Source organism: Mobula birostris, chromosome 12 (genome assembly GCF_030028105.1).
Source record: "Mobula birostris isolate sMobBir1 chromosome 12, sMobBir1.hap1, whole genome shotgun sequence".
Taxonomy (NCBI): domain Eukaryota; kingdom Metazoa; phylum Chordata; class Chondrichthyes; order Myliobatiformes; family Myliobatidae; genus Mobula; species Mobula birostris.
The window spans coordinates 27173245-27245333 of record NC_092381.1 but is presented as its reverse complement, the minus strand read 5'-3'; positions in this window follow the sequence as shown (position 1 = coordinate 27245333).

Genomic DNA, 72089 nt, shown 5'->3' with positions numbered 1-72089 from the left:
TCAGAAGTTTACGTACACCTTAGCCAAATACGTTTAAACTCAGTTTTTCACAATTCCTGACATTTAATCTTAGAAAACAATTCCTGTGTTAGGTCCGTTAGGATCACTATTTTAAGAATGTGAAATGTCAGAATAGTAGAGAGAAGGATTTATTTCAGCTTTTATTTCTTTCATCACTTTCCCAGTGGGTCAGAAGTTTACATACACTTTGTTAGTATTTGGTAGCATTCCCTTTAAATTGTTAAACTTGGGTGAAACGTTTTGAGTAAACTTCCACAAGCTTCTCACAGTAAGAATTTTGTTCCATTCTTCCAGACAGAAACTGACATAACTGAGTCAGGTTTGTAGGCCTCCTTGCTCACACACACTTTTTCAGTTCTGCCCACATTTTCTATCAGAAAATGATGTCAAGTCTGGTTCATCCTTGGGAACAATTTCCAAACACCTGAAGGTACCACGTTCATCTGTACAAACAATAGTACGCAAGTATAAACACAATGGGACCACGCAGCCATCATACTGCTCAGGAAGAAGACGCATTCTATCTCCTAGAGATGAATGTACTGTGGTACAAAAAGTGCAAATCAATCCCAGAACAACAGCAAAGGACCTTGTGAAGATGCTGGAGGGAACAGGTAGACACGTATCTATATCCACAGTAAAACGAGTCCTATATTGACATAACCTGAAAGGCTCCCATCAAGGAAGAAGTCACTGCTCCAAAACCACCACAAAAAAGCCAGACTACAGTTTGCAAGTGCACATTGGGACAAAGATCTTACTTTTTGGAGAAACGTCCTCTGGTCTGATGAAACAAAAATTTACCTTCATTATGTTTGAAGGGAAAAGGATGAGGCTTGCAAGCCGACGAACACCATCCCAACCGTGAAGCATGGAGGTGGCAGAATCATGTTGTGGGAGTGCTTTGCTGCAGGAGGGACTGGTGCACTTCACAAAATAGATGGCATCATGAGGAAGGAAAATTATGTGGATATATTGAAGCAGAATCTCAAGACATTAGCCAGGAAGTTAAAGCTCGGTCACAAATGGGTCTTACAAATGGAGAATGACTCTAAGCATACCTCCAAAGTTGTGACAAAATTGCTTAAGGACAACAAAGTCATGGTATTGGAGTGGCCATCACAAAGCCCTGACCTCAATCCGAAAGAATTGTGGGCAGAACTGAAAAAGGGTGTGCGAGCAAGGAGACCTACAAACCTGACTCAGTTACACCAGTTCTGTCTGGAGGAATGGAACAAAATTTCAGCAACTTACTGTGAGAAGCTTATGGAAGGCTACTCAAAACGTTTCACCCAAGTTAAACAATTTAAAGGCAATGCTACCAAATGCTAACAAAGTGTATGTAAACTTCTGACCGACTGGGAAAGTGAGGAAAGAAATAAAAGCTGAAATAAATCATTCTCTCTACTATTCTGACATTTCACATTCTTAAAATAAAGTAGTGATCCTAACTGACCTAAGACGGGGAATGTTTTCTAGGATTAAATGTCAGGAATTGTGGAAAAAAAACTGAGTTTAAATGTATTTGGCTAAGGTGTATGTAAACTTCTGACTTCAACTGTAAATGGTAAGACTCTTGACAGTGTGGAGGATCTGAGAGATCTTGGGGTCTGTGTCGATAGGACACTCAAAGCTGCCTCACAGGTTGACAGTATTGTTAGAAGGCGTATGGTGTGTTGGCATTCATCAACTGTGGGACTGAGTTCAAGAGCCGTGAGGTAATGTTATAGTTATATAAGACCTTGGTCAGACCCCAGTTGGAATACTGTGTTCAGTTCTGGTCACCTCATTACAGGAAGTATGTGGATACTGTAGAGAGAGTACAGAGGAGATTTACAAGGATGTTGCCTGGATTGGCGAGTGTAACTTATGAGAATAGGTTGCGTGTACTTGGCTTTTTCTCCTTGGAGCGATAGAGGATGAGAGGTGACCTAATAGAGGTGTATAAGATGATGAGAGGCATTGATCATGTGAATAACCGAAGGCTTTTTCCCAGGGCTGAAATGGCTAACATGAGGGGGCATAGTTTTAAGGTGCTTTGAAATAGGTACCAAGGGGATGTCAGAGGTAAATTTTTCACACAGAGAGTGATGCACTGCCAGCAGCGGTGGTCATAGCGGGTACAATGGAGTCTTTTAAGAGCCTCTTCGATAGGTACATGGAGCTTCGGAAAACAGAGGGATATGCGCAAGGAAAATACTCGGCAGTCTCTGGAGTAGGTTACATGGTCGGCACAACATTGTGGGCTGAATGGCCTGCAACGTGCTCTAAATTTCTATGTTCTATATTCTTGTTCTAACATAAGCCGGTGGTATTAAACCTGATTCTGATTCTGAAAAATTGGAGCCTGTCTTCTTGGTAATTTCTTTCTACAAGAAGCAGCCATGAAAAGAATACCCTCATCCCAGCATACATGGTGTTTCTGAATGAGCCACATACAGTAGTTGAGAAACTGGCAGGTGCAATGGCCTGGAATGAGCCTTTTGCATGGAAGCTTAACCTTAGTGATCCTAATAGTGACAGCAAGAGTTTCCCTGGTGCTTGATGTAAGTCAGGCTGTCGCATGCGATAAAGAAATAGCAGTGAAGAGGTTTCTAAAGAGAAGACTCTTCTGCCATGCATAGCTGGAAATGGCATTATCGAGGTATGGGTCCTGGCACACTGCTGGGTGCACATATATTCACCGAGATATTTCTACATCAGCAAATAAATCAGCATTGTGAAAGCCTTCCTTATTACATTCAGACAATGGCATGGGAGCTGCCATTGCCTAACCCTTCCTCGTAATACTCCTAAGTGCCACTTGGATTGCTAAAAATATAAAGTTAGTGGAACACTGCCTGCTTTACAAAGCTAAACTTTAAAAAGCAACTAGGAAACGGCAGGCTGCTTTGAAACATCGCATGAATCTCCCAGTTTTTCCACATGTGAGACTATTACTGTGAGTAGGGGCTCACTGAGAATAATCATCACAGGATCTGGTTTCCCACATTTGCTTATGTTAATGATGACATTGATAGTGTAGCTGTAAAAGCTCAAACCAAAGATTGTAAAACGTAAATGTGTTATAAACTGGGCACAATAAGCTGGGTTCCAGATCTTATTATCTGCATTCATTGGCATTATGATGCCAGGAACATTGAAAAACTTTTTAATATTCTGCAATATTTTGACAGATTTTTCAATACTTTATTTGATAGCTTACAAAGCTTCAAGGTATGGAATTCACCAACACTCCTTGCTTGCAGTTCAAGGAGCATGCTAACTGAACGTTGCTTGTTGTTTTAATGACATTTGCATGCAGCCAGAGCTAACTGCATCATTATTTGGTGGCATGCAACTGTAGGGCCCCTAGTATCATGACCCGCAAGCTGTTGTTAAGAAACTACTCACTCAATTAATTTTTTTAATGTATACTTCACATTTTATTATTTTTGTACTACACGATACTGCTGCCACAAAACAACAAATTTCATGATAAATGCCAGTAATACTGAACCTGATTCTGATTCTGAGCTTCTTTCTCTCTGCCATCAGATTTCTGACCAGTCCATGAACACCACTTCAACTTTTTTGCAATACGCGTGAAGTGCTGGAAGAATTCAACAGGTCAGGCAGCATCTATAAAAGTTAATAAACTGTTGATGTTTTGGGCTGAGACCCTTCTGGATGTGCAGAATTTCTTGTGTCAATATTTTTGCTCCCTTTTTACATTACTATATATTATAATGTATATAGTTATTGTAATTTATAGTATATTTATTGTACTGCTGCTGCAAAACAACAAATTTCAGTCAGTGATAATAATAATAAAGCTGATTACAGAGCTGCACAAGAAACATAGAAAACCTACAGCACAATACAAGCCCTTTGGCCTACAAAGCTATGCCGAACATGTCCCTACCTTAGAACTTTCTAGGCTTTATCCATAGCCCTCTATTTTTCTAAGCTCCATGTAGCCATCCAGGAGTCTCTTAAAAGACCCCATCTTTTCCGCCTCCACCACCACTGCCGGCAGCCCATTCCATGCACTCCCCACTCTCTGCATAAAAAAACTTAACCCTGTCATCTCCTCTGTACCTGTTTCCGAGCACTTTAAAACTATGCCCTCTCGTGCTAGCCATTACAGCCCTGGGGAAAAGCCTCTGACTATCCACACGATTAATGCCTCTCATTATCTTGTACACCTCTATCAGGTCACCTCTCATCCTCTGTCGCTCCAAGAAGAAAAAGCAGTGTTCACTCAACCTATTCTCATAAGGCATGCTCCCCAATCCAGGTAACATCCTTGTAAATCTCCTCTGCACCCTTTCTATGATTTCCACGTCCTTTCTGTAGTGAGGCAACCAGCATTGAGCACAGTACTCCAAGTGGGGTCTGACCTGGGTCCTATATTGCTGCAAATTACCTCCTTAGCTCTTAAACTCAATCCCACAGTCGATGAAGAATGCACCATATGCCTTCTTAACCACAGAGTCAACCTGCGTAGTAGCTTTGATTGTCCTATTGACTGGACTCCAAGATCCCTCTGATCCTCCACACTGTCAAGAGTCTTACCATTAGTGCTATATTCTGCCATCATATTTGACCTACCAAAATGAACCACCTCACACTTATCTGGGTTGAACTCCATCTACCACTTCTCAGCTCAGTTTTGCATCCTATTGATATCCTGCTGTAACCTCTGACAGCCCTCCACACTATCCACAACCTCTGTGTCATCAGCAAATTTACTAACCCTTCATTGAAGAACAAAACCTTCAGCCTACGTGTTGTGCTAAACATGATGAAGAATGAAACTAGATCACTCTGCCTATCCATAATCTATACCTCTCTATTCCTTGCATGCTCATGGGTCAATAGACACCATCCATTCTTCTCTTTACAACATATGCTAAAAATCAATGCCATATGCAGTATGCTTAGACATAATTGAGACCCATGGTTTATGGTCTGTCTCCAATTCAAAAGCTTGTCCATAGATGTACTAACATGCATATGTGCTGGCGAGAAGCTCTTTCTCTCTGTGAATCTTCTGCACTTGTGAAATCCTTTGATGCCATGTGTCATCTTACTGCTGTAATAGTACTCTCCAAGGCCATGCCGGGATGCATCAGCCAAGATTCTAGTACTCCCTTCCGGATCATAAAACTTCAGCATGGGCTCTTTAGTTTTGACTCTTTTCAGTGTCTGGAAACACTCTTCTTGCTCATGAGACCATATCCACTCATTTTGCTCCTCAAGGAGTGACCTAAGTGGTGTTGACACAGTTGACAGTCAAGGGAAGAACTTAGCCAGGTAAGTCACCATCCCTAAGAAACACTCACTTCCTCTTTGTTTTGGGGTATCTCCGTGTATTCAATAGCTGATGTCTTTCTTGGATCAGGCTTCACTTCCTCTTCAGATATGACGTCTCTTACAAAGGTCAGTGGGTTAACACCAAACTCGCATTTATCTTTATTTAATTGTTGACTTTCTTTATTTAATTATTGACATTCCATGTCACATCAAGCACTTGTCTAAGTCATGTATCATAATCATCCTTGGTGGACCCCAGACGACGATGTTATCCATCATGTTCTTGACACCAGGTATGCCCTCAAGGATCACGTGAATGGTTTTATGGTAGACTTCTGGTGCGGACAGAATTCCATACAATAGCCGAAGAAAGCAATATCGCCCTGTGGTTTGTTAAAAAGTTCACAGTCTTGAACTTGCCTCATCAAGCATCATCTGACAAAACACATATAACTCAGTGAGCTTGCTAAACCACCTGGCACCTGCAAACCAAGATCTATAGTTGTACCGTGGAGAGCATTCTGACAGGCTGCATCACTGTCCGGTATGGAGGAGCTACTGCACAGGACCGAAAGAAGCTGCAGAAGGTTGTAAATATAGTCAATTTCATCTTGGGTACTAGCCTACAAAGTACCCAGGACATCTTCAGGGAGCGGTGTCTCAGGAAGGCAGCATCCGTTATTAAGGACCTCCAGCACACAGGGAAGCCCTTTTCTCACTGTTACCACCATGTAGGAGGTACAGAAGCCTGAAGGCACACATTCAGCAACAGCTTCGTTCCCTCTGCTATCCGATTCCTAAATGGATATTGAATCTCCGGACACTACCTCACTTTTCTTTAATATACAGTATTTCTGTTTTTGCACATTTAAAAAAAAGTCTATTCAATATACATAATTGATTAACTTGTTTATTTATTATTATTTTTTTTCTCTCTGCTAGATTATGTATTGCATTGAACCGCTGCTGCTAAGTTAACAAATTTCATGTCACATGCCGGTGATAATAAACCTGATTCTGATGATTTCCTCCCATGTTGACAATTTAAAATGGCATATCTTGATGGCTTTATTGAGACCTCTTGGTCTAGATGTATCTGAAATGCTCCATTTTCCTTTTGCACAATGATCATTGAGCTCACCCAATCTGTTGGCTCTTCAATTACCTGTATGAAATTCATCCATTCCATGTGTGCTCGTTCTTGTTTAAGATTGTCTGGAAGTGCAAACAGAACAAAAAGACAACAGGAGTCACTGCCTCATCTATATGAATTTTCTGGACACCAGGTAAGCATCCGAGCCCCTTAAAGATATCTGGGTACTCTCCGATGAGTGTTGCGTGGTTATCTTTGGTCTGTGAAGCCACTATGAAAACTCCTTTCACCAGGTTGAGCTTTTTACATGCACCCAGACCTAATATTGGCTGCACTCTCTTTTCTACAATCAGTATCTGTGACTTTAGGTGCTGCCAGATGTGCTTGAAGGTCACTAAGCAGCCCCCTTTTTACTGGAACATTCTCTCCAGTGTAGCCTGTTAGTTTTAACTTCACTGGGTAAATCTTGAAAATGCTTAAAGATATTAATATCGACAGAAGAGATCTAAGAATAATCAGGAATCTCTACTGGCAACAAAGTGCAGCTATACAGATAGACAATGAGATTGGTGAATATCAGCCAATAAAGCGAGGAGTCAGACAGGGTTGTGTTCTATCACCAGACCTGTTCTCCCTCTACAGTGAAAACATCATGAGAAACATACAAGACCTACCTGGAATAAGTACAGGAGAATACAATATCAACAACTTCTGCTATGCGGATGATACAGTACTGATAGCAAACAGTGAAGTAAATTTACAGAAACTAGTAGCTACCATCAACACAGAGAGCGAAAGACTTGGCCTAACCTTAAACAAAAAGAAAACTGAAGTAATGGTAATATCAAAGAAACCTGATACCCCAAACTGTAGGATCGTATTGGGAAATGAAATCCTGAAATAAGTTCACAACTTCAAGTACCTTGGATCATGGGTGACATCTGATGGCAAATGCGAAACAGACATAAAAGCAAGAATAGCAATGGCAAGAATAGCATTTACAGAAATGAGAAACATCTTAAAGAACAAGAAAATAGCAATTGACATCCGCCTTAGAACCCTCAGCTGCTACATTCTTTCTCTATTGATGTATGGGTGTGAGTCACGGACCATCACAAATGCAATGGAAAAAAGAATCAATGCAGCAGAGATGTGGTTCTCAGACGAATGCTATGCATATCATATATGGACAGGATAACCAACGAAGAAGGTCTACAGAAAACAAAAGAAAACGTACATTACCTAAAACAAAAATCAGAAAACAGCAATCAAAATTCTTTGGACACATCATGCGAAGAGAGACCTTAGAACATTTAGTTACAACTGGAAAGCTGGAAGGAAAAAGAAGCAGAGGCAAACAGAGAATGAAAATGATAGATGGAATAACATCACGCTTAGAAACAGGAGATGCAACAACTACAATTCAGAGGGTCAGGGACTGATGGATGGAGAGACATGATCGCCCATGCTGAACGGCAAGGCACCTAAATGAATGAATGAGTAAATCTTGCTCTTTACTGTGAGAGACCTGTAATCATCCATAGACAATAGATTCACCTGGGCTCCTGTGTCAACCTTGAATGGAATTACTGTCTTATTCATGTTACCGCAACGACCCATTCTGTTTTACCGATACCAGCAGTCTGTTGAGAACCCACAAAAGTTCCTCCATTTTCTCCTCAACCATGTGCATCTTCCACTTCATGGCCCCAGCTTTGCAGCACTTTGCAAAATGATTCTTCTTCCCACAACTATTGCAGACTTTCTGTAAGCAAGACACATCTTTGGAATGTTATTACCTCTACATCTGTTTTTTTTTTGCTCCTTAAGTCTTCCTCCTTGCTTTGCTGTTGCTTTGGGAACTGCTTTGTGCACTGCTACTCTTTTTTCACGCATGCAGTGTTGTGTTTGCTCTGTGCAGCTCCTCAGCTTATGATCATGTGGTCACTGCTGCCCTACACATTCACAGCCTTCTCCAGTGTCAAATCTTTTTCACACAGCAGTCTTTCTCTGAGTATATTATCTGGAATTCCATAAATTATGTTGTCTCTAACTAGTGAGTTTCTCAAATCTCCAAATTCACAGGACTTACTCAGTGTGTGAGGGTCAGCTAAGTATTGGTCGAAGCTAACACCATATTTCTAATCACAAGAAAAGAACTTGTATCTCTCAAGAGTGATATTTTTGCTTGGGACAAAATGCTCCACAAATTTTGTCATCAGCGCGTCCAACATAAAAGCTGTCTCATGAATTTGAAACCTATTATAGATGTTCAAAGCATCTTTGCCAATTACATGCAGAAAAATACATGCTTTAAAATTTTCATTGGCCCCTCGTGCTCTGATAGCAGACAAGTATATATTGGATCGATGTTTGAAGCTGCACAAATGCGGGAGAACTTAGCTTATTCATGACAGAAACTCTTGGCCTCTCACCTAGATCTCTTTTGGTGAATCTGCTGACTGTTGAACTTTGGGAACAATGTGGACTCTCACCTTGCTGGCAGCTTCTCTCTGTCTGAGCTCACCTGATGCTAGCACCTTTCATACTCATGCAGTCTCTTTCTCAGTCATGCACAGTATTCATTTACTTTCCATGCTTAGTCTCACACCACCTTCCGAAACCATGTTGTTAATAAAGACAAACCTGGCGTAGGTTTATGTTAGAACATATTATTATTGAACTGCTGCTCTACCCAATATGCTCACAAGCAGGTCATCACCACAGCTTCCAGTTCCGGATGAAATCCTCGCATTGCCCACTGGAAACTAAATTTCTTTATTATGTACACAAAATAACATAAACCCCTGTGTTAAAGTGTTGCAGCCTTTCTCCTCCATACACTTCGAGCAGCTTGTCTTGAATTGTGTCCTGTTGGCCATTTTTCAAGAAAACACAAAATATATATGAAAACATAGGAACAGGAGTAAATCACTTCATGCCTCAAATCAATACAACCATTCAATATAACCATGATTAATCTGCCCCAGCTTTTAGTTCCACTTTCTTGTCAGAGCCCCAAAGGCATCATTTCTCCAATCTTTCAAAAATTCACCTTGCTCTATTTTTAATGTTTTTAATGATCTATCCGTCACAATATTTGGGGGCAGCATATTCACTATCCCCTCTGAGAAGAAATTCCTGTATCCCATGGTTTTAAATAACCAGTCTCAAACTAGTGAAAACATCTCTATCATGCTCTCTTTGGATCGTATAACAAAACTAATCCTCATTCTTCTGAACTCCAAAGAATACAGACTCAACTGTTTAGTTGCAATTGAGAAGACAGAAGAACATTAATTAATACAACTATAACCCACTGAAATTGCTTTGTTCCACAGTTGTGAAATCAGCAAAAGGTCCGTTTCTTCCTTGCAGACTCACTTAACTTGAAAGAATTAAAGTAAATGTGATATACGAGGGGTGATTGATAAGTTCGTGGCCTAAGGTGGAAGGAGTCAATTTTAGAAAAACTAGCACATTTATTTTTCCTACATTTACACACTTAGTCCAGTGGTCATGGAGTATACAGATCCATTCTTTGTAGAAGTTGGTGTCTTAGACCTCCAGAAAGGGGTCCACAGCAGGGGTGATCGGTAAGCATACGGATCTTGGACCTCCAGAAAGCGTCCACAGATAAGGGATTGATAAGTCCATGACCTAAGGTAGAATGAGATGAGTTATACAGCTCTTGTTACATGCACGTGCAGTTCAACTCTTTGAGTGATTATGCAGAAAGTTTGAATTTAATAACTCATCTCCTTCTACCTTAGGCCACAAACTTATCAATCACCCCTCTTATTTGTAGAGTTGAACAAATAATGGAAAGAAACTAGCAACTAATCTTCCCAATGATCCCTTGAAAATATACAGGCTGCAATATTCCTGCTGTTTAACACATGTTTCCATTGTGTTAGGTGGAAAGAGAAGGGCAGGCTGGAATGTTGAGCTCCCATTTTTCAGCACTAACATCAAATTAGTGTGACACCATGATCTGCCCGATCTGCATATTTTTGTCAGGAATAAGCTGTGGGCATCATCTTCAACAACAGGGTGTTTAGCATGATTTAAGGCAGAGGTGTGTGCCAGCATATCTGATGATATTTTCTCTCACAAACTACACCTGGGTATGAGAAAGCGCCATCACCACTTTTGAATCAGAATCAGGTTTAATATCACCGGCATACGAAGGGTGATTGATATGTTCATGGCCTAAGGCAGAAGGAGTGAATTTTAGAAACGTAGCTCATTTATTTTTCAACATATTCCCCTCCTACATCTACACACTTAGTCCAGCAGTCATGGAGCATACGGATCTTGGACCTCCAGAAAGTGTCCACAGATGGGTGATTGATAAGTCTAAGGTAGAATGAGATGAATTATACAGCTCTCGTTATATGCACATGCAGTTCAACGCTTTGAGTGATTGTGCAGAAAGTTTGATGTTAATAACTCATGGCCTTCTACCTTAGGCTACGAACTTATCAATCACCCCCGATGAATTATTAACTTCAAACTTTCTGCATAATCACTCAAAGAGTTGACCGGCATGTGCATGTAAAGAGGGCTGCGTAACTCATCCCCTTCTACCTTAGGCCACGAACTTATCAATCACCTCATCTGTGGACACTTTCTGGAGGTCCAAGATCCGTATGCTCCATGACTACTGGACTAAGTGTGTAAATGTAGGAGGGGAATATGTTGAAAAATAATTGTGCTAGGTTTTCTAAAATTGACTCCTGCTACGTTAGGCCACAAACTTATCAATCACCCCTGGTATGTAGTGAAATTTGTTAACTTTGCAGCTGCAGTACAATGCAATACATGATAAATATAGGGAAAAAACTGAATTACAGAACTAATTCCTTTGATTTGATTTCCATCATCTGATATTTGCATATCCACGTAATACTTAGAAATGCTTAGAGTGGAAAACCTTAGTAATTATAATTATTCACAGATCTCTGTGGGTTTATTTAAATTCTATAAATAGTCAAATCTGAAATGCAGAGACTGTATTAGAAGTACACTAGTTTAAACTGAGCAGCATCTTATTTACATTAATAGGCAGAGAAGTCCATAGGCTAGTTAAAAGAACGCACACTTATATTCTTTTTATGTAATATTTGCTTTGTGATTGACATAAGAGCACAAGTTTTTACCCTCCCAATTTCCCATTGCATTTTTCCTCATGCTTAATTGCAGGTAGCAAACACTTTGAAAAGACTCTAAAAACATGATTCAAAAAAGCTTCATATAGGATTTTCTAGCAACACACATCAAGGTTGCTGGTGAACGCAGCAGGCCAGGCAGCATCTGTAGGAAGAGGTGCAGTTGACGTTTCAGGCCGAGACCCTTCGACTGTACCTCTTCCTACAGATGCTGCCTGGCCTGCTGCGTTCACCAGCAACTTTGATGTGTTGCTTGAATTTCCAGCATCTACAGAATTCCTGTTGTTATAGGATTTTCTCTTGGAATTATAAATTGACTTAAATTGTTTGTATTCAGGCACTGTGTGCTCATATGATGGTTTGTATCCAATATCTAAGACTAGAATATAATTATACTGTGTTTTCTTCACAGTGTTTATTCCAGCATTACTGAGGTAAATATGTAGTACCAAGATATATGCATTCAGTGTACACTGAGTGCATTTCTATACGTTCATGGTCTTCTGCAGCTGCGTTCCATCCACTTCAAGGTTGTACATTCAGAGATGCTCTTCTGCTCACCACTGTTGTGTGTTTAGTTGAGTTACAGTCACCTTGCAGAAGGCTTCAACCTGTCTGGCCATTCTCCCCTGACTTTTCTCATTATTGAGGCAATTTCGCTACAGAACTACTGCCCACTGGAATTTATTTATTTATTTATTTATTTATTTTGCTTTTCGTACCATTCTCCATGAACTTTAGAGACTGCTGTGCATGAAATTTCCAGGAGATCAGCAGTTTCGGAGATACTTAAACCACCCTGTCTGGACCCAGCAATCATTCCACAGTCAAAGTCACTTTGATCACGTTTCTTTCTGATTCTGATGTTTGGTCTGAACAACAACTGAACCTCTTGACCATGTTGGCATGCTTTTATGATAGGCTGATGAGGTATTTGCCTTAACAAGCAGGTGTACAGGTGTACCGGTGTACCTAATAAAGTGACCATTGTTGTATGTACAATTATCATTGTTGAATGTTGTTACTGTTGTTGCATGTCACGCCAACACACCACAACAAACTCCTAATACATGGAAATGTATATAGCAAATAAACTTAATTCTTCATCCTTGATTGTTCATAGTTCTTAACAGTTCTATATTTTGCTCTAAAATCCAAGAAATAAATGAGAATAATTGTAAAAGAAATAAAATGAATAGTTCAATGGTTTTTTTCAAGTAGACTTGTAGTCCCTCTTGAGAAAGGGTGATTTATTTCCTTTTAGTGATGTCAGTTTAGACTGTAGAGGCTAAATACTGCAAGATTGTTTCTGAGTAGGAAAGCCAAGCTTTAAGCCCCACTCAAAAATTATCAACACAAAATTTTGGCAGCTTCCTTTATGCACTACTGCACTGCGACACAAATGAGATATTAAATAGATGACATTTACTTTTGTGGGCGGATATAATAGATATCATGGTGCAATTTGAAGTAGCTTAAGGAAGAAACCTCAAAATCCTAGCCAACATCAATTCCCCAGGCACAGAACACTGCATCATCTGGCATTACTACGTTATAGATCTAAGGACACGGGTTTGATCCAAACTCATGTTTCGTGTGTGTGCAGATTGCATTGTCACTGCATTTATACTGGCTTCCCATTAGCTGATTGATGTCAATTGTATTTAGTGCATGAAAGTGGATAATGAATCTATGGCTGATGGGCTGGGGGGTATTTGGGGAAGGGGAAATGGGGCTAAAGAAATTTCTCAGCAGGATGATGACTAATAGCTAATGGGTTGAATGAGCTTGCTGTGTGTTGTAGTAATGAGCTCTTCATTAGGTATTCTCACACAAGCATTGATGACACACAGCTCTTCCCCATGTGGCGATTGTCCACTTTAACACTGCAGTAGTGTTACCACATTCAATCCATGGTGAACTGCACCATTCCTCCACCAAGCTTCTTGTTTGAATGTAATTAATTGATGGGATGAACAGATAACCACTCACTTTTGTTGCTTCCCCTCCAGAACCAAAGTCTCCTCAACCTCAGGCATTGAGATGTAGTTTGCCAATGATGTTCACATATGCAGACATTTGGATGCTCAGCTCCAAATCAAAACTCACTTCACCACTGAGGAATACAGGAGAATGGGACTATCATTTTTAAAATAAATATTTATGTCCCCTAGAAACCTGCCCCCTACTATACAAAACTGCTACCTTAACTTTGAAGGTTCATATCAAAACCATGGAAGATGTGAACTGCCTTCCATTATCTGAAGATCCACCTCTAAGCAAAGACAGACAGCAATAATGAAACTCATCACTGTCTCTAGAGCATGACCACAGACTTCAGCTAGCCAAGAAAAACCTCTACAACCTGGATTAACACATTGATGTCGTGTGGAGGCTTGCATGCTTCAAGGATTCCATCAGGCAATGCTAACTCAGGGCCACACATGATGGAATGGCTGTGGACAAGATGCCGGATGAAGATTGATTCAACCCTGGCTCCCAAACAGACAGGCTTGTGCCTGCCCCTCCTGGGCCATGCCATATGAAACAACAACCAAGGAAAATAATATTGAAGGCCAGTACCTCAAGCTCAGCATCACTTGTGGCCTACTTAGCTGCAATGATCTCTGTACCTCTGTATTCTTAAAAGCCAGATATAACTGGGAGCAGACATTTTAAATTCATGAAGTTCTTCTAAGATCTTTCAAACTGGCAGCATATGGGAAACAATGACTGTCTTCTCCCAGGTCGACATTGCCAGTGTCCAGTCTCTGACCAAGCTCCGAGCACCAGTGGATGGGCCATATGCACAAACATTATTTCACTCACAGAGGAGTAAAAGGCAAGTACCAATTTCCTCCACCTAAAGCTATTGTTTCCTGACTCAAATACTTTTTACTATTCATTGTTTCCTATTCCGTCTGGGCTATTATCAGATTGTTTGTCGTCTGGTCATCCAATTTACTATGGTGCTGTAACTACAGCTACATGTCCTCTTCATGACAATACCTACCATTTCAATAACATTGGCTGCTTTTGCACTCCATACCCTACATTAAAAGCCATTGAACTGTGACAATCTGAAACTTTTGAAACAGTTCAAAAATACCTACATTATTGAAATCGATTAAAAAATGTAAATATGTTCAAAACATGTCATGCAATATAAATTAATTCAAAATAATCAAGTAAAATAAAGCAAAAAGTCGCCAAACATTGAACTGCAATTAACTGCTCAATCCAGGTCAATGACTGTTCAACATCTGGTAGCCACAGCTGCTGGAAGCTGAGAGGTCAATTGCGAAATGTATCCTGTTTACCAGCTCTGCACACCTGAGCTCTCCCTGGGACTCAAACGCTGTGTCTAGCTGTGGAAAGAAAGGTTGTGTGTGGGAGCACGGGATCTCCAGCATGTCTCTCACTTTCATGGTATGGTGTGTGAACATGGAAACCAGGTACAAGTTATCCCACGTAAAGCACTTCCCTGATAGTTCTTGATTGAAACTCTGGCAAGTGCTGAGTATCTTTCAGGCTATTGTATCCACTTACTCTGATATAACAGTAACATATTAAATAAGTACATCAAAAGTCTGATAGAAAAAAAATCCTCTCCCTTTTCCTTCTCCCTGGGCCTCCTGTCCCATGATCCTCTCATATCCTTTTTGCCAATCACCTGTCCGGCTCTTGGCTCTATCCCTCCCCCTCCTGTCTTCTCCTATCATTTTGGATCTCCCCCTCCCCCTCCCACTTTCAAATCTCTTACTAGCTCTTCCTTCAGTTAGTCCTGACGAAGGGTCTCGGCCCGAAACGGCGACTGTACCTCTTCCTAGAGATGCTGCCTGGCCTGCTGCATTCACCAGCAACTTTGATGTGTGTTTCCTGGTAAATATGACTCTGTTCTTTCTGTTAAATTCTGGCATGACCATCAACTTTTAAAGACGTAATTAGTAGGTAATTGGTCCCATGCGTATAGTTGGATAATGCAGGGTCATTGGGCCAGAAGGGCCTGTTACCATACTGTATCTCCAAACAGAATTATAATGAACTCTTCTGCAGTTTAATTGTTTCCACTTTCGGGAAAGGTCTCCATTCTCTCGCTCTTGATCCACCAAATTTCTGCTACACCCACCCAGCCATTCCCAAGCAACCCTCTTCTCCCTGCTGCAGGCATTACATCTGAGCAGCAGCCACACACTACTGTTACTGGAGCCCCTCTGCTACCGTGCCCACCCGCATACCCAGCGTTTCTTGTCTGGTTCTATGCTTCCTTTCTTAACAGCTTCCATCATCTTTAGCCCTTCGGTGATTCCACCGACCACCTCCCAGCCTCTTTCACATTCTGCCAATCATCGCCCCTTACCTCATTCACTTTGCCAGCTCTTACCCTCCTCTCAATCTGTCCGTCCAGGTGAAGGACTTCAGTCTGAAACACCCACCATCCATCTCTCTCCACAGATGCTGCCTGATTCGGCTGAATTCTTCCAATAATTTGTTATTGTTTAATTGGTCAGTCTTGTTAGCTAGTCTAAGCTTGCATGAGCAATGTTTATAAATGACTAGGGCTCCTCTATTTATTCACACTTACCTATCTCAGACAGTGTGGAGCATAACTTAATGAAATGAAAGCATTATTTCTGACTTCAATAATCAGACCTCTCTTAGGAGTTATGAAAATTCCTGTCAGTTTTATGTCTCATTTTACTTTGTGACTTAGTTCAGAAAAAGAGATTATCTGGATGATAATGAATATCAACTATTATTGAACACAAACACTCTGGACTAGCATGTCCAATGAGAAAGGGAATTAAATTGTGTTTATCTGACATCATCAGACATTTTTATGTCATCAATAACCCTTTAAAAGAGACAGGAGTGTGTGATGGAAGGTAAGATGAGGCCTTTAAGTATTCCTGCTTTGGGATAACCTGTAAATGGTTGACTAAAGAAATGAATTGGTCAGCTAAATATTTCCTCATTTGCTTCATTAGCATTACTTTCTGAAGTTTACACAGGGCAGCAAAACAGGCAGATAGCCAGCACTCCAGAAGTTTCTGTGATTTGCGTAGGATAGTCTCCAAATGAAGAAGTCAGGAAAAATGCAAGCACGAGGAATTCTGCAGATGCTGGAAATTCAAGCAACACACATCAAAGTTGTTGGTGAACGCAGCAGGCCAGACAGCATCTCTAGGTAGAGGTACAGTCAATGTTTCGGGCCGAGACCCTTTGTCAGGACTTACTGAAAGAAGAGCTAATAAGAGATTTGAAAGTGGGAGGGGGAGGGGGAGATCCAAAATGATAGAAGAAGACAGGAGGGGGAGGGATGGAGCCAAGAGCTGGACAGGTGATTGGCAAAAGGGATATGAGAGGATCATGGGACAGGAGGCCCAGGGAGAAGGAAAGGGGGGAGGGGGGGAACCCAGAGGATGGGCAAGGGGTATAGTCAGAGGGACAGAGGGAGAAAAAGGAGAGAGAGAGAGAGAAAGAATGTGTGTATCTAAATAAATAACTGATGGGGTACGAGGGGGAGGTGGGACATTAGCGGAAGTTAGAGAAGTCAATGTTCATGCCATCAGGTTGGAGGCTATAAGGTGTTGTTCCTCCAACCTGAGTGTGGCTTCATCTTTACAGTAGAGGAGGCCGTGGATAGACATATCAGAATGGGAATGGGATGTGGAATTAAAATGTGTGGCCACTGGGAGATCCTGCTTTCTCTGGCAGACAGAGCGTAAGTGTTCAGCAAAACGATCTCCCAGTCTGCATCGGGTCTTGCCAATATATAGAAGGCCACATCGGGAGCACCGGACGCAGTATATCATCCCAGCTGACTCACAGGTGAAGTGTTGCCTCACCTAGAAGGACTGTCTGGGGCCCTGAATGGTGGTAAGGGAGGAAGTGTAAGGGCATTTGTAGCACTTGTTCCGCTTACAAGGATAAGTGCCAGGAGGGAGATCAGTGGGGAGGGATGAGGGGGATGAATGGACAAGGGAGTCATGTAGGGAGCGATCCCTGCGGAAAGCAGGGGGGAGGAGGGAAAGATGTGCTTAGTGGTGGGATCCCGTTGGAGGTGGCGGAAGTTACGGAGAATAATATGTTGGACCCGGAGGCTGGTGGGGTGGTAGGTGAGGACCAGGGGAACCCTATTCCTATTGGGGTGGTGGGAGGATGGAGTGAGAGCAGATGTGTGTGAAATGGGGGAGATACGTTTGAGAACAGAGTTGATGATGGAGGAAGGGAAGACCCTTTCTTTAAAAAAGGAGGATATCTCCCTCGTCCTGGAATGAAAAGCCTCATCCTGAGAGCAGATGCAGCAGAGTCGGAGGAACTGCGAGAAGGGGATGGCATTTTTGCAAGAGACAGGATGAGAAGAGGAATAGTCCAGATAGCTGTGAGAATCAGTAGGCTTATAGTAGACATCAGTGGATAAGCTGTCTCCAGAGATAGAGACAGAAAGATCTAGAAAGGGGAGGGAGGTGTCTGAAATGGACCAGGTAAACTTGAGGGCAGGGTGAAAGTTGGAGGCAAAGTTAATGAAGTCAACGAACTCAGCATGCGTGCAGGAAGCAGCGCCAATGCAGTCGTTGATGTGGCGAAGGAAAAGTGGGGGACAGATACCAGAATAGGATTGGAACATAGATTGTTCCACAAAGACAACAAAAAGGCAGGCATAGCTAGGAGCCATACGGGTGCCCATAACTACACCTTTAGTTTGGAGGAAGTGGGAGGTGGGAAGAGTCAGGAAAAATCTATCTTTTAATCACCGCCACTCTGATCCGCTTCTTTAAATATTTAAATAATCTCTCTAATGAGCAGACTGATTTCTCTGTTTGCTTCACCTTTTGCTAGGTGATGCTGTGAAGAGCAAATTTAATCCTTCAGGCTTAATAAACCTCTGAAGATTTAGTCTAACCAATTGAACTGGTGCTGATGAATGTAGAGAGTATTTTCCAGTCAGGCCCTGATGGACGAATGGACCTCAGGAAGCTTATTGGTGTGAGGAAACTTTTCTGGGCCTGTACACGATGGAGTTCAGAAGGGCAAGGTGGGGATCTCATTAAAACCTGCCAAGTACTGTAAGACCTGGATAGAGTGGACATGGAGATGATATTTCCATTAGTAAGTGTCTAGGACCTGAGACATATTTCTTTGACCCCTCAAATACCATCTGTTCATTAAAACCATCATCACCAATTTGGCAGTACTTTATGAGGTCAGAGTTTTGGGACACAAATTTGAGTGATCTTTAAATGAAAATCAGCTCCTCAAATAATTCTGAATTCTTTTGAATTAATATGAAAAACTTACAAAAACGACAGAAAGTCTACAGATGCTGGAAATCTAACCAACACACGCAAAATGCTAGGAAAACTCAGCAGGCCAGGCAGCATCTATGGAAATGAGTACAGTCGACATTTCAGGCCAGGACCATTTGGCAGGACTAGCCTGATCATTTAATGAGGAGAAATACAGCCCCATGCATCTAAAATAAAACAACTTCAATACACAACACAGTGCATCACACCTCCAAGAAAATGTAATATCTGGGCAAATCTTGCCATCCCTTTAACCTTGAATAAGAACATAATAGTTCTGCTTCAAATTCTCTTTTTCTCAAACACAGCTTTCTTTACAATGTCATGGACATCTCTTCCAGATCTCCATGGAGACAAAACATATAAAAGAGATTATTATTTACATCAACCAAGGTGCAGTGATTTTGTACTGTATTCATGTTTTATGTTTGAATGCTTTCTTATTGATAAGAACACATCTACCATGTTTCCTTTCACAGTCATATTCTGCAATACAGTTTACAATTTATGTTCTACAAGGATAACTTTATAGTAAGTTTTTAAAAAGCATAAAATTAAAATTGCCTTAAAATACATCAAAAGACATCGATAAAAGAAATGAAAATATGATTTCTTTGCTTCTCAGAATAAAAGTTATTAATATTGAGGAATAAACAACAGACCCACAGGCAATATCAGATGCAACCAATTTATGGAAGACCAGATTTTCCTGCAAATATTTTGTGGGAAAATAGGAATATTACTTTTACAAATAACTTAAATACAAAACTTCATATTTTTGCTGGAGAACTGGCCTTTCAAGCTCATTCAAGTAGAGTGCTCAGTCACCTGGTTCCCAAGCTAACTTAGATCAAATATTTAACAAAAGAAAATTCTGATCTACACACAGTGACCACTCTGCTTGGTACCTCCAGTACCTAATAAAATGCTCACTTAGTGCATGCTCATAGTCTTTTGCTGCTGTAGCCCATCCACTTCAAGATTTGATGTGTTGCGTGTTCAGAGATGGTCTTCTGCTCACCACTGTTGTACCATGAGGTTATCTGAGTTACTGTCACCCTGCTGTCAGCTTGAACCAGTCTGACCATTCTCTTCTGACCTCTTTCATTAATAAGGTGATTTCACCCGCAGAACTGACATTCACTGCATGTTTTTTCATTTCCACATTGTTTTCTGTAAACTCTGGAGACAGTTGAGTGCGAAAATCCTAGGAGATCAGCAGTTTCTAAGATACCCCGTCTGGCACTATCAATCATTCCACAATCACTTAGATCACATTTCTTCCCATTCTGATGTTTGTTTTGAAAAACAACTGACCCTTTTGACCATGACTGCATGCTTTTATGCATTGAGTTGGTGCCACATGATTATCTGATTAGATGTTTGCTCTAATGAGCAGCTGTACAGGAGTACCTAACAAAGTGGCCACTAAGTGTATGTTAATGACAAGGATAGGAATGTGAAAGCAACGATATGTAAATCTACAGTTGACATGAAAAAGCATAGCTGTTGAAGTTCGACACAGCACTCTGGGCCAGGGCCTGTTCCCATGTTGTATTGTTCTACGTCTGACCATCAGAAGAACATAGGCAACATCCTGGTGAACGTCTTCTGCACTCTCTCCATTGTTGCCTGGAATGTGGGGCTATAGCTATAGAGAGATTGGTTAGGGTGGGTTCACTCTAAATGGAACATTGGAGTCCAAGGTGTGACGGTATAGATCTTTATAAAATCATGAGAGGTGCAGATATGATAGAAAATCAGCCTTCCCACTACACCTGCAACCTAGACCAGGGGATTCTAGAACCAGACGGAACCTGAGGGTAGAAATTTAAAGATATGAAAGGTAAGGGTGGGTGATGGATATTTGGAATAAATTAGCAGAGACGGCAGGAGAGGCAGATGCAATTACCAATAGGTCAGATATTTAGATCGGAAAGGCAAAGAGTGATACTGCCCTAATTAAGTTAAATGGGACTGACATACATTTGTATCACATACAGTACAGATAAGGCCTGATATAAGGACATGTTTCTGTGTTTTATATTTCCATATTTCTATGATTAATCATATTAAGAAATGAAATAGTGAATTTAATTATGAACCTCCGAAATGCTGACAAATAATTAAAACGTAACTTAAATAAAAACACGCAGTTAAATTTTTCCAAAATGTCAGCAGTCCCTATAAAGCTGAGAACCTGATGCAAAGTGGGTCAAATCTCTGAACGGCCCACACCAGAATTGAACGATGTGAAAAGAAAGTCAGGGGAATGTATGTGTTCTCCAGCATATCTCGGACTTCCAGATTTGCTCAAGCAGGTGCATTACTCGTCAGTGCTCTGAGGTCTAACCTTCTTTCAGTCAGCTCAATCTGGCCGAATATTTTCAGGATCAGCAGCTGATCTGTGCCTGGAATATAATTATATAAATTTCTCCAGCCTTTTTAAAGACACTCATAGTCGTAAGCAAGCAACAACAGTGAACTAATTCAAGGACTTTAACTTGCTGGGTAAACAATACTCTACAGAGAGTTTGGGATTTGGGAAATGTAACATACTACCTTTTCTTGCAGCTGCCTTTATTACATGAAACTAGAGAGTTGTCTCTGCATCTCCATTACTCATTCTTAGGTACCTCTTGTGGCCTTGAGGGAGAACCTGATGCTTTATTAGGTCATCTAATCTTACAGAATCCGTTTTGCTTCTCACACTGGTGAACATGCCTCTTTGGCCTGTGGTGTATTTTCAAGTGATAATGGTTCCCCTTGATAGTTTCAGTGACAGGCATTTCCATCAGTCGCATTTTCTTCTAATTGAGGTGTTTTTCTGAACTCCTTTTCCCCTCAACATTTGACCTGAACTTTGGCCGCTATTTTGTTTTTATATATAATGTAGTTTCATGTAAAAAAAATCATGCTGCATTGAAAATAATTGTAAACAGCAGATACTGAGAGCTTAGAGGGACCAGGAGAAATAATTATGAGAGCTGAATATTCTCAGATTCTGCTAAACACGATGGGAGCTTCAGTAGAAAATTGTCAGGAAGATACTGCACTGGATCTCTGACATTTCCAAGAATGTACATCATTCCCTCTGGGTGTAAGGTGGTTAGTGTGAAGAGATGTAATTGTTGCAATATTTTTTATGTGTTATTAACTTAGAGCACATGAATATCACTAGAAGTGCCAGCATTTATTCTCCATCCCTAAATGTCCTGTGGTATATCATTGGTAAAAGAGACAAGTAGGCATACTCGAGAAGGATAGAAGCTTTCCATTACTGAAGGGCATCAATAAACCATATGAGTTTTTACTACATTTCCCTGTTTCCAGACCCTTTTTTGCTTTAGTTTGAGATGTATTTCATTATAAGTTAAAATTTTACAGCTCTCATGCTGGGATTCAAAATGATATCACTAGCCACCAATAGTCCAGAACTTTGGCTGCTAAGCTAGTAACTTAAGCACTACAGACTGTCTTGGTGGAAGGGGACAACTAAGGACTGAAGATCTTCAGGCCTTCTGAATATGTTGGTTTACAAATTATGATCTAAAAGCTGATGGTTTATGTATTTGATGAAGAGTCCCTGGCAAGGATCTTTCTGGGTTGAGGATCCGAGTTATAGGAGAAGGTTGAATGGGTTAAAACTTTATTCCCTGGGTGTAGGAGAATGAGGGGAGATTTAATAGGTATAGAAAATTATGAGGGATTTAGATAAGGTAAAGGGCAGGCTTTTTCCACTGTAGTTGGGTGAGACTACAACTAGAGATCATATACTCAGGGTGAAGGGTGAAATATTGAGGGGGATTTCTTCTTTCCGAGAATGGTGGAATGTGGAATGAGCTGCCAGAATATGTAGTGGATGTGGGGTTGATTGCAATATTTAGGAGAAGTTTGGATAAGTACATGGATGGGAGGGATATGGAGGCCTGAGGTCTGGTTGCAGGTTGATGAGTCTAGACAACATAACTTCATCATGGACTAGATAGGTCGAAGGGGCTGTTTCAATGCTGTGGTGCTCTACGACTTTATATCCTCACAAGCAACAGAGATTGGATACTGTCGGATGGAGAGGTCAATTCATGCTATTGTACCCTTCCATCCTGTGCCCCTTTAATAGGCTTCATACAGAGGGCCAACAATTCGACCCAGAACTGTGAGGATTGTACATCCCTTGAATTTTCCAGGCAATGAAAGCATCCTGATTATTTTATTGTTCACCGCTTCCTTTCTCCCTCCATTACTTTTGATAAGTAAAAAGCAATGACAGAGAACTCATTAACTCTGCGCATCAAAAGACTTAAACACAGCAATTGCTTTAAACCTCTTCCCAAGTGTGACACAAGCTTAGTGATAATGAAAAAGGGGAACATAATTAACTGGATTTACTTGCTTTTAATCATTGCCTTTAAGCGGCTAGTAGCATTAGGGGAAAAGAGTGTCAACCTGGAGATCAGTGGCAATAGTTGGCCTTCTGATAGTTGGCAAGTGTGAAGTTCAGCCTAGTGGGGATATCAGATTGCTGGTCAGGAAACAGTTGGATGAAGATTAAAGCAAAGTACCTGGCTTGCTAATCAGTGATGGCATGACTTGAAGCAAGGGAGGGAATTCCAGTGCGTGAGAGAGAATATATACAATGCTATGTAGTTTCAAAGCAGGGGTGGCCAACCTTTTACATTCCACGCGTCAATTTTTTCACGCACGAGTTCAGATGCGCCATACAACTCTTGTACCCCCACAATTTTTATAAAAATGTTAATATAGAACCCGTGCGTGAAAAAATTGACGCATGGAATGTAAAAGGTTGGCCACCCCTGTTTTAAAGGATGCTTTCAGAGGGCATGTGTGAAATGGGGTCCCAGTACAAGATTCCTTTGCCTGTCATATACTTAACCAGGTCACCTTCAAACTAATAATTGAGCAGGTCTCACAAGAAATTCGAAGAGCTGTTCTTGTACACAAGCTGGGACAAAATCATAAAGGTAGAAAGGTATAAATTTGAATCATGAAGCACATATTACTATTTATATGTTTGCCACTGTGATTTCCCACTTTTATTTAAATAGTTGCAATTAACAAGAATCAAAAGCTCCATGCCAAGTCAATTATAAGACCTTAAAACCTTAAGGCATAGTAGCAGAATTAGTCCATTTGGTACATCTAGTCTGCTTAGTCATTCACTCGTGGCTGATCCTTTTTTCCCCTTCTCAGCCCCACTCCACAGCCTTCACCCCATAACCTTTGATGCTGTGTCAAATCAAGAACCTATCACTTTCTGCCTTAAATACACCCAAAAACCAGGCCTCCACAGCTGCCTGTGGTAACAAATTCCACAAATCCACCACCCTCTGGCTAAAGGAATTTCTCTGCATTTCAGTTTTAAATGGATGTCCCTCTATCTTGAGGCTGTGTTATCTAGTACTAGACTCCCCATCATGAGAAACATCCTTTCCCCATCTGCTCTGTCTTGGCCTTTCAGCATTTGAAAGGTTTCAGTGCCCCTCATCCTTCTGAATTCCAGTGAGTACAGACTCAGAGCCATCAAACGTTCCTCACATGATAAATCTTTCAATCCCAGAATCATCCTTGTAAACCTCCTCTGAACCCTCTCCAATGCCAGCACATCTTTTCTTAAATGAGGAGTTCAAAACTGATCACAATACTCAAGCTGAGGTCTCAGCAGTGCCTTATATCCTTATATATACCTGTTCTTGTATTCCAGACCACTTGAAATGAATGCTAACATTGCATTTGCCTTCCTCACTACCAACTCTACCTGCAAGTTAACCTTTAGAGTATTCTGCACAAGGACTCCCAAGTCCCTTTGCATCTCAGATTTTTGGATTTTCTCCCCATTTGCAAAACAGTTTGCACATTTATTTCTACTACCTAAGTGCATGACAATGCATTTTCCAACATTGTATTTCATTTGCTACTTTTTTGCCCATTCTCCTAATCTGTCTAAGACCTTCTGCAGCCTTCTTATTTCCTCAACACTCCACCAAACTTCATTTCATGTGCAAACTTGGCAACAAAGCCATCTATTTAATCATCTAAATCATTTATATACAGCATTAAAAGAAGCAATTCCAACATTGACCCTCCAGAACACCACTGGTCACTGGCAGCCAACCAGAAAAGGATCCTTTTATTCTCACTTGCTGCCTCCTACCAATCAGGCAATGCTCTAACCATGCTAGTAACTTCCCAATAATACCATGGGCTTTTAACTTGGTAAGCAGCCTTACATGTGGCACCTTGACAACGGCTTTCTGAAAATCCAAATATACAACATCTACTACATTCCCTTCATCTATCCTACTTGTAATCTCCCCAAAGAATTCCAACAGGTTAGTCAGGCAAGATTTTCCCTTAGGAAACCATGCTGACTTTGTCTTATATTGTCCTGTGTCATCAAGTCCTCCCTAACTTCATCCTTAATAATTGAATCCAACATCTTCCCAACCACTGAGGTCAAGCTAACTGCTTTATAATTTCCTTTCTGCTGTCTTCCTTCTTTCTTAAAGATTGGAGTAACACTGGCGATTTTCCAGTCCGCTGGCACCATGCCGGAGTCCAATGATTTTTGAAAGATCATTACTAATGCCTCCACAATCTCTACCGCTATTGCCTTCAGAATCTGAGGGTGGAGTTCATCTGGTTCAGGTAACTTATGTACCTTTGGTCTTTCAGCTTTTGAGCACCTTCTCCCTTGTAATAGTAACTGCACTCACCTCTCTTCCCTCACACCCTTCAACACCTGGCACACTGCTAGTGTCTTCCACAGTGAATACTGATGCAAAACACTCATTTAGTTCATCTGCCATCTCCTTGTCCCCCATTATTATCTTTCCGGCCTCATTTTCTAGCAGTCCTATATGAACTCTCATCTCTCTTTTATTTTTTACGTACTTGAAAAAGCTTTTACTATACACTTTAATATTGCTTGCTAGCTTGCTTTCATATTTCATCTTTTCCCTCCTGATGATTCTTTTAGTTGCTCTTTCTAGTGTTTTGAAAGCTTTCCAATCCTCTATCTTCCTGCTAATTTTTGCTTTGTTGTATACCCTCTCTTTTGTTTTACATTAGTTTTGACTTCCCTTGTCAGCCACATTTGTACTTTTTTTCCATTGAGTATTTCTTCGTTTTTGGAATACATCTATCTTGCATCTTCCTCAATTTTCCCAGAAACTCACACTATTGCTGCTCTGCTGTCATCCCTGCCAGCATCTCCTTCCAATTTACTTTGCCCAACTCCTCTCTCATACCACTGTAAATTCCTCACTCCACTGAAATACTGCTATGACAGACCTTATTTCTTCCCTTTCAAATTTCAAGTTGAACTCCATCATGTTGTGATTACTGCCTCCGAAGGGTTCTTTTACCTTAAGTTCCCTAGTCGCCTCCGATTCATTACATAACACCCAATCTAGCATAGCTGCTCCCCAGTAGGCTCAATGACAAACTGCTCTCAAAAGCCATCTCATAGGCATTCAACAAACTCATTCTCTTGTGATCCATTACCAACCTGATTTTGCCAATTGACCTGCATGTTAAAATTTCCCATGACTATCATAACACTGCCCTCTTGACACACCTTTTCTATTTCCCATTGTAATCTGTAATCCACATCTCGGCTACTGTTGAGAGACTTGTATGTAACTACCATTAGGGTCCTTTTACACTTGTAGTTTCTTAATTCAATGCACAAGAGTTAAACATCTTCTGAATCTATGTCACATATTTCTACTGATTTGATGCCATCCTTTACCAGCAGAGCCACACCACCGCCTCGGCCTACCTTCCTATCCCTCCAATACAACGTTTGACCTTGGACATTCAGCTCCCAACTACAACCATCCTTCAGCCACAATTTAGTGATGGCCACAGCATCATACCTGACAATATGATCATTCATCTTATTTCTTAGTGATGGCCATAGCATCATACCTGACAAGATCATTCATCTTATTTCTTATAAGTTAATGGCTCCATCTGTCTAAGTAGACAATGGATGCGCCCGGTTTAGGACTCAATTGGATATGGAACAGCGTCGGCTGTGGCTGAATAAGCCGATTCTTGAGCAGCAGTCCTTGGCACAGCTGCTGCACACAAAGGCTGATGGCTGTGGCTGGGTCGTCACTGCCTCAGCTTTCCTTCTCTCTCTTCTGTCCGACCACAGTCGGGTTCGTTTTTCCTCTGCATTGGTAATGCCTGTATGTACAGCCTGTCGCCAGGCGCAGCGATTTGTAGCTGTCTCTTCCCAAGTGTCCTCCCTGATATCAACAGACCTCAGGTCACGTTTACAAACGTCCCTGTAACACAGCAGTGGGCACCCTATGGGCCGGGATCCTGCAGCGAGTTCTCCGTATAGGATGTCCTTGGGGATACGGTAGACGTGGCCAAGCCAGCGCAGTCGTTGCTGTGTGAGAAGGCCATACATGCTTGGCATGCTGGCCTGGTCCAGGACGTCCTTGTTTGGCACACGGTCTTCCAGGAAATTTCTAGGATCCGATGCAAGCACCGTAGGTGGAAGTTGTTGAGACGGTGCTCTTGGCGCGCACAGGTTGTTCAACTCTCGCTGCTGTAGAGAAGAGTACTCAGTACGCTGGCTCTGTACACTGCAGTCTTGGTGGTAGTGGTGAGCTTGTTGTTTCTCCACACTCTCTTTGACAGCTTGGCCATAACAACAGCGGCTTTCCCTATTCGCCTGTTGAGCTCTGGATCGAGGGACAGGTTGCTGGAGATTGTCGATCCTAGGTACGTGAATTCATCGACCGCTTGGTGTGGTGTTTGCAGGGTGTGGTCGCCGATGCTGATGGTGGGGGCTTCGCTGACATCCTGGCCCTTGATCTCTGTCTTCTTCAGACTGATGGTGAGGCCATACTCTTGGCAAGCACGTGCCAGGGAACTGACTAGCCTCTGGAGACCAGACTGTGTGTGTGACGTCAGGGCGGCATCATCAGTGAAGAGTATCTCCCAAATCAGGACCTGACGCAATTTGGTCTTTGCTCTGAGGCGTGCAAGGTTGAAGAGCTTGCCGTCGGACCTAGTGTGTAGGTACACTCCGACATCAGATGTCCTGAAAGCGTACAACAGTACGAGGGAGAAGAAGATCCCGAAGAGCATCGGGGCAAGGACGCAACCCTGCTTCACTCTGCTTTGGATGGGGAAGGGCTCTGAGGATGATCCATCGAATTGTACTGTCCCCTGCATGCCGTCATGGAAAGAGGCAATGAGATTTAGCAGCTTTGAAGGGCATCTGATCTTCTTCAGGAATGCAAAGAGGCCTCTCCTGCTAACCAGGTCGAAAGCCTTGGTCAGATTGATAAAGGCAACATACAAAGGCTGTCTCTGTTCACGGCTCTTCTCCTGTAGCTGCCTGAGTGAGAAGATCATGTCGATGGTGGATCTCTCTGCTTTGAAGCCACACTGGGACTCAGGGTAGATGCATTCTGCCAGTGTCTGCAGTCGCTTCGGAACCACTCGGGCAAACGCCTCGCTAATGGTGTTGAGCAGGAATATGCCTCTGGAATTGTTACAGTCGTTGCGGTCTCCCTTATTCTTGAACAATGTGATGATGTTTGCGTCTCGCACGTCTTGGGGAACTGATTCCTTCTCCCAGCACTGGCAGAGCAACTCGTGAAGATGGCTTAGGAGCACTGGTTTCCCGCACTGGATCACTTCTGCAGGATTTTCACCTTTGCCTGGTGCCCTGCCGTGAGCAGGCGAGTCGATGGCCTTGTTGAGTTCTTCCTCTGTTGGGGGTAGGTCCAGCTCTCTCATGACAGGTAGGGCAGGGATACTGGCAAGGGCTAACTCAGTGACCATGTTCTCAGTGGAGTACAGGTTCTGCTAGTACCTGGCCCACCTCTCCACCTGCTTGGCACGGTCTTTGATGACCTCACCATCCTTGGACTTGAACGGAGCGATCTTGCTAACGGTGGGCCTGAAGGCTTTTTTCATCCCCTCATACATGCCTTGCACGTTGCCACTGTCGGCGCAGGTCTGGATGTTCTGGCACAGATTCTGCCAGTAGACAACTGTGCAGCGTCTAGCTGTCCTTTGAGCGTTGTTTCTTGCCATTCTCAGTGCAGTGAGATTCTTTTCTGACGAGTCTCTTTTGTAGTTGATCAGAGCTTCTCTCTTGGCATCGATGACGGGTTCCATCTCAGACAGGTGAGATTCAAACCAGTCTTGGTTTTTCCTCTCCTTCTTCCTGAGGGATGACATGGCGGTGTTGTAGATGGTGCCACGAATGAATTGCCACCTCTCCTCCATGGTTGTGGCTGTATTTGCTTTGAAAGCCTGTCCCATTTGGTCGTTGGGTTTCGTTTGAAGTTCTGTGTTCACTGCCTTAGCGGTGTTGATGCATGGGCATCCTTTCTGCTTGGTGTGGTGGATCTTCTTTAGTTTCAGTCGGACTTTGCTGCACACCATGGAATGGTCCATGACGCAGTCTGCACTGTGTAAGCTGCGTGTTAGAAGCACACTGTTGAGGGCAGCTCTTCTGGTGATGATCATGTCCAGCTGATGCCAGTGTCCGGACCTTGGGTGTCTCTAGGAGACTTTCTGGTGAGGTTTGTCTTGAGGAATGTGTTGGTGGATGCACAGCTTGCAATAGAAGCAAACCTCTAGCAGTCTCTGGCTGTTGTCATTCATCTTGCCAACGCCGAAGTGTCCGAGGCAGTCTGGCCATGAGCTGTGGTCAGATCCGACTCTAGCATTGAAATCACCAAGCAGAGTGATGTGTTCAGATTCTGGTATTTTGCTGATGGTAGCGTTGAGGTCCTCCTAAAACTGATCTTTTGTTTCTTGAAGTGAGCCCAGCATTGGAGCATAGACACTCAGGATGTCCACTTTACCGGATGATGTTGAAAGGCTGAGGGAAAGGATGCGTTCTGACCCGCCAGTGGGAGGAACTATCATGGATAGCAGGCTGTTCTTGACAGCAAAACTGATGCCATGTAGTTGGGGTTCCTCAGGTGGTCTGCCCTGCCAAAAAAAGGTATAGTTCTCCCGCAGCACACCGTCTGCAGCGAGCCTGGTCTCTCGCAGTGCTGCTCTGTTGATGTCCAGCACCCTCAGCTCAGAGTCAACGATTGCTGTTTTCCTGCTGTCGTTGATCTGCTGCAGGTCATCTGAGAGGCCAGGGCACATGGTCCTAACGTTCCAGGCGGCCAGTACCAGGACTGGTGGTTTCTTCTTTCTTCTCTGTGGTTTGCCTGGTGCAGTGATAGCCATCTGCTTTTCTATGTAAATCTAAGCTCCAAGCACCCACTGAAGCAGGAGACAGTGGCGAATCAGCACCCAATTGTCCAGGGGCTGCCCAGATTGAGGCGGGCAGTAGCTGATCAGTCAGATGCAATGACCTCTCCCACCGTCGGAGGCAACCTGTAGTGCCCATACCTATGCCAATCAGGTTGGACTTATAACCCATAGCTGCTGCTTCCTGTGTTGGCTTTGCTGCTTTGCAGCAGCACTGGAGTGACCTCTCTTATCTTTCTTATACTCCATGCATAACACTCTGAGTACTGCATTTGCTACCCTTTTTGATTCTGCATTCCTAACGCACTGGTACTTACCCTGTAGGCTGCAGTTTTGTCCTATTATCTGCCTACTCTTCCTGACAGTCTGACTGCATGCTACCTTTGCTATCTTACCGTCTGTCCTATCCTGAGTCTCTTCACTCCGGTTTCCACCCATAAAATATTGCTCCATTTGGTACAAAACTAGAGTTAAAATGAAAGTTAAAATAATGTCTGAAATGTTTTAATATTGATCATAAGCTTATCATAAATCTGTTAAGGCAGTTAGCTTTCATTGTCAATTTTATATGTATAGTTTTACAAATGAACATTGAATCAAACTCGATTTTGGATATACTTATTTGGTATGTTTTCCGTATCAATTACAACAGAAAGCACTGTGTATTATCATTGTGCTAATTTTTATTCAAGAAATTTTTAAAGCTGACAAGGAATTGCAAATATTCTTGATGCCAAATATTACAGAACATTATCATTATTACAATCATTGTCAGCATAGCTTAATATATGCCATAAAACACCCATCCATAACAGTCCTATTTTTTTTCAGTTTAACTCGCAAGTTACATTGGAAAGCAGAGATGAGGAATAAAAACCTGTAAGGATATGAAACATAAATTTTTTTTAATTTCTTCAAAATTTTATATACTTACAATGAAATGGCACTAAAGCAAACAATAATCTTCATTAAATTGAGTGTAAATTAACATAACATCTCACTGTTTCTGCATTATTTATCTTGCATGGTTTTTATTGTTATTTTTAGTATTGCAGCCAGTCCCAATGATTTTGCTTACTCTTGCATCGACTTTACATGTTTATTGCCAAACAGTTGTGTATATTTTCTGCAATGCCTACCAGTTCAGAACAGTTCTTGTAAAAATGCTGTCAAACATTAAAATAAGACTAAGGCTAATTAAAGACAGCACATAATTCAAAGAAGGATCACCAGGTTGGAGTCGAGACCTTTCCTCGGATCAACCTGAGGAAATGAATTAGTGGCCAATAATATCATGGTTCAAAGGATATAATGGCAGTCAAATATATGTCAATTTTAATTTTTAAAAGGCTAAATGAATGACAAGCAAAATTGCAGTAGGACTGAAATTTTGGAATGAAATAACCCATTAATTTGAAGAAGATTGTTACTGAGCTACATCTTATGATGATAGTTGAGTTACAAATTAATGACATAAGTTCAGATAAACATTCAAGATTCAAGGTTATTTATTGTCATTTGTCAGTACACAAGTTTAAAGAAGAATGAAATAATTGTTACTTTGGATTCAATACCACATTGAACAATAAACATAAAGAACACAATAAAACACAATAAATTTAAATACATTAAATTACCTTATAAATTTAGACTGACTTATGTACATAAAGTGACACTAGGTAAAGGAGTATCTGTATATAAGGTGGCTCTGACAGGAAATGATAGGAGTGTGGTTTGGGGAATTAATGGGAGGAGGGGTTGATCAACCAGAATACTTGGAGAAATAACTGTTTTTGAGTCTGGTGGTCCTGGTGTGGATGCTGCATAGCCTCTCCCTAGGCAGGGTGGATAGGATTCTTCAAGATATTGCCAGCATTCTCCCAACTCTTTTCTGTATATATGTCCTTGATGGCAAGTAGGCCAATGCCAATGATGCATTGGACAGTTCTAACTATCCGTTGTAGAACCCTCCTGTCTGCCAAAGTGCAATTTCTATACCACTCAGTGATGCAGTATGTTAGGATGGTCTCAACTGTGCATCAGTAGAAGATCTTAAGTATTGATGTATACAGTCCAGCTGTCTTCATCCTCCTCAGAAGCTAGAGGCATTGGTGAGCTTTCTTGTTCCTGGAGGCTGTATTCTATAACTGTGAAAAGTTATGTGAGATGTACGCTCTCAGGGGTTTGAAACGGCTTGCTGTTTCTACTGCAGTGCCGCCGATATGAAGAGGGATTTAAGTGGTGCATGTTTTCCTGAAGTCAATAATCATCTCCTTTGTCTTGTTGACATTGAGGAAGGGGTTATTTGCCTGGCACCAGGCCTCAAGCTCTTCCACTTCCGTTCTGTACGGTGTCTCATTTTTGTTGGTGATGAGCCCCACTGCTGTTGCGACATTGGCAAACTTGACAATGTGATTGCTCGGGTGTTTGGCTACCTGGTTGTGTGTGAGCGGAGTGTACAGTGCTGGGCTCAGCACACAGCCCTAGGGAACATCCGTGTTGTGGGTGATGAGGATGAAGGAGGGGGTTGTGCATCCTGACTATCTGAGGTCTGTGAAAGGCTAAACCAATCACAAAATAAAGTGAGTGAAGTAACAAAGTACATCAAATATACAAGGCGAAAACCTCAATAGTGCTCAGATTGACTACTGCCTTCACAGTCTGTAACAATAGACACTTAATAGCTGGTATAACACTTTGGAACAACCAGAGATTATAAAAGTTGCTATGTTCTTCATTGATGCATCCATTGGTGTCTTGAGATCTGAAAAACTACAGAGGCACGCGTAGCAACATAAGAAAACCCTTGTGTTGCCATGGGATTTAGTCACGAGTAAGTCTAGGATGATCTCAGATATTAACTAATCATCTTAAGACAGCAAAGGCATAACTGCTGTGGCCTTGTGGTGGTCATTGGAATGGGGTATAGGTAGCTCATGGTAAATGGGTTATTTTTGTCACACTCACTGAAGTGCTGTGAAAAACTGTTTCTCATGCTATCCTTACAGATCATTTCATTACAACAATGCAAAACAATAAAAGAATGCAGAATGAAGTGTGGAAGTTACAGAGGATATCCAGTCCAGGCATGTAGTAATATGTAAGGTCATGTGAGGTTTTTGGATTTTCTTTAATTCTATCCGCCAATGATATTTTGTAATCACTTTTGCCTCCTAATTTCACTTTTGAGTGCCCCCTTATTCTTTTTTAAACTCCAGAGAGGCCTCCACCGTAATTAGTTTTCTATATCTGCTATAAGTATCTATTACTCTGTATTCAGTCCTCAATATTCCTTAACATCCAGAGTTCCCTGTACTTGTTGCCCTTGGATTTTCCTTTTAAATGAACATGATAGCCCTGAACTCTCATTATTTTTCCTTTGAATGCTTCCCACTCTGTAGATGAAGACTTGGCTGCAAGTAAAAGCTCTAGTTTTACCTCTACCAGTTGGCCTTCCTCTTATTTACATAGTTATGGATTTACAAAGATTCCTGGCCTATTGCTATCTTTATCCATAACTACTTTGAAACATAAGGAGTTACTGTATATGCACTATCCCCAAAAATGGTAACCAAGACAAGGTTTCACTTTACCTTGATAGATGTGACAATATTAAACTAATATAATTTACCAATAAAACAGAAAATACTGTACACACCTAATCTGCCTGCATGTATAAAGAATGTTACATTCATCAGGGAATATTTTCCCTCTGTAGCATACTTCTCATTCAAATGTGATCCTTACTGCAGATAAAACTGGAAACAAAAGTTCTTATTGTACACAATTCAGGAATTCCTCCCCTTTGTTCTATATATTATTGTTTTCCCAGACTAATGGAATTGATTATTGATGAAAAAGATCCCCCTTGGTTGGCTATGCTACACAAGCACATATGATGAATATATTGTCTCCTAAATCTAAAAGTCATTCAAATTTGTACCATGCCATATGACTGACATTACTGGATCATATTTAGTCTAAAGTTGCTATTTTGTCAAGTTACAGTCCTTAGAAGTCTACTCCTACAAAAGCACCCATTAACATTATGCTTCCAGCACTAAATGAAATAGCTTTGAATTTGTACTAAGTCATGCATTCCTATAGTCTTGTAATAATATCTTTGATCATTACTGACACAACACTTTCAAATGTTCCTCTCTATCTTTCCTGAAGATCATCAAACCACAAATATTTTCATTTCTCTGCTTCTGCTTGCTATGTCTCCACCATTCCACTTCTATCATAATCCTGCTTAGCCGCTTGTAGCTTTAATTCCCCAGCTTTATGCATTGAATAACAACTATTTACAGAGATGCATTTTTAACCTTTCCTCATGACAAATGGCATTGATATAGTGTGATCACTTGAGTCGAGTATGATGTTCTCTCAAGGGGATATTCCCTTCATGAAGAATGTTGTGCATTTATTATTTCAGTGATTTTTGAGTAATATCGTAAATATATTGTTTGCTTAAGCATTCTTTGTTCTTTACATAATTCATTATGGGTTATACATAAAAGTATGAGAATGGCGTACGTCATTACATCGCCACATCCTAAGTGCGCACCTCATTAAAAGTAAAAATGAAATGCACATATTTATCCGGGGCTCCATGCTTTTCTTTTGATTAGTTTTCTGTTTTGGAGTTGCAAGACATATGAGAGAACTCTGTACAGTTAATAAAGATGTTTTAATGCGATTAAGCAATCTTTGCTGCTTAAAACCGACGGGAAAAATGCCAACTGTGGTCATACAATCCTCACCAGGAGGAATCTTTGGAAATACAGCTGCCGCTCCGGGCTACAAGTGTGTTTAAAAATTCCAAGGTTTTCAACAAACAATAACAACTATCTTGCTGGCAAATGTATAGTCCCTCAGAGCTGGGGTTCTGTAACAGAGGAATATTAGGATCGCTTGTGTCCTTTGTTTCAAGTAATCCTGGTTAAACCCTTCCGTACTGGGTGCAGCGATTCAAATTGACAGGTTCACTATACACCATAGAAACATAGAAACATAGAAAATAGATGCAGGAGTAGGCCATTCGGCCCTTCGAGCCTGCACTGCCGTTCAGTATGATCGTGGCTGATCATCCTACTCAGAACCCTGTACCAGCCTTCCCTCCATACCCCTGATCCCTTTAGCCACAAGGGCCATATCTAACTCCCTCTTAAATATAGCCAATCAACTGGCCTCAACTGTTTCTTGTGGCAGAGAATTCCACAGATTCACCACTCTCTGTGTGAAGAAGTTTTTCCTCATCTCGGTCCTAAAAGGCTTCCCCTTTATCCTCAAACTGTGACCCCTCATTCTGGACTTCCCCAACATTGGGAACAATTTTCCTGCATCTAGCCTGTCCAATCCCTTTAGGATATTGTATGTTTTAATAAGATCCCCCCCCCAATCTTCTAAATTCCAACGAGTTTAAGCCTAGTCGATCCAATCTTTCATTATATGAAAGTCCTGCCATCCCAGGAATCAATCTGGTGAACCTTCTTTGTATTTCCTCTATGGCAAGAATGTCTTTCCTCAGATTAGGGGACCAAAACTGCACACAATACTCCAGGTGTGGTCTCACCAAGGCCTTGTACAACTGCAGTAATACCTCTTTGCTCCTTTACTCGAATCCTCTTGCTATGAATGCGAGCATACCATTCACCTTTTTCACTGCCTGCTGTACCTGCATGCCCACTTTCAATGACTGGTGTATAATGACACCCAGGTCTCGTTGCACCTCCCCTTTTCCTAATCAGCCACCATTCAGATAATTATCTGTTTTCCTGTTCTTGCCACCAAAGTAGATAACCTCACATTTATCCACATTAAATTGCATCTGCCATGAATTTGCCCACTCACCTAACCTATCTAAGTCACCCTGCATCCTCCTAGCATCCTCCTCACAGCTAACACTGCCACCCAGCTTCGTGTCATCCGCAAACTTGGAGATTCTGCATTTAATTCCCTCATCTAAGTCATTAATATATATTGTAAACAACTGGGGTCCCAGCACTGAGCCTTGCGTTACCCCACTAGTCACTAGACCATCAGGATAGGACTCTGGAGAGTCTCGAAAGAAGAGGTGGAGGGTATGCCTCATGATCAATTCCTCTTGGTGCACAAATGTGCCAGTTACATCCCAGTTTTGTTCACCATACCCGGATATATCTCGCAATGAGCTGTTGGCCACTTTACCCATGCAGGAGATTTCAGCAATCATTTTGTGGTGGTGTATATTCCAGCTCAGGCCAGTGTCAAGCAAGCTCCAGATGATCTGAGCAGTGTGATCAGCAGGCACGAAGCAGCACACTCTGGCACCTTCACCATCATTTTGGAGGATTTTAACCAGGCCAGCTTGAAAAAGTCACTAAATAATTACCATCCACAAATAATTTTTAGTACCAAAGGAATCAACACACTGGACCACTGTTAACTAAATTCAAGGGTGCCTACAGTGCTATTCCACACCCACGCTGTGGAAAATCTGATCACCTGACTGTAGTTCTACTCCCTGAATATAGGCGGAGACTGAAGACTGCAGTACCAGCAGTGAGGACCTAGAATGTGTGGATAAGAGAAGCATAGGAGAGTTTACAGGACTTCTTTGAATTGGTGGACTGAACTGTATTCAATGATTCATTTTTGAATCTAGATTAGTATGCCATATTTGTTGCCAACTTCATTAAAACCTGTGTGCACAAGTGTATACCTATGAAAACTTGCGGTACAGTTCCAAACTAAAAGCCATGGAAGAATCAAGAGGTTCGATGGCTGCTGAGGGCTATATCAGTGCCATTTAAGTCTGGCAACCCAGGTCTGTACAGAAAAAACAGATATGACTTGCGGGGGGCTACTTCAAGAGCAAAGAAACAATTCCAATCAGGGTTGGAGGTGATATCAGTTGCACAATAGCTCTGTCAGGGTTTGCAGGACATTGCTTCCTACAAAGCAAAACCCAATAGCATGAATGGCAGTGCTAGACGAGCTCAATGCCTGTTATGCCCACTTTGAAAGGGAGAATATAACTACAACTATGAGGAGCCATGCTGCACCCAGTGATCCTGTCATCTCTGTTTTGGAGGCCGATGTCCAGCTATCTTTCAGGAGGGTGCATGCTCGCAAGGCAGCAGACCCCAATGGAGTACCTGGTAAGGCTCTGAAAAGTTGTGCAACTAACTGGTATGTATATTTAAGGACATTTTCAACCTCTCACTGCTATTGTCAGAAGTTCCCACCTACTTCAAAAGGGCAATAATTATACCAGTGCCCAAGAAGAGTAGTAAGAGCTGCCTTAATGACTATAGCCCAGTAGCACTCACATCTGTGATGCTGAACTGCTTTGAGAGGTTGGCTATAGCTAGAATCAACACTATCCTCACCAAGAAACTGGACCACTGCAATTTGCCTATCACCACAATTGTTCTACGACAGACACAAACTCAGTGGCTCTTCAAATGGCCTTAGATCTCCTGGACAACACAAATACCTTTGTCAGGATGCTGTTTGTTGACTACAGCATTCTTATAGTCCTGATCAAAAAGCTACAGAATCTGTGGCTCTGTATATCCCGCTGCAATTGGATCCCCGACTTCCTATCCGGAAGACCACAAGCTGTGCAAATTGATAATAGTACCTCTTCCTTGCTGGGGATCAACATTGGCGCACCTCAGGGATGTGTGCTTAGCCCACTGCTCTCCTCTCTCTATACTCACGACTGTGTGGCTAGGCATAGCTCAAATGTCGTCAATAAATTTGCTGATGATACAACATTGTTCACAGAAACTCAGATGGAGATGAGAGGGTGTACGGGAGTGAGACATCCCAGCTAGTTGAGTGATTTTGTAGCAGCAACCTTGCACTCAATGTCAATAAGACCAAAGAGTTGATAGTGGACTTCAGAAAGTGTAGGATGAAGAACATAAAACAGATCCTCATAGAGGGATCAGAAGTGGAGGGAGTAAGTAATTTCAAGTCCCTGGGTGTCAAGATCTCTGAGGATCTTAACCTGGTCCCAACATATTGATGCAGCTATAAAAAAGGCAAGACAGCGGCGATATTTCATTATGAGTTTAAGGAGATTTAGTTTGTCACCTAATGCACTCAAAAACTTCTACAGACATACTGACAGTCTGTATTACTGTCTGGTATGGGGGTGGGTGGGTGGTGAGGCTACTGCACAGGACCAAAAGAAGCTACAGAGAGTTGTAAAACTATTCAGCTCCATCTGGAGTACTAGCCTCTGTGGTATCAAAGACACCTTCAAGGAATGGTGCCACAGGAAGGCAGAGTCCATCATTAAGGACCCCCATCACCCAGGACATGTTGTCCTCTCATTGTTACCATAAGGAGATACAGAAGCCTGAAGGCACACACTCAGTGATTCACTGACTGGAAAAGCAAATTATACAGAGGACGTGGAGAGTCTGCAGACAGATATAGATAGGTTAAGTGAGTGGGCCAAGGTCTGGCAGATGGAATACAACGTTGGTAAATGCGAGATCATCCACTTTGGAAGGAATAATAGAAGAGCAGAGTATTATTTAAATGGTGAAAGATTGCAGCATGCTGTTGTGCAGAGGGACTTGGGAGTGCTTGTTCATGAATCGCAAAAAGTTGGCTTGCAGGTACAACAGGTAATTAAGAAGGCAAACGGAATGTTGGCCTTCATTGCTAGAGGGGTTGAATTCAAGAGCAGGGAGGTCATGCTGCAACTGTACAGGGTACTGGTGAGGCCGCACCTGGAGTACTGTGTGCAGCTCTGGTCTTCATACTTGAGGAAGGATATACTGGCTTTGGAGCCAGTGCAGAGGAGGTTCACCAGGTTGATTCCAGGGATGAAGGGGTTAACCTGTGAGGAGAGATTGAGTTGCCCGGGACAAAACTCTCTGTGGTTCAGAAGAATGAGAGAGGATCTTATAGAAACATATAAAATTTTGAAATGGATAGATAAGATAAAAGTGGGAAAGTTGTTTCTATTGGTAGGTGAGACTAGAACTAGGGGACATTGCCTCAAGGTTTAGGGGAGAAGATTTAGGACGGAGATGAGGAGAAACTGTTTATCCCAGAGAGTGTGAATCTGCGGAATTCTCTGCCCAGGGAAGCAGTTGAGTCTTCCTCTCTAAATATATTTAAGAAACAGTTAGATAGGTTTTTACATAGTAAGGGAATTAAGGGTTATTGGGAAAAGGCAGGTATATGGAGCTGAATTTATGGACAGATCAGCCATGATCTTATTGAATGGCGGGGCAGGCTCGATGGGCCGGATGGCCTACTCCTGCTCCTATTTCTTATGTTCTTATGATCATCTTTTTCCCCTCTACCATCCGATTCCTAAATGGACATTGAGCCCATGAGCACTATCTCACTTTGTTTTTATTATTATTTGTTTAGTACTATTTTTAATTTAATTATTTAATAAACATATGTATACGTACTGTAATATTGAATTGAATTGACTTTATTTCTCACGCCCTTCACACACATGAGTAAAAATCTTTACGTTTTGTCTCTGACTGAATGTGCAATGTGCAAATTATAGTAATTTGTAATAAATAGTATGTACAGTAAGACATAAAACAGAAGTCAATAGATTTACTTTTTTTTCTATATTGTCATGTACTAATGATTGTACTAATAAGTTAACAAATTTCATGGCATATGTCAATGATATTAAGCTGGATTTTGATTCTGAATGCCTGTCTGTGACTTTGTTTAACGTATGGTAAGGCGACTCGTACGTGGGCAGACATCGCATGATCCTTGCGAGATCGGGGTCAGAGTCCTGTGCCATGAAATACAAGGCGACTGGGGATTGTTCACTTTTGCACCTGTCCTCTATCTTCACTGCATTGTCCTTCTGTCATCTTCTGCCAGCAACGGCACTGAAATCTTGGTATTGAGCTAAGAACTTTACTCCTGGTACGTTCATTGTCCTCCTCATCCAGTAGATTGAAACCTCCTGGTAAACATATATACTCGTTGATATTCGTTGTAGAATGCCTTTCATTAGCTGAAGTATGCACTTTAACACATTCTGTGAGCCAGAGGAAAATGACTAATCTTTCCTTCTGATCCTGGATAGCTTTCAAGTGTCATCTTTCAATAATCATTCCAAATCGAATGTAGAAAGTAATCAGAGCTATTAAGCTTTTGGCAACAAAAAAAAGGAGGAAGATAGACAAAGATAGATGCAAATGTGTAACGTCCTTTCAGTTTGGAAATTGGTTAATTGGTCATTGATACTGCAAAATTGTTTTACCTACATTGGAGGGGGAGTGAAAATTATTTGCCTGTTCATCTATTCATAATGGTAACGTAATAGACATCACATGATTAAAACAGAAAAGCAAAAGGGTCCAAATGCAATTGCCCACAATTGTAGCAAGCCTATTCCCAACACCTTCACATGCATTTATAAATCTAGTTCCATCTTCTTTCAGTGCTACATCATCATTTACAATTATAGCAAGTTTATTCAATTTATTTAATTGGAAAAAGTGGGTCAATTTCCACTGTAACTTAAAGGTATTGAATTTCAATATTCCATGCTACGACAATGATAATTTCAAACTGTAAATATACCCAGTGGCCACTTTGTTAGGTACACCTATACTCTCGCACGTTAATACAAATAACTAATCAGACAATTATACGACAGTAACCCAATGCATAAAAGCATGCAGACATGGTCAAGAGGTCCAGTTGATGTTCAGACGAAAAATCAGAATGGGGAAAAATGTGACCTAAGTTACTTAGACTGTGGGATGATTGTTGGTGTCAGACCAGGTGGTTTGAGTGTCTTAGAAAATGCTGATCTCCTGGGATTTTCATGCAGAACAGTCTCTAGAGTTAACTGAGAATGGTGTGAAATAAAAAAAATCTAGTGAGCACCAGTTCTGTGGGTGAAAACACCTTGGTATTGAGAGAGTTCAGAGGAGAATGGCCAGACTAGTTCACGCTGACAGAAAAGCGACAGTAACAGAAGTAACCATCTGTTACAACAGTGGTGTGCAGAAGAACATCTTTCAATGCACAACACATCAAACCTTGAAGTGCATGGGCTACAGCTGCAGAAGACCAGGAACGTACAGTCAGTGCCACTTTATTAGGCACAGGAGGTAGCTCATTCAGGAAGATAAAATAGCATGTGTATGTCACTGTAGTGCTACTGTTTAAGTATGAACTTCTGGCCAGTTAAATATCATCTAGACCAGGGGTTCCCAACCTTTTTTATGCCATGGACCAATACCATTTATCAAGGGGCTGGTGGATCCCAGCTTGGAAACCCCTGGTCTAGATGATTTTGTAATGAAATAATGGAATACAAACATATGTATCAAAAGTAGGTGTAGACTGGTGGTCCCCTATAGCTTTCTTCACCATTTTGTAAGATCATGTCTCATCAGTCTGTAACTGGCATCAGCGTTCTCACCATCTTTGAGGAACTTTCTACCACTTTCTTGTCACAGATCTATCTAGTGAATGTTAGCATTCATTTTGAGAGGATGAGAATATGAAAGGAAGGTGTAATTTTGAGGCTTTGTACGGCATTGGTCAGACCACACTTGGAGTATCGTGAGCAGTTTTGGACCCCTTATCTGGGAAAAAAAATGTGCTGCCATGGGAGGGAAGAGGTACACGAGAATGATTCTGGGACTGAAAGAGTTAACATATGAAGAGCCTTTGAGGGCTTTGGATCTGTACTCGCTGAAGTTTAGGATTGCATTACCATCTGGTATTGGGGGGGGGGGGTCACTGCATAAGATCAAAGAAGCCGCAGGGGTTGCAAGCTCAGCCAGCTCCATCAAGGACACTAGCAGCAAGGGCACCTTCAAAAGGCGATGCTTCAAAAAGGTGGTATCCATCATGAAGGACTCCCATCACCCAGGACATACCCTCTTCTCATTGTTGTCATTAGAGAGGAGGTACAGGAGCCTGAAGACGCACATTCAACTTTTTAGGATCAGCTATCAGATTCTTAAATGGAAATGAACCAACTCATGATCACTACCTGACTATTTTTGCTCCCTATTTACACCATTTATTTATTTTAATTTTTTATATATATTTTATTATAATTTATAGTTTGGTTTTAAGTATTGCACTACCGCCGCAAAGCAACACATTTCACAGCATACGTCAGCAATATTAAACCTGATTCTGAATGAGGGAAGATCTCATTGAAAGCTATTGAACACTGAAAAGCCGAGATAAAGTGGACATGGAAAAGATGCTTCATATAGTGGGGAGGTCTGGGACCAGAGGGCACAGCTCGGAATAAAAGACAGTCCCTTTGGAACAGAGATGCAGAAGAATTTCTTTTCCCAAAGAGAGGTGATTCTGTGGAATTCATTGCCACAGACAGCTGTGGAGACCAAGTCATTGGGTATATTTAAAGCAGAAGAGATAAGTTTTTGATTAATAAGAGTGTCAAAGGGGGTTATGGGGAAAAGGCAGGAGAATGGGGTTGAGAGGGATAATAAATCATCATTGATGGACTGGCAGGATGGGCCAGGTGGCCTAATTGTGATGTCTTATGGTCTAGATATGGTTGTCTATCTCAACTTTTTATACTGTTAAAGGTAACTTCTGCAAGGCACTGAAATTTTTGGTTAATCCAGGATGTTTTACTTGGAGTTTTGTTGGTAAAATGACATTGCATGGGGATTGCAACAAGATCAATTTACAACTGAAAGCTCCCAGTTCTATGAATGTGCATGTTCCAAGCTGAGTTTTGAAATGCCAGAGTAATTCAATATATGAGGGCAATTCAATATGCAAGAGTAATTCAATATGCAAAGTGAGCTCCGAGTTAAACAGCTATGGGCACTTGCATGCAATGTAATGGAATTTTAAATTGCTATTGCAGCTGTTTGAGGGGCGCTCCAGCCACAAACTTAATAATGCCAATATTGTCATTACTATTATTACATTTCCACCAAAATTAAAATACAGTTGGCAAGACCATTGACGAGGACAAATGTTGCCCAAAAGAAGACTGTAAAGCATATGAAAATGATACACTGCAAGGCTGTATATAAAAATTCTTTATGAACATATAGCATCCATCAATTGCTTTAAGTTACATTTTAATGTGGAAAGTAAATCTTTTCTTGAGAATTTTGTCAGCAATGAGACTTTACTAAGAAGTAGCTACAGTCCATTTCAAATCCAATGACAGCAAAATATCAAACTCTGAATCAGGTTTAATATCACCAGAGCATGTCGTGAAATTTGTTAACTTAGCTGCAGCAGTACAATGCAATGAATCATGGTATAGAAAAAATAAGTAAATCAATTACAGTAAGTATATACATGTATATTAAATAGTTAAATTAAAAACAGTGTGTAACACCCTAGTTAAGATTTTTGCTGCTATCCTGTAGGTATTTCATTTTAGCATTTCTGTAAGAGAAGCCTATTTGGGCTTGAGCTGAGATAAGAGGCCTTGTTGTTCAACTTAAAAATGTGGTGTCAGCCAATCAGGATGGTGGAATTGGGAGAAGATTCTAGAGAACATTTAGCGGAGAGATTTTGTGAGGGACACTGGCGTGGGTCGAGGTCTTTTTGACTGTTTAACTGCTTAACTGTTTGACTGTTTAATTATAATGGGCCCTTTTTGTTTTCTTATTTCTTTTCTTTAATAACCCGTTTGAGTTAACATTCATAAATATACTGTCTTTATGCAGTGTATGATCTGTTATTGCTTGCTGATGGGCAATTGCAGGGGGGCAGTAAATTACACAGCATTCACACAAACTGAAGCTTGGGTAGACGAGATATACCAACCTCACAGGTTTGGCAAATCCGAAGTGTATACACCTAGACATATGGAGCCTGAGAAAGTTGGGTTTCTCACTGTGGAGTCCAGTGGCTGTTAGCAAGGGGCTAATGAGCCACACCTCTAGAGACACCTGGTAAAAGGGGGTTTCAAGAGCAAAAGCAGAAATAATCTTTAAAAAAAAAGTGAGGTCATGTTCATAGGCTCAATGTTCATTTAAGAATTGGATAGCAGAGAGGAAGAAGCTGTTCCTGAATCATTGAGTGTGTGCCTTTAGGCTTCTGTAACAATGAAAAAGGGCATTAATATCCTGGGTGATGGGAGTCCGGAATAATGGATGATGACTTTCTTAGGACTGCTCCTTGAAAATATCTTGGATACTATGGAGGTTAGCTCCAAGATGGAGCTGACAAATTTTACAACTTTCTGTAGCTTCTTTTGATCCTGTGCAGTAGCCCCATTCCACCCCCATACCACATAGTGATGCAGCCTTTCAGAGTGCTCTCCATTGTACATCTGTAGAAGTTTGAGTGTTTTAGGTGCCGAACCAAATCTCCTCAAACTCCGAATGAAATGTAGCCGCTGGTTTGCCTTCTTTATTGCTGCATTGATATGTTGGGACCAGGTTAGATCCTCAGAGAGCTTGATACCCAGGAACTTGAAATTGCTCTCTCTCTCCATTTCTCTAGGCACAGACTTACAAATTATTTTCAAGATTAAGGAAGTCTAGCTTTATTTGCCACGACTACATTGAAATACATTGTTTTGTATCAGTTGTATTGGGGCATCTAGCAAGTCTTTTCATGCACCATCTCCACAACTCACTAACCCTAATCGTGCCTCTTTGGAATCAGGGAAGAAACTGGAATACCCAGAGGAAATGTGTGCAGTCATGGGGAAAACATGTAAATTCATTATGGACAATGGTGGGAATTAAAACCCGGTCCGTGATTGCTGGCAGCATTAAGCAAACATGCTAACCCCTACACTACTGTGCTGCCCTATGATTTTCCCCCATACGATGCAAATTAAAATATATATTTTGAAAAATTAGTAATTCCAGTTTATTTTGACCATTTCCACTTGGAATAACCGAGATAGTGTCTTTAAGAAAAATATATTATTTGTTTTTAAATATTGAAAACTCTCCTTCGGTATGTTCGGAACAGAAGAGCTTTAAATGTACTTCAGTATATTGTTCTCTGTTGCTCTCTAAGCAAGAAAGGAATCAGAAGGTTTCCAGTTAAAATTAAGCAGAAATAATTCAGTTAGGGTTAATTCGGGGTTGTCGGAGTCTGCTGAGTGGCACAGCTCAAAGGGCCAGGACCGCCAATTTTGCGATGTATCTCCAAATAAGTAGCTCAGCCACATCTACAGTGTAGTGTCGATGGAATACAGAAGTGTTGGAGGTGTGTTGCTCGGATTTCCAGCACCTGCTGATCTTCTCTTGTTTGCAATGTTGGAGGTGCTGTCCTTCAGATAAAGTGTTTATTACATTGCTGAGGCAACTTCAGTGGGGCAAGTGGCCTCCTTCAGTGATATAAGGCACAGATTAGGCTGCATTTGGTTTATTTTAAAGCAACTGAGTGTTGAGAGTTTTGGGCCCTTATTTAATGAAGGATGTGCTAGCATTGAGAGGGTCCAGAGGAGGTTCATGTGAATGATCCTGGGAATGAAAGAGTTATGAAGAGCATTTACTGGGCCTGTACTCGCTGGATTTAAGAAGAATGAGGGAGGACCTCATTAGAAACCTATTGAATATGAAAGGTCTAGATTGAATGGACGTAGAGAGGACATTTCCTATAGTAGGGGAGTCTAGTACCAGAGGGTTCAGCCCCAGAATGCACGGACATCCCTTTAGGACAGAGGTGAGGAGGAATTTCTTTAGCCAGTGGATGGTAAATCTGTGGAATTCATTGCCATAGACGGCTGTGGAGGCCAAGTCGTTGGGTATATTTAAAGTGAAGGCTGACAAGTTCTTGATTAGTAAGGGTGTCAAAGGTTACAGGGAGAAGTCAGGAGAATGGGGTTGAGAGAGATAATAAATCAGCCATGATGGAATGGCAGAGTAGACTCTATGGAGTGAACGACCTAAATCTGCTCCTATGTCTTATTGCCTTAAAACTTCTCCATGGATCGGCAGTTCTCTCAATAGATTGCATGTCACCATTTTGTAGAAAAGGGAAATTATCCTTGGTGATGTGAAGTGAGAATACCACATAAATGCAACGACTCTCCAGCATATCTTCCACAAACCATCCAAACACATGAAGTTATCCATCAAGGAAAATAAGAGCATCAGATATGTGTACATGAAAACAGCACAGTACAACTTCCTTCACACCACAGCTTGCAGTTTCCATGAGATGGGACACCACACTTCCTAAAGGATATTTATGTAAAGACAGTATTTACTGACATTGACAGCAATGCCCAAATTAGCTCTATTTGTCAAATCCACACTGAAACATCAAAACTTACAGTGAACTGTTTCATTTTGCATCAACGACCAACATGGTCCATCTGAGGATGTGCGGTTTTGCGAGGCTTCCAAAGCCAACATAACATGCCCAAAACTCACCAATCCCAACCATACATCTTTGGAACATGGCAGGAAACCTGAGCACCTGGAAGAAACTCGCGCGATCACGGGGAGCATGTACAGAGTCCATATAGACAGCAGTGCGGATCGAACCCCTATTGATAATCACTGGCACTGTAAAGAATTTGCACCAACTGCTACACTATCTGCAGAAACAAAAAAAATCATTTCTTCCACTTCCTTTGATATCAGCAGAAATATATTAATTGAAATTTTGCAGCTACCAATTGACTCATTTAGAAACCTTTTAGACTCCCAGCTGGGGAAATATGTGAGGGGCTGGAATGCAGAATTGCTTCTTTCAAATAGGCATTTTACTTTATAAGGCATTTAAGGGCATCAATCAACTTTCTGAACTCAGAGGATACAGACTAATTTTACATAACTTGGCCTCACAACTAAACCTTGCAATTATTCTTGAGAAGCTGTTTCATACCATCTCCAGTGCTAATATATTCCTCACACGTTTGATTTACAATACTGAACACAATAGTCCAGATGGGGGTTTCACCAAAGCGCTGGTAACACTGAAGTCTAATTTTTTTTCGCTTCTGAATTCCAACCCATTTGAAATAAAGGCCAAAATTCCATTAACTTCTATTTTATTACCATTTGTATCTGTGCACTAGCTTTTAATGGTTTGTGTATTGATTCAACTAAATCCTTTCGTTCCTCCAGAGTTTTGCCTCCAGCCATTAACAAAACACTCCAATTTGTCTTTTTCTTTAGATGGAGGGCAAAAAGTCCAGCCTCGATGTAGCCTTGTATTTGTTATGGACTGCATTAAGGAATATTTGGGTGGAAGGCACATGTCAGAGACGGAAAAGCAATCTTTTTCTACTGCTTGACAACTGGTAAGGCAGACATGTTATTGCATGTGGTGGACGGGTGTATGGTGGGGCAAGATGGCCGCGTCCCACCACTTACTGCACTGGCTCCTGCAAGTGAAGTTCCGCCCTCACATCTTTGAATACCTTCACTTCCCAGGTAAGTATCTACCTTCCCATTAAATAAGCCAATTATTCCTGCATCTTTAAGCTCAAGAACATAAAACATCAAATAGGGACAGCACAGGAAATAGCCCTTTGGCCCACAATGTCTTGTTGAACTAAATAATGACACCTAATACATGGTCTATATCCTTCCATCCTCTGTATATCAGGGTTGCACAGGGTGTAGCGGTTAGTACAACGTTATTATAAATTGATGTGTTCCAGAGCTTAGAGTTTAATTCTGGTGCTGTCAGCAAGGAGTGGTATGTTCTTCCCCATGACCATATGGATTCCTCCAGGCGCTCCAGTTTGCTCCCGCATTCCAAAGAGGCACAGGTTAGTAGGTTAATTGATCATTGTAAATTGTCCTGTGATTTGGCTAGTGTTCGATTGGAGGGATACTGGGCGGTGAAGCTCGTTGAGCTGGAAGGACCTGTTCCATACTGTATCTCCAAATAGTTTAGATTTGGACGTACAGACAGACTGACAGATATTCGTTCAAGAGCCTCTTAAACACCTCTGTTGTATCGATCTCTACCACCACCTTGACTGTACATTTCAGGCATCCACCGCGCTCTGCATAAGAAAATCTGATCTGTGCATCTCTTTTGAATATTCCCCCTTTCATTTCTAATGCATACCTTTGAGGATTAGACATTTCAACTCCTCTGCGAAAGATAGCAGTTTGCTATTCTATCCATGCCTCTCACTTAACCTTCCCATAATTCTGTATGAAATTTGTTTTTAACCCAGGTTTATTCTCAGTTAGTTTGATTCTAGCAAGGTACATCTCCGTTATTCCTCAAAACTTATAAGAACATAAGACCATAAGACAAAAGACCAATATTAGGCCATTTTGACCCATCAAGTCTGCTCCACTATTTCATCACGGCTCTCAACCCCATTCCCCTGCCTTTTCCCCATAGTCTTTAATCAAGAACCAATTAACCTCTATATTAAGTATACCCAATGACTTGGCCTCCACAGCATCAATGTCAATGAATTCCACAGATTCATCACCCTCTCACTAAAGGAATTCCTCCTCATCGCTGTTCTACAATATTTTCTACAATACTCTGTAGGTTTCAATGAGATTCACACCCCTGCCTTATTCTTCTAAACTTCAGTGAGTACAGGCCCAGAGCTATCCAACACGTCTCATACATTAACTCTTTCATTCCTGGGATCATTCTCATGATTCTCCTTTGGATCCTCTCCAGTGTCAGAGAAAAGAGCCACTTCTGCTGCTTGTATCTGAGCACTGAGGCTCAAGCTGACACAAATGTCTGAGAGACCACTTACTTCAACAGCACTCCCAGCCCTCATGTGCTACTGTTAAGTAAGGGCAACAAAGCTGCTTCGATAATCTGCTGTTATATCAGAATCATGTTTAATATCACCAGCAAATGTTATGAAATGTGTTAACTTTTTGGCAGCAATACATGATAATATAGAAAAATAAACTGTGAATTGTGGTAATTATGTACGTATATCTCATGGTTAAATTAAATATGTAATGCAATAACAGAAATTTTTAAAAAATTAGTGAGGTAATGCTCATGGGTTCTTTGTATGAATTGGTGACATTGATGGATTTTACAATTGATTAGTAAATATCATTTGTGTCCTCCTCTTTCCTCACTTCAATAGTGCGTTGTTCCTGGAGGTTTCATTATTTCATGCATCTATCACTGTATATTTTATGATAATTATAATCTAATGAATGACGCGAGAGATATAGGTGAAAGCACTGGCCGGATATTTCTTAGAATTTAAAACCGCAGATTCAGACAACCAGAAAGTCATGAGGCTTTCAGAAGCTATTTCAACTTCTCTTCTCACTATATTAAAAAGTATAAACAATCTGCTTTAATTAAACGAGAACAGCAAAGTGAAATAAAATGAAGTACTTGTGAGATAGCATCATAACAAAGATAGCTGCATAACACAGATACAGTCTGAAGATTAAAATGACAAAGAACAACAGATCTAAATCATTTTGCCATTTTTACAGACTTGTGTTCTTTTGTTAATAAAACTACAAAACTATACAAAGGAAATAAAATTGTTTCATTTTCCTGATCACCGCCACTAAATTGGTAACTAAAGACCAAAAAAAATGATTGAAGGAAATACAAAACAGCTATAATAAACTGGTACCCTATTATGCCAGTAGCTCCTAACCACTTTGAACAAAACTCCCAGTTATTCCCACTTAACCACTCCTTTTAAGAATCTGGGAACATCCTAGGATTCATGGATATTGCAACTTCCCCAATGGATGGGGCGGATAGTGTATCATATACTGAGTTTTTTATTGTTATTGCGAATTTTCCAGCCAGATGATCTTAATTTTATTGAAGCTGTATTGACCCCCTGTAACCTTTGCCCCTCTCCTCACCAAGGGGATCATGCACCCCATATTAAGAACTATTGTCTCAGAGCATTCCTGAAGGGAAGTGCATGAAAGTAAATGCCTTCTTTTTCTCTGAGAGCTGTTTAAATTTGTAGCATGTCCAAGGATCAGACAGATAACTCTTCTTTTATTTTGGGTCACTGATCCTATCACTTGTTCTCATGTGGTTTTCTTTGACTTCAGTAGAAAGCAAACTAAAATATCGCTGTCCATTGTGACTTGGACTTTAACTGCTCAGCGCATTTCCTCAAGAAGAAAAGAATAACTGAACTATAGAAATGAAATGTTGTAGATTTTTATCTTAATCGGGTCTAAGTGTCTCAGAGCTATTGCAGTAAACAATAGCATAGTTACTCATCCAGACCTTACTGGGTTTTACAGGCAGTTCCATGTGGAATTGCTGGCATTTACCCTTGGAAATGTCAGGTTGTTTCAGAACTCCATATGGATGCATAAACCCTGGAACTATTGACCCCCCGCTACCAGTGTCCAGAGATGGAGCTGTTCCTTGCTGAGATACAACAGCCTTTCTGCTGCAGCATTTGCTGCCAGCACCTGAACTAAATCAGACCTGCTACAGGATCTGTGTTCCCATTTCTTTGAATGGAGATTTTTCTCCTTTGAGGAATGTGGTTGAAAATAAGTTATGTCATTGAAGTTATTTGCATCTGCAATTATGTTGTTTAATCATTTTATAGTGGTTTAAAATAGGCTAATTTTGTAACAAGCCTTAAAATATTTATGACGATTTTCATAATATTTAATTATTTCTGAAGGTCAGAGAAATTCTAAATCATTGAAGAACATTAAAAGCTTTGGCAGATGGTAAAGCGAGGGTGTATAGCTTTGGGAGATTTGTGCCTGTGACTTGTTCTGGCTACCACCCCACCTCAACTCCTACAACGTGCTGCAGTCACATTCAGTGAGATCTGGCACCATGCATGTCTATCAGTGCACCTCCTGCATATATTTGTCCAGCAAGATTAGCTTCTTGGCTGTGGATGAAGCAAGAGTCCCATAATGATGCAATAAGTTTGGGAGTTTGCCCCACTCTCTTCCTTAACTTGCTCATCACAGACCACAGACAGGGCAGATTGGAAATAAACTCTCCACTTTGCTGACAGTCAACACAGGTACACTAAAGGATGCATGCTTAGCCCTTTGCTCTGCTCTCTCTCTCTCTACATTCATGACTGTGTGGCTAGGCACAGTTAAAACACTATGTATAAATTCATCAGTGACACAACTGTTGGCAGAATCTCAGACAGTGACTGGAAGGCTACAGAAGTGAGGAATGCTGTCTACTCAGGAGCCTTAGCATTGTCAAAGATCCCTCCCAACTGTCTCACATTCTCTTTGACTTCCTACCATCAGGTAGGTGGTATAAGGGCTTGGACGAGGACTGTTAGGATGGGAAACAGCTTCTTCCACGAAGCTGTGAGACTACTAAAATCTCTGTCACCACCCAGGTCTCATCATGTATGAAGCACCAGTAGCGTTATGCTGTTTACTCTTTAACTTGTGTCTTCAATGCAATCTTATGGAATATATTTTATTATTTGTTCATTTATTTTTGGTAATATTACAGTATGTGTTGATTGTGAGTTATACGCACTCGTTACGCACCTCAATAGTTATTTCAACACACTATGTCAAAAGGAATTTGGCAAGCTTTGTTGGGCCAACTACCCCACTATTTTGCTCTTGTTATGGACTTCTAATTTATTTATTTGTACATTTCTTATTGTAACTTAGAGAAATATTTTATATATTACACTGTACAGCTGCTGCAAAGTGACAAATTTCACTACATATATCAGTGATATTAAACCTGATTCTGATGCTAATTTAATATTTAATGGAAATCTCAAAACTATGATGTCCACAATATGATAGCTCATTAAGTCATTTCAAATGAGTCACATATTATATCTAATGCATTTTATTAATTTGCTCAACGACTTTATCAACCTCTGATGAAGTTTATCAAATATAGATTGCCAAAGCTGTCCACTTTTAAGATATTTTGCCAACTTATATGGGCGATGGTTTCTCAATTGATTCTTCACTGGCTCTCCTTGTATCTAACATGGACTGACATTTCAACTTCCAATGGAAATTGCACATTAAGATTTCAAATGTGCTCAAAGTTTCTGCAACTTTCGAATCACTTAATAAGATAAGGAGAAAATCATCACGACTAGATGACATATGAAAGTAATTCCATAAATTATTTCTGAAGGCACAAATAATTCTATGATTATTTCTAAACGCTGCATGAAGACAAAATGTTAGCACAGCCCAGTTGGAGTACAGTGGGCATCCAATTTAAAGTGCACATCTGCCTGCATATGGTCAACGTACCTCTGTTCCCTATCTATTTGTATGCCTGTCGTATCTTCCCAAACAGTAAATTCCAGACAACTACCACTGTCAACATAGAAAATCTTGCTATATAATTCTCCTTTAAACTTGCCCCCCACCCAATTTAAAGCTATTTAAGTTTGCCATTCTAGGAAAAAGACGATATACACTATCAATATCTCTCATTACTTTACATGCTGGGACCTGTGGCGCAAAGAAAGCAGTCTGTAATTGGGCAGTGTGGGCTTGTTGAGCCAAAAAGGTCAGTTATTGTGCTGCATCGGTAAATAAAAATAATAATAAAATAAATACCTCTATTGGATCACTCCTCAGACTCCAATGCTTCTGAGAAAACCATCTAAGATTGACCAACCTTTCTTTATAGTTAATACTCTTTAATCCAGGCAGTGTCCCAGTGATCCTCTCCTGAACCCACTCCAAAAACTTCACATCCTTCCTGTAATGCAGTGACTACAATGGGACACAATGCTCCAAATATGGCCAAAATAATATTTTGTACTGCTGCAGTGTGACTTGGCACTTTTTATATTCAACGCCCCCAGCCTAAAAGGTCTAGTGTGCCATACAGCCTCTTTATCACCCTATTGACTTGTGTTGCCACTTTCAGGGAGCTATGGACTTGAACCTTATAATCCTACTGCACATCAATGTTCCAAAAGGTCTGGTCATTTACGAAATGCTTTCCTCTTACATTTGCGCTGCCCCCCCCCCCAAAGTGCAACACCGAATATTGTCCAGATTAACTCCACCTGCCATTTCAACACCCATATTTCCAACTGACCAATACCTGCTATATCCTTTGAAAACTTTCTTCACTACCTCTGTCCGTTTTTAGGTTATCTGCAAACTTACTAATCAGCCCACTTACATATTCATCCAAATCATTTATATATATGACAAACTTACTGTGCCAAGATAAAAGTTCTAGGACTTTTTCTAATATTTTCCATCAGTTCATTTTTATTTATTGTATACTTGTGGTGCATACTTTTTCAACCAATCTGTCTCCTTTTATGTATAATAGATGATACTTCCATTTATATAGCACCATAATAACCTTCTCATCTCAATTTAGAAATGTTTTCAGAATGGATGGAATATTGAATTTGCTTCATCTGCTGCAACTGTGCTGTGAATATTGAATTGAGTTCAGGGGTCTGAGAGAATAGAAATAGGCACCCAGCCTATGCAGTGGAACCTCAATTTGTCTGCACTTATGATTACCCACAAAACTACTTTTTTTGAATAGAAACCATCCTTTTTGCATAAACCAACCGAAGTGCTATGAAGCATTTAAAATTGATTTCCGGACCCCTAGTTATTGAAGAGAAGAGTTCAGCTGCCACTAGACTGTATATATATCATGGAAATCACTTGCCACGGAGTCTTTAAATTGCGGTCTGATTCTCTTTTTCCTGGAGAGTTTGGTGTACATGCAAATCTGAAACAGATGACTTGCAGGAGAAAGCTCTTCTTCTTGCCTCACACAAGGAAATACCAAGAAACTCTTGGGTAGTCACATAGCACCTAGTGTGGAGCTAAAGCATTTGAGCCTGACGAAATTCAACATTACATCTAAAAACTGCAAAGACACAGTTATGTTTCATAACTTCAAAACATTAAACTAATTCAAAGAAGTAATAGGAGTCTGAAATACGGGTCTAACTCTGAGTTTACTTTAAGGTAGGCACTCACCTATCACATGGTAGCGTGATGCCATCTGTAATTCAAGTATTTATAAATACAGCATAACCCCTAATGCATTATTAAAAAAACAAGAATGCTTAATCAAACAATATACATATATGCACAAGATTACTCAAACATTACTGAAATATCAAATGCACAACACTCCTTCCTGCTTAGCTATAAACTCCAACTCAACAGAGAATTCATCTCAGCTATACACACAGTATATTATATCATACATCTACTATATACTGACATCCACAGCATAACAAATTTTCAATGGTCCCATTCATGCCTAAAGATTTAATCGCTGTGGAGTATTTCTTATTCTTGTGGGATGACAAGGGAAGTCATTCCACTTGGCAGGTGAGACTTGTGGCTGTAAAAACAATTGTAGGCTCTGGGGCCTCCTCCGTGATGGTCATTGCTGGTTGTTGTATTTCACAGTACGAATGTCATTCCCACAGGAGTAACCTTTTCTCCAGTATAAATTCTGAGTTGGATATCTTCAGTTTGGTACCTTTGATATGCCATTCATGCCAATTTTATTGAATGACTAACAGCTGAACCATGTCCAAAGCCATTTTAATTAATTTGCCATTCACTTCTGGCAAGAGTCATACTGCTTGTCTATCGCTGATTTTCACATTGTAAATCATAAGGCTACACAGTCCTGTGTCTCTCACCATTATCAGATTTTTCATCAACAGCATGCAGCTTAGTGTTATTTTTGAAACTGCAACTTGACTTTTTAGCATTTACTCTTTTCTGTGCTGTCCATTTATTTTTGTCTGCCCGAGATGCTCTTTGTAAGTGTCATATTTAGTTACATTTTCTGAAAGTTTTGTCTTTAAATGTACATTTGTTTAGTGAACGTGAGTGCTTGCCACAATGGTAACACAATTTTTTCAGCCAGGATGGTTTCTGTTTTATATGTTGCAATTTTGTCATGTTCTCTTTCATTGCTGACTGAAACAGCAATTTCAACTGCTCTTTTAAATGTAAGTTGTACTTCAGTTTGCAGCCATTTCTGAATGCTTTCTTTAAAGATTCCACAAATTAAACAATCGCTTAGTGCATCATTAAGCCTATTACCAAACTAGCAATGCTCAGATAATCTCTTCAATTCAGTCACACACATTGAAATGGACTCCTCTTCTTTTTGATTCCACCTCTGAAACCGAAAGTGTTCTGCAATCAAATTGGCATTGGTTCTAAGCGTTTCTGCATCACATTTCTGCTGGTTTAGTTGAAGCAATTAAACTACAAAGCAAACAGTACACCTTTAAACTCAATGCACTCAGAAAAATTTGGTACTTATTTCTCATTGGCTATTGTATTTGCTACAAAATATTGCTGAATTAGCTCAGTATACATATTCCAGTTATCTTCTGTGTGATCAAATGTTTTAATTTTCCTGACCAGCCAGCTATTTCTGCTTTGTTTTTTAAAATCATTATTATCAACCGGTACTCAGTCTCTATGAATGCATGAATTCTTCTGTATTCTGACCTATTTTAAAAACTCAGTTGTGTCTTCCCTTCCAAAGAACATGCGTGGTGCTGCATTTCTTTAAACTCGACTGTCTCTGCACATGCTAGGCTGTGTCTTCTTTCTCGCTGTGTTTTTTTTTAAAGTTTGAAATGTCTTGCTGCCTTTCAACAGGTCGCTAGCCATCTCAGGTCTGGTTTAAAAATACACCGTGGCCAATGTTATGTTTTGTCACTTCAAAACATTAACCTAATTCAAAGGAATACATAAGAGTACGAAATGCGGATCTAACTTTGAGTTTACTCTAAGCCAGGTGTGCACATATCAGGTGGTAACGTAATGTCCTGTGCAATTCAAGTATTTATACATGATGCATTCTTTAAGTGAACAAAAATGCTTAATCATACAACATATATAAACAAGATTACTCAAATATGACTGAAATCTTAAATACACAACAGACATTGCACAAAATAGATACACCTAAAGGAAATCTGTTCAAGAGGGAACCATGATTTATGAAAGCAACCTCTGTTGCAGAGAACAAGCGCAACTGCAAAAAGAGAGACTGATCAACCAAAAGAGGCAACTACGAACCAGAGGTACCACTTTCGCTTGCACACACTGAAACAGAATATGTAGATGCTGGACCGGGTCCATAGGCACCTGAGGACCCATCAGTAGACAACTCCTTAGAACATCATACTCAACTCGACTGATTGCACTACCACTGCTACAACTATGGAGCTGCTGAGGTCAACAACATCTTACTGAGACTAAAACTGGAAGCACTCAGGGAGAAGAGGAAGAGGATCAACATTTTGGGTCGAGGACCTTTTATTAGAACTGGAGTAAATGAGTGTGTAAATTGTGGGGGGTGGGAGTGAATCAGGAGGAAGAAATATCAGTGTTCGGGTGTAGTTTAAAGTTCTGAAGGGAACAATGAGTTTAAAAACCAGCAGTTGGAGGAGATGGAAGGAAAAGGCATGCGGGGTGTGAGAAAGAGAAATGAAAATTGCTGAGCCTCTGGTTAGGATCTTCGTGTCCTTGTCCACGGGAATGGTACCGGAGGACTGGAGGGAGGCGAATGTTGTCGCCTTGTTCAAAAAAGGTAGTAGGGATAGTCCGGGTAATTATAGACCAGTGAGCCTTACGTCTGTGGTGGGAAAGCTGTTGGAAAAGATTCTTAGAGATAAGATCTCTGGGCATTTAGAGAATCATGGTCTGATCAGGGACAGTCAGCATGGGTTTGTGAAGGGCAGATCGTGTCTAACAAGTCTGATAGAATTCTTTGAGGAGGTGACCAGGCATATAGATGAGGGTAGTGCAGTGGATGTGATCTATATGGATTTTAGTAAGGCATTTGACAAGGTTCCACATGGTAGGCTTATTATTCAGAAAGTCAGAAGGCATGGGATCCAGGGAAGTTTGGCCAGGTGGATTCAGAATTGGCTTGCCTGCAGAAGGCAGAGGGTTGTGGTGGACGGAGTACATTCAGATTGGAGGATTGTGACTAGTGGTGTCCCACAAGGACCTGTTCTGGGACCTCTACTTTTTGTGATTTTTATTAACAACCTGGATGTGGGGGTAGAAGGGTGGGTTGGCAAGTTTGCAGGCGTCACAAAGGTTGGTGGTGTTGTAGATAGTGTAGAGGATTGTCAAAGATTGCAGAGAGTCATTGATAGGATGCTGAAGTGGGCTGAGAAGTGGCAGATGGAGTTCAACCCGGAGAAGTGTGAGGTGGTACACTTTGGAAGGACTAACTCCAAGGCAGAGTACAAAGTCAATGGCAGGATACTTGGTAGTGTGGAGGAGCAGAGGGATCTGGGGGTACATGTCCACAGATCCCTGAAAGTTGCCTCCCAGGTCGATAGGGTTGTTAAGAAAGCTTATGGGGTGTTAGCCTTCATAAGTCGAGGGATAGAGTTTAAGAGTCGCGATGTAATGATGCAGCTCTATAAAACTCTGGTTAGGCCACACTTGGAATACTGTGTCCAGTTCTGGTCGGCTCACTATAGGAAGGATGTGGAAGCATTAGAAAGGGTACAGAGGAGATTTACCAGGATGCTGCCTGGTTTAGAGAGTATGCATTATGATCAGAGATTAAGGGAGCTAGGGCTTTACTCTTTGGAGAGAAGGAGGATGAGAGGAGACATGATAGAGGTGTACAAGATAATAAGAGGAATAGATAGAGTGGATAGCCAGAGCCTCTTCCCCAGGGCACCACTGCTCAATACAAGAGGACATGGCTTTAAGGTAAGGGGTGGGAAGTTCAAGAAGGATATTAGAGGAAGGTTTTTTACTCAGAGAGTGGTTGGTGCGTGGAATGCACTGCCTGAGTCAGTGGTGGAGGCAGATACACTAGTGAAGTTTAAGAGACTACTAGACAGGTATATGGAGGAATTTAAGGTGGGGGCTTATATGGGAGGCAGGGTTTGAGAGTCGGCACAACATTGTGGGCCGAAGGGCCTGTACTGTGCTGTACTATTCTATGTTCTATGTTCTATGTAAAATGATCCATAAACACAAGAGTTTCTGCAGATGCTGGAAGTCCAGAGTAACACACACAAAATGCTGGAAATGCTCAGCAAGCCAGGCAGCATCTATGGGAGAGGAATATGCACTCAACATTTTAGGCATGGTGAAAGGTCTGGGCTCAAAACAAGTGCCCTTTATTCCTCTCCACAGATGCTGCATGACTTGTTGATTTCCTCCAGCATTTTGTGTGTGTCACAAAAACAACCCAACTGCTTAACTGAAATATTTAAATTCAATCTTAAATCCCAACATTTTCAAATAAGCTGCAGCTCCTTAGCTTCTCTTTTTCAAACTGCAGTGTGAATTCTATCATGTTATGTTCACTTTCCCCTAAGGGTTCCTTTACTTTAAGCTCCCTAATTAAATCTGGGTCACTCATAACATCCAATTCAGAATTGCCTTTCCTCTAGTCAGCACAACCACAAGCTGCTCCAGAAAGCCTTCTGGTAGGCATTCTACAATTCCATTTCCTGGGATCCGGCACCTTGTTCTGTATACTGTGTGCATTCAAATATAAAACCATCAGTCCTGTATTCAGCAACATTTTTGATTTTGGACCCCTGTTACACTTTAACTCATCCCACTCACTGCAATTTTGCACTATCATCTGCCTGTCCTTCCTCAGTCTCACTACATGCTACATCTAATTGTATACCAAGTGCCCCATCCTCAGCTTTATCACTCCGATTCCTTTCCTACTGCCTAATTAGTTTAAATGTTCTCCGATAGCTCCAGCAAACCTGCCCTTAAGTATATTGACTTCCCCTCAGGTTCAGGTGTAACCCGTCCTTTTTGTACAGATTATACTTCACCTTCCCCAGAAGAAATCCCAATGATCCAGATATCTGAGACCCTGCCCCCTGCACTAATTCCTCAACCACACATTTATCTGCCAAATCATCTCAACTCTTACCCCTACTGGCATGTTGCATTGGCAGCAATCCAGAGATTACTTCCCCAGGAGATCCTGCTTTTCAGCTTTCTGCCTAACTCCCTATATTCTCTCCATAAAACCCCTCCCTTTTTCTGTCTATGTCATCGGTACCACTATGGACCACAACCTTCTGCTGTTCACCCTTCCCTTTTAGCATGCTCTGGAACCGATCTGAGACATCCCTGACCCTGGCACCTTGGGAGGAGAGAGACCATATGAGTTTCTCCTTCACAGCTACAGAATCTGCTCTCTGCTCCTCTAGGTATGGAATCCCCCATCACTACTGAACTGCTCTCCTCCCCCTTTCCCTTCTGAGCCACAGAGCTAGACTCGGTGCCAGAGACTTGGTCGCTGCTATTTTCCCTGGTAGGTCATTCCTCCCCAATAGTATCCAAAGCAATATACTTATTATTGAGTGGAATGGTCACAGAGGCACTCTGCACTAACTGCATATTAACCCTCCCCTCCTGACAGTCACCCCAAGTACCTACCCCTGCATCTTAGGGGTGACTATATCCCTGTAGCTCCAATCTATCACCTCTTTTTCCTGTATGAGCCAAAGCTGATTGAGCTGCATCTCCAGTTCCTTAGCACAGTCTCTAAGGAGCTGCAGCTCAGTGCACCTCATGCAGATACAGTTACCAGTGAGACTGGAGGTCTCCAGCAGTTCCTACATCTCACACAAAGAACATACCACTACCTCCAAACCCATTCTCAGTGTACTGGCTAAGTATGAACAGAATAAACAACTTACTACAAACTTACCTACTTAATTAGAACCTCCTGCCTGTGCTTGCTGAAACCTGTTCTCACCCAAGCCCGTTGAGCTAAAGTCTCACCAGTCTAACAGTGGCCTACTCCAACAATGGCCATTCCCACACCTCCCTTCTTTTAATTAGCCCCATATTGATTGTAACCCGCCGAAAAAGCCAAAAGCAACAGAACTCTTTTTAAACCTTATGCCGTGTCACTAATGATCGACCTCTACGTTCCATCTTAAATCACATTCACAGATTTATGAAGTTAAGAAATACATATAAAGGCATCAAATTTCTGCTGTTCATCTTTGGTTGCCCAGAATTTTGTTGCAGAGCCAAGACAAATGCTTCAACAGTTAATCGTTCATTTCTATTGGTGGTTAACAAATACCTTCTCAGGTTACTAATTCATACACAAATAAAATCATTAAGTATGAATAAGATTATTAAATCATTCAACAACATATGGGCTGGCTAGTAGAGAAATGATGGGGAAGTAGGTCAGAGTGCAGGATAGGATATGTTATAGAGCTGTAGATGTATAGAAATATATGGTAATACAGGATGAGGCATAGGCTGAGTGAAAACAGGACAGTAAGTTTGAAGGCAACAGCCACATGAAGGTTTCAAGTGTAGATTGGTTAGCAGATTTGGAGGTGGGAGTTTCAAGCAAATACTGTATTATAAAGGAAAAATTACGATTGGAAATTTGGCTTGGGGTCGAGCAGGAGGGTAAAGCTGTGCTTAGATGTTATACTACAAGCAGGGAAAGTTTCTGCCAAAGCGCTAACATAATTGTATACAACTGGGTCTACAAGGACCTAGATTAGGGTTTCTCAACCAGGGTTCCGCAGAACCCTAGGATTTCTAGAGAGGTTGCCAGGAGTTCCGCAAAAGATCGTAATTTTAAAAAACATTATTTATTGAACTTAGCGCTAGAGTTCGCAATAGTGGTAGTGACTGAGCAGCCCTGTTTGCAATGGTAAGCACTGTATTGCATGGAGGAGAGGATGGGAGGCTGTTGAGGAGCCTGAAGTGCGCTTAACGAGCATTAGATGTACTCGCCCAGCTTGGCCTGTGACATCAGCCTCTTTCTCCCAAAGGAAAGCAATGAACATTTTGCTGCAGTTTTCAACTTCTTACATGTGTGAGCAAGCTTTTTCTTGCTTAACAAGCATCAAGAGCAAGGATAGAAATCGTATCATTTCACTTGAAGGTGAAATTGAGTACTTGTGCAACAAAAAGCAAGCACAGGTTTCACATGCTAGGCCTATATTTCCTGATATCACTTCGTAGAAAAAGTTTTTTCAAATTCTTGTATAAAATTGTGGCTTAGGCTATTTTTTTTAATATTGCTTTGGTTTATTGTTTTTGGTAACTTTACTATTCAACATTGACAATAAACTTTCATGTTGTAAATAGCATTAGTTAAAATCAATTTACAACCTTTATTTAAATTAAAATCTACTAAACCTACTATTAGAAAAATTAAATCCCATTTTGGCTTAAGCCAGTAATTTAACAGAAATCTATTATGTTTGCCTTTTGAATTTTTAAATTTTATGAAAGGGAAATTTCAAGAAAGGTACAGTAAGCTGAGCTGAACTGCCTAATATTTTTCAAGAAAGGTTGGCTAAAGAGTCATTCTCTACTCAAAAGAGCATTGACGGTTATTTTTGAATCATTATGTTTACAACTTAATGAACCACGAGCTGTAGATATAATATTTTTACGCAGGTGTTCCCTAAGACCTGAAAATTGTTTCAAGGATCCCCCCAGGGCAAAAAGGTTGAGAAAGGCTGACCTAGATCATAGGCTAACACAGTAGCACAGCTTCTAGAACTGTTCTGTCACAATTCCAGTGACCTGTCTATAACCATTACCTCCAATGTGATGCTGGCACTTTCTCCCTATGACCGCATGGGTGGTGATACACTCTGGGTGACTCTGGGTGCTTCAGTTTATCCCACATCTCATAGAGGTGTTGGGTGTCCAGTGAACTGGCTTCAAATATTGTCTCTTATCAAGATGGGATTGGGTGTGGGTTGAGGTGCTGCTGCGGGAGTTGGTGGATGGGGGATGGTGTTAATGGCATGTGCGAAGAATAAGTCACAGAGAAATTAACCATATCGGTACCTCACTGTACTTGTGCATATGACAATAAACTTGACTTCATTGGGCATTACAGCAGAACTGGATTAATGGGATTGCTCCCAGAGCCAGCAGCAGATCGAAGGGTGAAAGACAGTCCTTTTATGACAGAAAGAATTTCAAAGAAATATGTTCTAGAACAGTTGCATTGAAAGGAGAGTATTTAGAAAGGGAAAGACAGAGAGAAAGTGAAAGAGAAAGAGAGAGAGAAGGTGAGAAAGAATGAAAGGTGGGGGGGATGAGGAAGAGAGTAGAAGGACACTCTATCTCTCAAATCTAAAAAAAATGATTTTGCCGACGTATTCTGCTGCCTACTTGTCTTGAAGGAAGGTGCGAGATCCATTCTCGTTCACAGTTAAATAGTGCAACATAACAGAGAAATCTGCCAGAAGAAGGATAGAAAATATCAGACATGATTTAAGAATAAATATTAAATATCTTGATTATTAAATATTAGCTTTATTTGTCATGTGTACATCAAAACATTCAGTGACATGCATCATTTGCATCAAATCAAATTGAGCTAGGCCAGCACAGCATGCCCACAACTCATTCCATATGTCTTTAAAATATGGGAGGAGACAAGCTGCATCTCCAGCTGGTATTGCAGCAGCAGAGCATTGGACCAGTCCCCACAAAGGACAGTGAGAATGGCCAAGAAGATCATAGGGGTCTCCCTACCATCCATCGGGGACACTTATCAGGAGTGTTATGTTAATCTGTTCAGTACCTCGCAATATTTAATGTATTCACTTTTATTTATTTATTTATTCGTAATTTATTTGCAGATTTAATTCTTACTTTCCTTATTGTGTGTTAAGTGTGTGTTATATGTACTACTGTGCTTTACACCCAGTTCCGCAGAAACGTTGTCTCGTTTGATGGTATACATGTATGTACAGTAGTTAAATAACTATAAACTTGACATGACTTTACCTGACTTGACTTGGGTACCTGGAGGAAACCCGCACAATCACAGAGAGAATGTGCAGTCAGCTGCAGGAATTGAATTCGAAACTTACTGCTGGCTTCTGTAAGGCGTTGCGTTAACCATTACAATACTATGCCATCTGATGCAGAGGAAGGCCCTGCAACCCTGCTTGGAATATTTTCAAAAAACAAATGTGTCAAACATAAACTATGATAACAATTAAAGATGCTTGAAATAGTGCACGTTCTTGATAATTGTCTGAGACAACCTGAACCTTCAGCCATTTGTCTATGTGATGAAGAATTACTGTCAAACACATGAAAATTGTTACACATTTCACTGCTTTTGTTAAATTGCATGATTCAGAAGGGGATGCTGTTGATTTGGCAGCTCTGTAGCATAGCTAATATTTACAAGACATGCAATAAAAACGCATAATAAAGATAAATAGAACATAGAACATAGAATAGTACAGCACAGTACAAGCCCTTCAACCCACAATATTGTGCCGACCCTTAAACCCTGCCTCCCATATAACCACCCCCCACCTTCAATTACTTCATATACCTGTCTAACAGTCTCTTAAATTTCACTAGTGTTAACTGCCTCCACCACTGACTCAGGCAGAGCATTCCACACATCAACCACTCTCTGAGTAAAAAACCTTCCTCTAATATCCCCCTTGAACTTCCCACCCCTTACCTTAAAGCCATTCCTTGTATCGAGCAGTGGTGCCCTGGGGAAGAGGCGCTGGCTGTCCACTCTATCTATTCCTCTTAATATCTTGTACACCTCTATCATGTCTCCTCTTATCCTCCTTCTCACCAAAGAGTAAAGCCCTAGCCCCCTTTATCTCTGATCATAATGCATACTCTCTAAACCAGGCAGCATCCTGGTAAATCTCCTCTGTACCCTTTCCAATGCTTCCACATCCTTCCTATAGTGAGGCGACCAGAACTGAACACAGTACTCCAAGTGTGGCCTAACCAGAATTTTATAGAGCTGCACCATTATCTCGCAACTCTTAAACTCTATCCCTCGACTTATGAAAGCTAACACCCCATAAGCTTTCTTAACTACCCTATCTACCTGTGAGGCAACTTTCATGTACCCCCAGATCCCTCTGCTCCTCCACACTACCAAGTATCCTGCTATTTACTTTATACTCTGCCTTGGAGTTTGTCCTTCCAAAGTGTACCACCTTACACTTCTCCAGGTTGAACTCCATCTGCCACTTCTCAGCCCACTTCAGCATCCTATCAATGTCTCTTTGCAATCTTTGACAATCCTCTACACTATCCACAACACCACCAACCTTTGTGCGTCTGCAAACTTGCCAACCCACCTTTCTACCCCCACATCCAGGTTGTTAACAAAAATCACGAATAGTAGGGGTCCCAGAACCAATTCCTGTGGGACACCACAAGTCACAACCCTCCAATCCGAATGTACTCCCTCCACCACGACCCTCTGCTTTCTGCAGGCAAGCCTATTCTGAATCCACCTGGCCAAACGTTCCTGGATCCCATGCCTTCTGACTTTCTGAATGAGCCTACCATGTGGAGCCTTATCAAATGCCTTACTAAAATCCATGTAGATCACTTCCACTGCACTACCCTCACCTATATGCCTGGTCACCTCCTCAAAGAACTCTATCAGGCTTGTTAGACATGATCTGCCCTTCATAAAGCCATGCTGACTGTCCTTGATTAGACCATGATTCTCTAAATGCCCATAGATCCTATCTCTAAGAATCTTTTCCAAGAGCTTTCCCTCCACAGACAGACATAAGGCTCACTGGTCTATAATTACCCAGACTATCCCTACTACCTTTTTTGAACAAGGCGACAACATTTGCTTCCCTCCAATCCTCCGGTACCATTCCCATGAACAACGAGAACATAAAGATCCTAGCCAGAGGCTCAGCAATCTCTTCCCTCGCCTCGTGGAGCAGCCTGGGGAATATTCCGTCAGGCCCTGGAGACATATCTATCCTAATGTATTTTAACAACTCCAACACCTCCTCTCCCTTAACATCAACATGCTCCAGAACATCAACCTCACTCATATTGTCCTCACTGTCATCAAGTTCCCTCTCATTGGTGAATACTGAAGAGAAGTATTCATTGAGGACCTCACTCACTTCCACAGCCTCCAGTCATATCTTCCCATCTTTACCTCTTCACTCCTGTCATCCTTTTGTTCTTCACATAATTGAAGAATGCCTTGAGGTTTTCCTTTACCCTACTCGCCAAGGCCTTCTCATGCCCCCTTCATGCTCTCCTCAGCCCCTTTCACCATTCAATAGGTTTCAATAAGGTCACCCCCTCATTCTTCTGCATTCTAGTGAATACAGGCCCAGAGCCACCAAACTCTCTTTGTATGACAAGCCATTCCATCCTGGAATCATTTTTGTGAACCTCTTTTGAACACTCTCCAGTTTCAGCGCATCTTTTCTAAGATAACAATCCAAAACCTGCTTACAGTATTCCAAGTGATGCCTCACTAGTGCTTTATAAAGTCTCAACATTACATTCTTGCCTTTATAGTATAGTCCTCTTGAAATGAATGCTAACATCTCATTTGCCTTCCTCATCAAAGACTCAAACTACAAATTAACCTTTAGGGAACCCTGCACAAGGACCTCCAAGTCCCTTTTACCTCAATTGTTAGTATTTTCTCCCCATTTAGAAAAAAGTCAACCCTTTCATTTCTACCAAGGTGCATAACCATACACTTTCCGATGCTGCCACTTCTTTCCCTTCTCTTCTAATCTGTCTCAGTCCTTCAGTAGCCTCTCTGCTTTCTCAAAACTGCCTGCCCCTTCACCTGTATTCATATTGTCTGCAGATTTTGCAACAAAGCCACTAATTCCATCATCCAAATCATAGACATATAACAATGAAAAGAATCAGTTCCAACACATACCTCTGTAGAACACCACTAGTCACCGGCAGCCATTCAGAAGAGGTTTCTTTTATTCCCATTCTTTGTCTCCTGCCAAACTGCCGTGCTTTATCCATGCTAGAATCTTTCCTGTAAAGCCATGGGCTCATAGCTTGTTAAGTAGGCTTATGTGAGGCACCTTGTCAAAGGCCTTCTGAAAATCCAGGTTATCAAAATCAGCCAATTTTCCTTTATCTATCCTGCTTGTTATTTCTTCAAATAATTCCAACAAATTTGTCAGGCAAGATTTTCCCTTGAAAATGCTGACTACAGTTCATTTTATCATGTTCCCCCAAGTACCACAAAACCATATCATTACTACATCTCCAATGACTTCCCAACCTCTGAGGTCAAACTGACTGGCCTATAATTTCCTTTTTTCTGGCTCTCCCTTCTTGAAGAGTGGAGTGACATTTACAATTTTCCAGGCTTCTGGAACCATTCCAGAATCTAGTGATTCCTGAAAGATCATTACTAATGCCTCCACAATCTCTTCATCCACCTCTTTTAGAATCCTAGGGTGTACACCATCCGGTCCAACTGGCTTATCTACCTTCAGACCTTTCAGTTTCCCATGTACCTTCTTCCTGGTGATGGTAACTTCACACACTTCATGACCAATGATACCTGAAACTTCCATCATACTGCTAGTGTCTTCCACAGTGCAAACTGATGCAAAATACTTATACAGTTTGCCCAGCATTTCCTTGTTCCCTATTACTACCTCTCCAGCATCGTTTGCCAGTGGTCTGATATCCACTCTCTCCTCTCTTCTACACTTTTTGTATCTGAAGAAACTTTTGGTAACCTTTTTAATGTTATAGGCTAGCTTACTTTTGTATTCCATCTTTACCTTCTTATTGACCTTTTTAATTGCCTTCTATCAGTTTTTAAAAACTTCCCAATCCTCTAATTTCCCATGAATATTTGCTCTATTATATGTCCCCTCTTTGGCTTTTATGTTGACTTTGATTTCTCTTGCTAGCCACAATTCTGTCACCTTGCCTTTAGAATACTTCTTCCTCTTCAGGATGCATATATTTTGTGCCTTCCGAATTGCTTCCAGAAATTCCAGCCATTGCTGCTCTGCAGTCATCCCTGCCAGTGTTCTTTTCCAGTCAATTCTGGCCAAATCCTCTCTCATGCCTCTGTAATTCCCTTTACTCCACTCTAAGACTGATACGTCTGACTTTAGCTTGCTCTTAAATTTCAGGATGAATTCGATTATATTATGATTACTTGTCCCGAAGGGTCCTTTTATCTGAAGCTCTCTAATCAATTTTGGTTCATTGCACAACACCCAATCCAGAATAGCTGATCCCCTTGTAGGCTCATCTTCGAGATACTCCAAAAAGCCATCTTATAGGTACTCTAGAAATTCTGCCCTCTTGGAATCCAGCACCAACCTAATTTTTCCAATCTACCTGCATATTGAAATCCCCCATGACTACGCTGTAACATTCCCCTTTAAGCATGCATTTTCTCTCTCCCATTATAATTTGTAGACCAGATCCTTACGACTGTTTGGTGGTCTGTATATACTTCCTATCAGGGTCTTTTTACCCTCGCAGTTCATTAGCTGTATCCACAACGATTCAACCGTCTGACGCTATGTCACCTCTTTCTAATGATTTGAGTTAATTTTTTAGCAACAGAACAATGCCACAGCCTCTACCTTTCTGCCAGTCCTTTCGATACAATGTGTATCCTTGGACATTAAGCTCCCAGCTGTAATCTTCCTTCAGACACAATTCAATGATGCCTACACATCATACCTGCCAATCTGCAACTGTGCGGCAAGTTCAACTCCCTTATTCTGTATATTGCGCACTTTCAAATATAACAGCTTCAGTCGTGTATTCACCTTCTTTGATTTTGTCCGTCTTTTACATTGCAACTCATCCTGTTGACTATGATTTTGCCCACTCATCAACCTCTCCTTGCTAGGAGTCTCACTACACATTGCCTCTGTTTGTAAACCAACTACCTTATACTCAGCACTATCACTTGGGTTCCCATCCCCCTGTCAAATTAATTGAAACACACCTTAACAACTATAGCTAAACTGCTTGCAAGGACATTGGACCCCTTCCCGTTCAGATGTAACCCTTCCTTATTGTACAGGTCATACCATCTCAGAAGAGATCCCAATAATCCACAAATCTTAACCCCTGCCTCTTGCACCTCAGCCAAACATTCACTTAAATTATCCTATCCTTACCCTTGCTAGCCATGGCACAGGTAGTAATCAGAGATTACTACCCTGCAGGTCCTGTTTACTCAAATTTCTACCTAGCTCCCTAAAATCTCTCTTCAGGAGCTCCTCACCTTGTCGACCTACATCATGTGTGCCAATTGGTACCTAGATATCTGGCTGCTCACCCTTGCCCTTGAGAATGCAATGGACCCAATCTGAGAAATCCCTGATCCTGGCAGCAAGGAGGCAACATACCATCCAGGCAGGAGGAGAAGGTGGCAGTGTGATGCAGCTCGCAGCGGCCACGCTGGTGGTGATGTCTGTTATTTGTCAAGTAGGGTGCCGTGCACAATCCTGATTTGATGGAGACGGACTTGAGAGCACAGAGGAACATCTGGTGAAATTTCTGAAATGCCTGCTTTGCTGCTGCTGCTACTGTGTGGTTCAGAATCTCCGGAGGAGAAGGCCCCGAGTCCTTGGCTTTGTTTGTTGCTCGGCGGCCGGGGCGGGGTCAAAGTGCTCGGCAGAGGATGGTGCTCGGAGAGGCTGTGTCAGAGGGGCTGGTCGGAGGCTCGAAGTTTTCAGATGGATTTAGAGTCCACTGCGTTCGGGTGCTTCCAATGGTGCTGCATCGGCAAGTTGGCGGCACTTGGAGGTTCATGGCAGGGAGAGTTTCTCCCTTTTACCGTCTGCGTTAGATGGTGAGTCTATCGGGACTTTGAGACTTTTTTTTTACTGTGCTCGTGGTCTGCTCTTTATCAAATTATGGTATTGCTTTGCACTGTTGTATCTATATGTTATAATTATGTGGTTTTGTCAGTTTTAGTCTGGGTTTGTCCTGTGTTTTCTTGTGATATCATTCTGGAGGAACGTTGTATCATTTTTTAATGCATGCATTTCTAAATGATAATAAACGAGGACTGAGTGTCCTCATAATCTAATCTAATCTAATCTAATGTGTCTACTTTGTCCACAGAACCTCACCCTCTGTTCCTCTGATTATGGAATCTCCTGTCAACACTCCAGTCTTCTTCACCTCTCTGCTCTTCTGAGCCACAGCACAAGACTCAGTGCTAGAGACCCACTCACTGTGCCTCCCCTCAGTAGTTTATCCCCTCAATAGCATCTAAAGTTGTTTAATTATTATTGAGAGGAACGGCCACAGGTGTACTCAGCACTGGCTGTGCATTTCCTCTCCTCCTCCTGACAGTCACCCAGTTACCTGTCTCCTGCAACCCAGGGATGACTACCTCCCTGTAGCTCCCGTCCATCACTTTCTCATTCTCCCATATGAATTGAAGGTCATCGAGCTACAGTTCCAGTTCCTTAATACGTTCTCTCAGGAGCTGCAGCTCGGTGCACCTAGTGCAGATATGTTTCTGGAGGTCTCCTAGACTTCCCACATCCCGCACAGAGTACAAAAGACTGCCCCTGAAGCCATTCTCACTGAACTACTGAACACTAAAAAATGCTGAATGAACAAACGAGGACAGAAAGAGAGTAACTTATGAGATACTTTACCTCACCCAAGCCTGATTTTGCCTGCCTGATGAGCCAAAGCCACGCTAAAGAATGACACACACAAAAGAATGGCCACTCCACTTCCACCTGTGTTACTTGTATTCCCCCTTTCTAATGGATACATCTTGCTGATTGGTTACTCTTCAACACATAGAAACTGCCACAAAATTCTGCCTTTAAAATCTCTATCACCGTCCTGATTAAAAGGTAGGGTGTTTTTTTTTTTCACAAAGCTCTGGCTTTGATTGTCCACCTCAAAGAAAACTGCCACAAAGCTCTGCTTTTTAAATCTTGAACGGGGACCTGACTGAAAAGTAGCTCTCTTGCTGATTGGTCGCTCCTCAACTCAGAGAAACAGCCACGAAACTCTGCCTTTAAAATCTTGATCGCCATCCTGATTAAAAGGTCGCTCTTATTACACAGCCCTGACTTTGATTGTCCTACTCAGAGAAAACTGCCACAAAGCTCTGCTTTTTAAATCTTGAACGCAGACGGGACTGAACGGTAGCTCTTTTTACGCACTGTCTGAATACAATAGAATAAATGAGGTTCGTCCATCGACGTCAATGAAGACCTCGACACCATTAGTACTTTTTACGAAGTTGAGTTGCTAGTTCGACGCTCAACCCAGCACAGATGGACAGCAGGCACAGGAGCCGGCCGGATTCGAACTCGGGACCTGTCACCCCAAAGTCCAGCGCTGATGCCACTACGCCACCATTCAGCTTGGTGGTGTTGAGACTAGTGCCTGATTTGGATTTAAGTGAGGGAGAGTTGCGCAGCGTCAGCTTCACTCTCTCTTCCCAATTCCCATCTGGAACCCGTGGCAAGACAAGAGTTGAGACGGCCGGAGATGGGACTAGGCACAGTGGATGACCAGGAAATCTGTGTCTTATCGTGCTCTTCGCGTTCCACGACGCTTGCAGAGACCACCTTCTTGACCGTTGGACCTTCCATTGGTCTCGTCTGCTCAATCCTCCGGAGACGGTCTTCACATGCTGGGATAGACAATTCCCTATCTCACCAAGGCTTTGTGACCCATTGGTTACCCTCACCTGGTTTAGCCGGCTTGTCGAAGCCGTTGCCCGAGGTGTGGCTGATGTCGCATGCAAACAGCTACGGGGAGCCACAGGTGAGAGCTGAGTGCCAAGTGGGGACCAAAGGTGGACTAACTGCCTTGAAAAGGACACGGCATGTTCCCCCACCAGAGGTGCTACCCCTCCCTGACACCTCATACACCCCAGAATAAATGAAAAACTACATACAAATACTGACAAACAACCAATGTGCAAAATAAGTCAAACTATGCATGCAAACAAGCAAGCAATAAATAAATAAATAAATGATTGATTGATAGATAAAGAGATAGATAAATAAGTGCTGACAATATGAGTTGTATAGTCCTTGAAACTGAATCCATAGGTTGTATTCAATGATCAGTTTAGTGTTGTGGTGAGTGAAGTTATCCACCCTGGTCAGGAATCTGATAGTTGAAGGGTAATAACCGTCCCTACACTGGAGCTGTGGGACCTAAGGCTTCTCTACCTCCTTCCCAATATTATTAGCTGGAAGCGAGCATGGCCTAGTTGGTGGGGGCCCTTGAGATTTGATGCTGCTTTCTTGTGGCAACACTCTGTGGATGTGCTCAGTGGAGGAGAGGGCTTTCCCTGTGATGGACTGAGCTGTGTTCACCATTTTATGTTGGCATTTCAGTTCTTGGGCATTGGTGCTTCCATACTAGGCCATGATGGAACCAATCAAGACATTCTCCACTGTGCGTCTATAGAATGTTGTGTAAGTTATAGCTGACATGCTGAATCCATACATACATCTTGTAGCGAGAGGGTTAATGAATGGTCATCAGCCTGGCAGTCTTGCCAAAGTTGCCGAATCTACTGAGTATTTCCAGCATCTTCAGCTTTTACTTGCAAGTTCCCTGTTGTACATTGCCATCAACGAATTTAAACCACTATCTCCATTTTGTTTTGTCTCCTAATGTATGCAGCATCCACACTTCATTATTCAGATTGCGAGCAAACTGACTTAATTTTGAAATGAAATAAAATGTGCGAATCTGTCCCTTCAAATTACTTGTGACCAGTACAAATTCACATGGAGAGAAACCTCTCCTTCAGCTCTTACGGCGTATATCGCTGTTGACTTAATGGTCTACCATTCAGAAGAAGGAAGATTTATTTCACCTTCCTATCATTATGTCCGTCAGCCTCTCTCCATGAATGTGAATGCACCAGCTCAACAGTCTGAAACACATATTTTAAAGGAATTAATTCAGAACTTCACATCCAAGGCTGCAGATCATTTATTTTATAATGAGGCATTTAAATTCATTCTGAAATGTGATTGCTGAATTGCTGTCAGAATCTGCATCGATTGAGGTTTATAGGAAAATGCAGAACCACCTTTCAAATAATATTTTTACAGTATAATGCTAACATTTTAGTAACAGCTACTTTTATCGGTGGCTATAAAAATAGGACACATTTAAGTCTGGATCAGATCTGTAAAACAGAAATTCTGGGGAAATCTTACATGTGACTTTTAGGAGATAAACCATAGTTTCTTTACTGAAGAAGAACTGC